The 71749-nt window shown below is 43.9% G+C and overlaps 1 protein-coding gene and 1 non-coding gene across 2 annotated transcripts; one reads left to right on the top strand and one right to left on the bottom strand.

Moving 5' to 3' along the window:
- Positions 1–5888: 5888 nt before the first annotated feature.
- On the bottom strand, positions 5889–6050 carry LOC136390002 (U1 spliceosomal RNA). The gene has a single exon (XR_010748534.1). It is a non-coding gene; the product is annotated as a U1 spliceosomal RNA (small nuclear RNA).
- A 21745-nt stretch (positions 6051–27795) lies between these two features.
- GPR83 (G protein-coupled receptor 83) lies at positions 27796–41509 on the top strand. Its single transcript, XM_066370793.1, has 4 exons — positions 27796–28304; positions 32593–32718; positions 35695–35828; positions 38834–41509. The coding sequence occupies exons 1-4, from the start codon at positions 27921–27923 to the stop codon at positions 39456–39458; spliced, it is 1269 nt and encodes a 422-aa protein (XP_066226890.1). The 5' UTR covers positions 27796–27920; the 3' UTR covers positions 39459–41509.
- Positions 41510–71749: the final 30240 nt, after the last annotated feature.

The following is a 71749-nucleotide window of genomic DNA, read 5'->3' as shown; positions in this document are numbered from 1 at the left end:
TGATGTGGGGCGGTACAATCCAATCATGCCTCAGAGAAGTGACTTTGTATTAGAGACTTCCCTATTTTGTATATCAGATTAAAGGTTGTGAAGCTACAATATAAAATAGGGGCAGAACGGGAGCTTGCGCTCTTGGCTCCTGAGATTATCATTAGAGGAGAGAGCAGAGCGGAGAGCAGAAGGAGGCCACGTGGAGTAGGCCAGGAGAAGCAGCCAAGATGGTGGAGTACTGAGTGAGATGCCAGTTTGTGTAGAGTTTGTATCTGGGATAAGGAAGGAGATGGGGAACTGAGGAGAATAAGGCTGGTGAGCTAGAAACCTTTGATTCTAGGAAACTCGGATAAGTCAGTGGCTTTGTGAGCACTGAATGTGAGTGGGTTTTGGAGCCCAGTGTGTGTTTTTACTTGCCCGCCGGGTGCAAGCTAGAATTAAAGACTATGGCCCACCAGTTTGTGGCTCTGTTGTTTCTTTACCAACTGTCCGAATCCAATGCGAACCTGCATGGGCCAGGCGGCTGTGATGGTGGCCCTGGCCGTGGCTCCTGACTTTACACCTGGTCAGGGCACATGTGGGAGTTGATACATCCTGCTCCTCCCCCCATTCTCTCTTTCTCTCTCTCTCTCTGTCTCTCTTCTCTAAAATGAATTAAAAAAAAAAAAAGATTCCAGGAAAGGGAAGAACTACAATCAATGCAAGGTGGTATGTAAATTCTGTCTCTTATTGAAAGAGAAGTTCCTCAGTTAAGCTTAATCCTTTCAGAGAATTTAAAACCAAATGACCCTAGTTGTCCTTGTAAGTCAAGAGACTTTTACATTCCTTTTCCTCCATTTTCCAAGGAAAGGACAGGAAAGCCTGACCTTTCCTTCCTAGAATATCAATATCAATTTGCAGCTTTTTGGTGCCTTACAACATAGGAATAGGATATTCTCTCACATAACACCAGTACAGTTATCAACTTCAGAGCATTTAACATTGATTTAATACTTTACAGTCCATATTCCATTTTTTTTTTCAGTTGTCCCAATAATTTCCTTACACAGCATGTTTTTCTCTCTAGTCTAGGATTTAATTTTATATTCAGAAAGAACAACATGCTTCCAGAAATCTAAATCATTCAAAATGTGTATGGAAATCTGTAAAGCCAGTAGCCAAGGCCAGGGCCACCATCACAGCAGCCGGACTCATGCAGGTTCGCATTAGATTCGGACAGTCGGTAAAAAAACAGTGGAGCCAAAAACTGATAGGCCATTTTCTTTAATTCTAGCTTGCACCCGGCGGGCAAGTAAAAACACACTGGGCTCCAAAACCCACTCACATTCAGTGCTCACAAAGCTACTGACTTATCCGAGTTTCCTAGAATCAAAGGTTTCTAGCTCACCAGCCTTATTCTCCTCAGTTCCCCATCTCCTTCTGTTGGGCAGATAAAATGTATTATGCTCACTTTGTTAAAGATAACACGAGGAGGCCGTCGCCCAGGTGATATTAATGTGTGTTGGGGTGGGCTAAAGGCAGGCAGAATCCTTGTAGCCTGGGGCTTGGTTTTGGGATTAAGCCTTTCCTACCCTTTTTGATGTGGGGTGGTACAATCCAATCATGCCTCAGAAAGTGACTTTGTATTAGAGACTTCCCTATTTTGTATATTGGATTAAGGGTTTGGATTTCTACACTATAAAGTGGGGACGGAGTGGGAGTTTGCGCTCTTGGTTCCTGAGATTATCATTAGAAGAGAGAGCAGAGGAGAGCAGAGAAAGGCCACGTGGAGGAGGCCAGGAGAAGCAGCCAAGATGGTGGAGTGCTGAGTGAGATGCCAGTTTGTGTAGAATTTGTATTTGGGATAAGGAAGGAGATGGGGAACAGAGGTGAATAAGTCTGGTGAGCTAGAAACCTTTGATTCTAGGAAACTCGGATAAGTCAGTAGCTTTGTGAGCACTGAATGTGACTGGGTTTTGGAGCCCAGTGTGTATTTTTACTTGCCTGCCGGGTGCAAGCTAGAATTAAAGACTATGGCCCATCAGTTTTTGGCTCCGCTGTTTCTTTACCGACTGTCCGAATCCAATGCGAACCTGCATGTGCCAGAAGGCTGCTGTGATGGCAGCCCTGTCTACTGGCTTTACACCTTCCTTCTCCAGTGTCAAACTGCACAAACTGGCTTCTCACTCAATACTCCGCCATCTTGGCTGCTTCTCCTGGCCACATGGCCTCTTTCTTCTCTCTGCTCTGCTCTCTCATGCTAATCTCAGGAACCAAGTGAGCAAGCTCCCATTCTGCCCCTATTTTATAGTGTAGAAATCCAAACCTTTAATCCAATATACAAAATAGGGAAGTCTCTAATACAAAGTCACTTCTCTAAGGCATGATTGGATTGTACCGCCCCACATCAAAAAGAGTGGGAAGCCCTGGCCGGTTGGCTCAGTGGTAGAGCGTCGGCCTAGCGTGCGGAGGACCCGGGTTCGATTCCCGGCCAGGGCACACAGGAGAAGCGCCCATTTGCTTCTCCACCCCTCCGCCGCGCCTTCCTCTCTGTCTCTCTCTTCCCCTCCCGCAGCCGAGGCTCCATTGGAGCAAAGATGGCCCGGGCGCTGGGGATGGCTCTGTGGCCTCTGCCCCAGGCGCTAGAGTGGCTCTGGTCGCAACAGAGCGACCCCCTGGAGGGGCAGAGCATCGCCCCCTGGTGGGCAGAGTGTCGCCCCCTGGTGGGCATGCCGGGTGGATCCCGGTCGGGCGCATGCGGGAGTCTGTCTGACTGTCTCTCCCTGTTTCCAGCTTGCAAAAAAAAATAAATAAATAAAAAAAAAAAAAAAAAAAAAAAAAAAGAGTGGGAAAGGCTTAATCCCCAAACCAAGCCCCAGGCTACAACGATCCCCAACACACATTAATATCACCTGGGCAATGGCCTCCACGTGGGCAGCGTCATCTTTAACAAAGTGAGCATAATATATTTTATCTGCCCAACAAAATCTTACTCCCTTCCCTATCCTTTTCACTCCCACTGTCTTTTTTTTTTTTTTTTTTTACAGAGACAGAGAGTGAGTCAGAGAGAGGGACAGAGAGGGACAGACAGACAGGATTGGAGAGAGATGAGAAGCATCAATCATCAGTTTTTTCATTGCGCGTTGCAACACCTTAGTTGTTCATTGATTGCTCTCTTATATGTGCCTTGACTGCAGGCCTTCAGCAGACCGAGTAACCCCTTGCTGGAGCCAGCGACCTTGGGTTCAAGCTGCTGGGCTTTTGCTCAAACCAGATGAGCCCGCGCTCAAGCTGGCGACCTCGGGGTCTTGAACCTGGGTCCTCTGCATCCCAGTCCAGCGCTCTATCCACTGCGCCACCGCCTGGTCTGGCCAGTCTGTCTCTTAAAAGACCAGTAGCACAGGTTTGAATCTAGAGGCTGTGTAGTGTTTTAATGTACAATAAGGCCCATTACCTCTCATAGTGTTTCATTTTCAGTGTTTTCCTAGCTGGGTTTTTTTTTTTTTTGTATTTTCTGAAGTTGGAAACAGGGAGGCAGTCAGACAGACTCCCGCATGTGTCCGACCAGGATCCACCGGCATGCCCACCAGGGGGCGATGCTCCACCCATCTGGGGCATTGCTCTGTTGCAACCCGAGCCATTCTAGCGCCTGAGGCAAAGGCCACAGAGCCATCCCCAGCGCCCGGCAAACTTTGCTCCAATGGAGCCTTGGCTGCAGGAGGGGAAGAGAGAGACAGAGAGGAAGGAGAGGGGGAGGGGTGGAGAAGCAGATGGGTGCTTCTCCTGTGTGCCCTGGCCGGGAATCAAACCCTGGACTCCTGCACGCCAGGCCAACGCTCTTCCACTGAGTCAACTGGCCAGGGCTTTTCTAGCTGTTTTTTAATGTTTGCTTTTCCAAATGAACTTTAGTATTAGTTTCCTAGCTCCAGTAACAAAAAAGCTTTTTGGTATTTTTATTGGGATTGTATTAAATGTATAAATTAGCAAGAACTGATATCTCTTATGAGAATGTCCTGTTCAAGAACAAAGGATGTCTTTACATTTGTTCAAGTATGATTTGTGGGTTTCAGAAATGTTTTCATGTGTTCTTCAAAGGGGTTTTGAACACCTTTCAAATTTAATCTTAAGTATTTTGTCTTGTATGCTGCTAGTGTGGTTAGTTTTTCTCTCCCATTATATCTTTTAACTGGTTATTACTTTTTGCAAATGGAAGCTATTTTTCACTTTCATGTCATATCCTCCTAATGAGAATATAAACTCCATTGTCTAAATTTGTTTTATCTTTGATGCTCTAGGATTTTCTAGGTGTTCCCTATTCTTGCAATATTTGCTACTCTCACTCAGCCTTTTAAATTTCAGTCAAACTAGTGGATATAAAATATTATAACATTATGGCTTTGATTTTCTTTTATATTGGGGCTTTAATTTTCATTTCTCTAAAAATTAATGATGTTGAGGAACACTCAGAATGGGTTTATGGAATCTTGAGTCTTCTTTTGTGATATATGTGTTCACCTTTTGCCCATTTTGAATGGGTTGTCTGCCTTTTTTAAAAAAAATTTTTTTAATTTGATTTTTAGAGAGAGAGAAGGGAGAGAGAGAGTGAGAGAGAGAGAAGGGGGAGGAGCAGGAAGCATCAACTCCCATATGTGTCTTGACCAGGCAAGCCCAAGGTTTCGAACCGGCAACCTCAGTGTTCCAGGTCGACGCTTTATCCCACTGCGCCACCACAGGTCAGGCCCAGTTGTCTGCCTTTTAAAAATAGATTTCTAGGAGTTGCATATATTACTTTATGTGGTTGATATGTATTTATATATAATAAAATTCCTTTTTTGTAAATATGTGTTGCCAAATCTTTTCCAGTCTGTGGCTTGCCTTTTTGTTCTGTAAATGTCATCATGTTGAACAGAAATCTTAATTTTAATGAAGTCCAGCTTATCAATGATGATTAATGTTCTGTGCCCTGTTTGATCATAAAAAATTCTTCTGTGTGCTCTTCCAGGAGCTTGTCTGATTTGCCTTTCCTATTTAACTCGACAGGCCAAGGCCAGTTGGGAATTGATGTCTATGAGTGGGCTGAGACAGGAATTCTGTTCTGTTCTTTTCCCTCCGCAGAGGCACTTGCCCCGGCACCATTTAGTGAAGTGACTGTCCTTTCCCCCTGCTCTACAAAGTTAATTTTTTTTATTTTTCCAGATCTTCAAGGGAACTTATTGAGAGAAACTTCCATGTATTAAAAGTATGCTGAGCTTTTCCCATCACTGGCAGGTGTCACAACAGGTGGTCCCTTTATTGCCACTGCTTGGTAGGCCAGACTGATGTGACCATGGTAGCCATGAGCAACAATAAAATCACCATTATCATCCCACCAGATGTTGGTTTTCTGTCCACCATATTCTGACAGGTGTGAGGTGATAGCTCATTGTGGTTTTAATTTGCATTTTTTTGATGATTAGTGACATTGGTCATCTGTCCTCTTCGAAGGTCAGGTCCCTTGCCCATTTTTAAATTGGTTTGGTTGTTTTCGATGTTAAGTAGTATGAATTCTTTATAAATTTTGAATATTAACGTCTTAATCAGATACATCATTGGTGAATGTCTTCTCCCATTCAGTAGGTTGTCTTTTTTGTTATGTTGATGGTTTCTCTTGCTGTGAAAGATTAAGTTTGATGTAGTTCCATTTGTTTATATTTTATTTTGTTCTCTTTGCCCAAGAAGACATATCAGAAAAAAATATTACTATGAGTAATGTCAGAGAGTTTACTGGCTATGTTTTCTTCTAGGAGTTTTATGGTTTTAGATTTTACATTTAAGTCTTTAATTCATTTTGAGTTTATTCTTATATATGGAGTAAGAAGGTGATCTAGGTTTCATATTTTGCATATATCTGTCCAGTTTTCTTTTCTTTTTAAAATTTTTTAATGAACGCAAATGCAGTCCCCCACTACCACAAATTATGCAGTCAAGTTTCCCACATTTGGGGAAATCGCAGGGGTCAGCACATCCGGAGTGCAATGGATAAGCCTCGCCCTGGGAAAACCACCTTCATGATCATGGTATCTCCCCTGCCAGGTAACTATGTCCAGTTTTCTAACATCATTTATTAAACAACTATTGGCAAGGATGTGGGGAAAATGGAATTCTCATTTGCTGTTGGTGGGATTGAAAATTGGTGCAGCCATTATGTTTTTATTTTATTTTTTTATTTATTCATTTTAGAGAGGAGAGAGACAGAGACAGGGAGGAGGAGCTGGAAGCATCAACTCCCACATGTGCCTTGACCAGGCAAACCCAGGGTTTCGAACCGGCGACCTCAGCATTTCCAGGTCAACGCTTTATCCACTGCGCCACCACAGGTCAGGCAGTGCAGCCATTATGGAAAGCAGTATGAAAGTTCCTTAAAAAATTAAAAATAGTATAGCTTTATGACCCAGCTATACCTAATTCTACTTCTGGGTAGTTATCCAAAGAAATCCAAAACACTAATCTGGAAAGAAATATGCACCTCTATGTCCATTGCAGCACTATTTACAATAGCCAAGATATATGGAAGCAACCTAAGTGCCCAATAATGGATGACTGGATGAAGAAAATGTGGTACACATATACAAGGGAATATTACTGAACCATAAAAAAGAATGGAATCTGTGGGAGACTGCAAGCTGGCAAAGCCCTCATTAAGGCTTAAGCTAAAGGCTACACTCTTCCCCACACCTCCATGTTGGCCGTGAAGCTGAGTGTTTCTACTCATCCCATCTCCAATTGTTTGATCAAGTCGCTAGAGGCAATTTACATGTCCTTCCTCTTACCCTTTGTTTGTTCTGATAGTGGTTGATTTCAGTTATGCATGGTAGGGTGATTCCTGTTTGCGCCTTAAAGGGATTCCTGGCCTTAAGAGAATTCCTGTTTATGCCTCAGATATATGACTTTGTATTGGAGACTTCCTTATTTGCATATGGCTCTGCACTATATAATAAAACAGACCCATGGCTTTGCTTTGCTCTTGCAAGCTATCAGCTGTGCAGAGACCTCCTGATCCCATCCTTTCCCTCCCTGAGTTTATTTCTTCATTCCACACCGTTCTCACTCAGGACCTGGACAATTACTAGCCACTCTGGTCTGTGGCAGGTGGCACCAAAACAGGGACCTAAGGGAGAGAAAACTAAACTAAATGCAGGTGACAGAACACCCCAAGTGTGCACAGTGAGTAGAGAAAGTTTTCAGGGAAAGTATAGTCAGGAGTATCACTAGGGAACAAAATTTTTGTTGCATCCACAAAAACACTTGTTCTTACCTAATTCGAGTGTGCTAATCTCAAACCTGACATTAGTTTTTCTCTGTAAGCTACAATTTTTTTGCAATTCAAGATTTTACGTTTTCATCTTATTGTAAAATTTTCAACATTTAGTTTAACATAATGAAGTAGAATGTCTTCTTAGGCATCATCTTTGTGAAAATATAATAATTTATATAATGCAGTAAATACACTAATACACTAAAAGATATGCCTGCATCAGAATTTGTCTACAATTTCAAAATAGATCATATTAAAACACTTATTTTAATCATAAAATTTGCGCAAAAGTTATTTAAATTCTAGTCAGGCAAAAATTTGTGTTTGTAGCTCTTGCATTTGAGTACTTGTTGAGGATAATCTCGTTTGATGCTCCAGCAGTAGTCTGTTCATCACTAACAACTCCAAGATTTTCAGGAAACTTCTCAAGGTGACTGTTCAGGAAGTGAATCTTAAGGCTCATGTTACATCCAATGTCACGGAAAGCCAACAGCATCCTTTGGACCAGACATTTATAGTTTTCTGCTTTTTTGTTGCCAAGGAAGGTCTTTGTAACTGCCACAAAAGACTGCCATGCTGCTTTCTCCTCCTTATTCATCTTCCTGGCAAATTCTTCATCACGTACGAGGGTTCAAATTTGAGGTCCATTGAATATACCTGCTTTTATCTTCTTGAAAGACAAGGCAGGAAAAGCAGAAATAATATGTTGAAAGCATTCACTTTCTCTATTCAAAGCCTGAACAAACTGCTTCATTAAGCCAAGTTTGATATGAAGTGGGGGAAAAATGATCCTGTCTCAATTAACTACAGGTTCATTCACAATATTTTGCATCCCTACTTCCAGTTTCATGTTTCGGCCACTTCTTCTGTGTCTAGTGTTTCTCCCGAGCTCAGCTGTCCCAAAAACACAGAAAGCAAGGATACTTCATGAAATCTCTCTGTTGTCCTAGCAGGAAATTTACCTTTTTAAGATCCACACAAATGATCCAGTTATGCTCCTCATACTTCAGAAAGTTGAGGACAATTTTTATGTCATTCTTACTAAGTCATTCAATTCGGGTTGGCTAAACTGCTGAGGGGTTAATGACTGCTTGGCATCAGAAGACCCTTCAGATTCTACAACCATTTCCTCATGCATTTTATCAAAATACGCTTAATCACCATGTTCACTTTCTTCATCCTTAGAAGAAATAAAACCATTGAAAACTGGAACCGGGAGTGTCTCAGAGTGTGGGATAGGTCATATTGCTGAAGGAATATTAGGATATGCGATCATATGCCGTTTTTTCTTGCTGATTCCCTTTGTATGAATAAGACAGAAATAACAGTCATTGCTGTGGTCCTTAGGTTCACACCAAACCATGAGAATACCAAAAGGCATTCTTTTGCATTTTCTTTTTGTCCAGTCATGAAGCATTTTCTCACAATTATGACACACAATATGAGGAGCCCAATTCTTGTCTTGATTGCCAAGGGGAACTTGAAAATAGGCAACATATGCCCATGTCACAAATGATGAAATATTGCGCCTTTGACGTTGAAGTGTGTAACAGCCACATATATAACAGAAGGTGTCAGGACTATTCTTACATTTACACCTACTCAAAGAAGCCACGATTCAATCTTAAAACAAAATAAGAGGGTGTTTTTATAAGATAATTTTTTACATTTAAAAACAATTACAATGATGTAAAAGTGATGTTTGTAAAACATTAATTGCCTTGTGGTTATGTTCAATCCAAGAGTCGTTGCCCTTTAACTCCAATTTAAAAATCAATGCATGCCATTAACTGTAACAAAAAGAAATTAAAATTGCATGAAAACTAGAGCATGCACCAAAAAATGGATTTCATATTTGCAATCAGTGATGCATAGTTATATAGAAACAGTTCTAAAACCTTATGCAACGGAAAAGAAAAAAAATTGTTCCCCAGTGTTATGGGACAATTAGGGTCAAAAGGGACCTTTTTCTTTTTGTACAAATGTTTTTATTTGAGCAGGAACCATTGTCTGGGGAGTGTCAGAGGAAGCTAGAAAAGGAGGAATGTGGATATGAGAGGAAGAAGGGGGTTGAACTAGATGCTTCCAAGTCCGGGGACAACTCCAGGGATGGGGTGTCACAGCTGTGGCATCCTTAACCTTGGCGCCTCCGCTGCCCTCTGCTTCTTCGTACTCTTATCAGGTTGCTCCCAGAAAGCACAGGTGTGTCCATGTCTTTGTCTCAGATTCTTGGAGATCCCTGCTCCCACAAACTTTAGATCAGGCTTGAGATATAGGGGATTACATCAGGATATGTGCTGATATTGGGCTTTCATACATGCAAGGTCTGGCTATTGCCTCAGTGCTTCAGGGGAGGCCTCCAGGACAATACTTTGATAAATGGCAGAACAAACAAAAGAAGGGAGGCCAGGAAAGTACTTTTGCCAGTGGATTTTGTTTCCAATGCGGGGGTTTAGAACATTTTGCTAGAAATTGCCCTACTATAAAGCCAGTATGCACAGCCACCATCATAGCCGCCTGACCCATGCAGGTTCTCATTGAATTTGAACAGATGGTAAAGAAACAATTGAGCCAATAACTGATGGGCCATCATCTTTAATCCTAGCTTGCACCCGGCAGGCAAGTAAAAACACACACTGGACTCCAAAACCCACTCATTCAGTGCTCACAAAGCTACTGACTTATCTGAGTTTCCTAGAATCAAAGGTTTCTAGCTCACCAGACTTTATTCACCTCTGTTCCCCATCTCCTTCCTTCTCCCTGCACAAACTCTACACTAACTGGCCTCTCACTCAACACTCTGCCATCTTGGCTGCTTCTCCTGGCCTACTCCACGTGGCCTCCTTCTGCTCTCCTCTCTGCTCTCTCCTCTAATGATAATCTCAGGAACCAAGAGAGCAAGCTCCCATTCTGCCCCCATTTTATAGTGTAAAAATCCAAACCTTTAATCTAATATATAAAATAGGGAAGTCTCTAATACAAAGTCACTTTTTGAGGCATGATGGGATTATACCACCCCACATCAAAAAGGGTGGGAAAGGCTTAGTCCTAAAACCAAGCCCCAGGCTACAAGGATTCTGCCTGCCCACAGCCTGCCTCCAACACATATTAATATCACCTGGGCGACGGCTTCCATGTGGGCAGCGTCTTCTTTAACAAAGTGAGCATAATATATTTTATCTGCCTAACACCCACTGAGTTAGTACTGGAGAATATTGGAAATGTAAATGACTTCCAATTGGTTTAGATTACATCTATAACAAATGATAGACTGAAAATGGGCTTCTGCGGGCATTTCTAGGATTTATTTAGTATGTTTAAGGTGTCTGTCAACCAAAAACCTATTTCATAGTGATTCCCCAAAGGAAGTGCTTTTATATTTTGTTGTTTCCCAAAATTACATTTATTTTTTTATTTTAAAAAAATTCTAAGAACTCCTGCCAAAAAAATTAAATAACATAAAGAAAAAATATATGTACTATATAATATATATACACATATATTTATAAAATAGCTAACTTTTCTCCTTTAAGGTAAATTATTACATGTGAACTTTTTGGTCATATTTAAAGAGTTGGTAAAAATTGACAAATTGCCTTATTGTATGGCCAAAGGATATGAATTAAAAAAAATGACAGTCTAGAATTATTCAAACAGCTAATAAGAGTTGGTAAAAATTGACAATTCACCTTATTGTATGGCCAAAGGACATGAATTTAAAAAATGACAGTCTAGAACTATTCAAACAGCTAATAAGCCTAAGACTTTATTAGTAATTGAATTAAACTTAAATGATATATCATTTTTAACTATTAAAATCAAATCTTCTCATTCATTCAATATTGAGTGCCAGCTATGTATCAGGCACTAAGCAAATAAATGCAAATGCAAAACAAACAAATAAACAAAACCACGATAGGCATCACCTTATGGAACTTGCAGTCTAAAAGAAATGTACCATTTACTGAGCTTTTTTTGCATGCCAGACTTGTGCTAAGCACTTCATAAACATTATTATATCTTAATCACCACAAAATCCTATGAAGTAAGTATTTTTATCTACTGAAGTAGGAAGCAGATGTTCAGAGACTGACTAGCACAGTCACATGGTTATACAGGCTGAGGATTGAAGCCCAGCTCTGACTGACTTCAAAGATCCCACCATAGGCTTCTGGGTAAAGATTTTTAAACCCTAAAAATCATTGAAAGAAACCTTTTACAATGCTTTTCTTTTCTTTTCTTTTCTTTTTTTACAGAGAAAGAGTCAGAGAGAGGAATAGACAGGGACAGACAGGAACGGAGAGATGAGAAGCATCAATCATTAGTTTTTCATTGCGCATTGTGACACCTTAGTTGTTCATTGATTATTTTCTCATATGTGCCTTGACCGTGGGCCTTCAGCAGACCGAGTAACCCCTTGCTCAGCCAGCGACCTTGGGTCTAAGCTGGTGAGCTTTGCTCAAACCAGATGAGCCCACACTCAAGCTGGTGACCTCAGGTCTTGAACCTGGGTCCTTGGCATCCCAGTCCGATGCTCTATCCACTGTGCCACCGCCTTGTCAGGCTACAGTGCTTTTCAAATAAATAACTAGGTGTGGTTTAGGGTGCAGTGAAAGAGGGGCCTTCATGTTGCTAGTGGGAGTATAAATGGACAGATCCTTTTTTTTTAAATAATTTTTTTAATGGGGCGACATCAATAAATCAGGATACATATATTCAAAGATAACACGTCCAGGTTATCTTATCGTTCAATTATGTTGCATACCCATCACCCAAAGTCAGATTGTCCTCTGTCACCTTCTATCTGGTTTTCTTTGTGCCCCTCCCCCTCCCCCTTGCCCTCTCCCTCCCCCCCCTCCCTGTAACCACCACACTCTTATCAATGTCTCTTAGTCTCACTTTTATGTCCCACCTACGTATGGAATAATGCATTCCTGGTTTTTTCTGATTTACTTATTTCACTTCGTATAATATTATCAAGATCCCACCATTTTGCTGTAAATGATCAGAGGTCATAATTTCTTATGGCTGAGTAGTATTCCATAGTGTATATGTGCCACATCTTCTTTACCCAGTCTATTGATGGACTTTTTGTTTTTTTTTCCATGACCTGGCCACTGTGAACAATGCTGCAATAAACATGGGGCTGCATGTGTCTTTACGTATCAATGTTTCTGAGTTTTTGGGGTATATACCCAGTAGAGGGATTGCTGGGTCATAAGGTAGTTCTATTTTCAGTTTTTTGAGGAACCACCATACTTTCTTCCATAATGGTTGTACTACTTTACATTCCCACCAACAGTGTATGAGGGTTCCTTTTTCTCCACAGCCTCTCCAACATTTGCTACTACCTTGGACAGATCCTTTCTGCAAGCAATCTGACAAAATTAAGAGCCCTAAAACATTCCATCTCATTTACCTGGAATTCTATTTCTTAGACTCAAAGGAGAGAATCAGAAATGTAGTCAACAATTTACGTACAACTGACTGAATATTTGATTTAAATAATAATAATAATATATATATATTTTACTCTATTTATATCAATATCAGGTTAAATGATATCATTACACAGTGTCTGAAATTTGCTTCAACATAACCTGGGCCAGAGGGGGAGAAATGGATCAGAGCTGGAGGATGGATACATGTGAGTTTATTATACCATATTTCCATACAAAAAATAGAAAAGTATTTATGTAAAAATATGATTTCACCAAACATTTGTAGTAAAAAAGTGTTATACTATGGTATTCTACAAGGCAAAAATATGCAACTGTTAATTTTTATTTTTTATTAAGTGAGAGGTAGGGAGGCAGAGACAGACTCCCGTTTGCATCCCAAACGGAATCCACCTGGCAAACCCCCTACCAAGCAATGCTCTGTCCGTCTAGGCTGCTGCTTGGCAACTGAGCTATTTCAGCACCTGAGGTGAGGCCCTTGAGCCATCTTCAGCGCCCAGGGCCAACTTTGCTCAAACCATTCGAGCCATGGCTGTGGGAGGAGAAGAGAGAGAGAGAGAAAGAGAGAGAGAGAGAGAGAGAGAGAGAGAGATGTGGCAGGGGAAGGGGGAGAAGCAGATGGGCACCTCTCCTGTGTGCCCTGACCAAGAATTGAACTCGGGACTTTCACATGCTAGGTCAATGCGCTACCACTGAGCAACCAGCCAGGACCAAAAGGTATGTTTTAAAAATTTTTTATTTATTGATTGATTTTTAGAGAGAATGAGAGAGGATGGTAAAGAGATAAAATGAAGTATCAATTTGTTGTTCTACTTATTTATGCATTTATTGGTTGATTTGTGTATGTGCCCTGACTGGGAATCAAACCCACCAACTTGACATATCCAGATGACACTCTTAACCAACAGTGCTACTTGGCCAAGGCCAAAGGTATGTTTTTGAGAAAACTTTAGTAACATGAAAGTGGTCTCAGAATCATGTAAGCAAGATACAAAACTGATAATATCGCATTTCAATTATGTGGAAAGATTGACAGGAAACACACCAAAATGTTAATAGCAGGATTGTGGTGATTTATATTTTCTTATTTATGTTCTTATGTGTTATTTTACAAAAGTCATTTATACTTAGGAAAAAAAGTAGTTTACATAGGAAAACAGTCTATCTTTACCTGTAACAGGTCCTTTATTATCACCACTGTCAGAGATGGGTCACTGTTCTGATCAGCCAACTGCACTGATGTAACCCAAATGATACTTCTTTTTTGTTGTTGTTGTTGTTTTTTTACAGAGACAGAGAGTCAGAGAGAGGGATAGACAAGGACAGAGAGATGAGAAGCATCAATCATCAGTTTTTCATTGCACATTGCAACACTTTAGTTGTTCATTGACTGCTGTCTCATATGTGCCCTGACCGCGGGCCTTCAGCAGACCAAATAACCTCTTGCTCGCCAGTGACCTTGGGTCCAAGCTGGTGAGCTTTTGGTCAAACCAGATGAGCCTGCACTCAAGCTGGCAACCTCGGGGTCTCGAACCTGGGTCCTCGGCATCCCAGTCCAACACTCTATCCACTGCGCCACCGCCTGGTCAGGCGATACTCTTGATTATATACTAGATCACTGACAGAGAGGAATTCAAACTGCTGGCTTTGTAAATTTGTACCCTATACTTTTACGGAAGAACACAGCCAGTCGTGTTTATTAGCGGTATCTCTGTTCTCAAGGAGTGGTGGTGAAATTTATAGCTCTGCTTTAGTTTTGAGTGCTTTGGAATTTTTATCTTTAAAAAATAACTTTAGTACTGAAGTTTACATGCTTTAAATATTTAGTAGGCTCCTGCTCTGTGCCAGGCATCATGCTGGGCTTGGTTTAAAAGATGGGAAGAGCAGAGAGCCTGCACTTGGGGAGCTCAGTCTAACGGGAGAGGCTGATGTAAAGAGTTGTCAGATGGTGTAGAAACAGGACTGTGATGGAGGTAAGCTCAGGAGGAACCATCAGACCCAGGCTGGGGTCCACAGCCTTGCCAGAAGTTACTTGCTGCTAAGATCTGCTATTTAGCAATCAAACATTTGGTGTACTATAAATGATGCAGTCGTTTATCGCACACAATTTAGATTTTATTACTCTGCCCTTAATTTCGGGCTTTGATGATATCCTTAATGGTATTTCTCCTACAGTTTTAACTTCCTATTTTAACATCATGAAATAAAAGTATAAAACATTGTACAAATATACTTTTTACTACATGGAGATAGAATGATACATTTGTGTTTTTACCAGAACCTGTATCACCAACTGCTAGCCTCTGTATTAATGGCTTTCCACGGGGATTTTCTACTACTCCTATGAGGTTTTATTGTGAATAAAAAAAGCTCACAAGCCCTGGCCGGTTGGCTCAGCGGTAGAGCGTCGACCTGGTGTGCGGGGGACCCGGGTTCGATTCCCGGCCAGGGCACATAGGAGAAGCACCCATTTGCTTCTCCACCCCCCCTCCTTCCTCTCTGTCTCTCTCTTCCCCTCCCGCAGCCAAGGCTCCATTGGAGCAAAGATGGCCCGGGCGCTGGGGATGGCTCCTTGGCCTCTGCCCCAGGCGCTAAAGTGGCTCTGGTCGCGGCAGAGCGACGCCCTGGAGGGGCAGAGCATCGCCCCCTGGTGGGCAGGGCGTCGCCCCATGGTGGGCGTGCCGGGTGGATCCCGGTCGGGCGCATGCGGGAGTCTGTCTGACTGTCTCTCCCCGTTTCCAGCTTCAGAAAAATACAAAAAAAAAAAAAAAAAAGCTCACAAGTCATATTAACCACAGCAGATTTATATGTATCTTAATATTTCTGTTCAGCTGCTTTGGAGAACTACTAAGAAATACAAAATCACCTCAGTCAGGAGTTTTGAGTAATTTTGTTTTTCGTGTTGGCTAAAATCTCCCTGTGTTGGCATTGCAAAGATACTGTGCACTTACGGGGGTAAGAAAAAAGCATTGTTTCAATTAAAAAAAATAGCCTCTTAAAATTTAGGAAGGCAAATGACTATTTCCTGTAAAGTACAGAATACTATAATAAATAATTATTGTCTGAGCTATAATTCATGAAATTCCATTTACATAAGACAAATAATGGCAAAGGTAGACCCACATGTACTAAAGAAAAACAAGTTTGCACATATTGAAACTGACTTTTCCTTCCTCTAAACTGGTTTAACCACACCAGTGAGAGTAACATCAACAATAAAGAAAAAGTAAACTGTGCCCAAGTGTCCAGAATTCAGCCTCCATAACATACATCAGTTTTCAGCCATTTTAGCTAAGACCTTTTTAATGATAAACAAATAACAAAAATGATAGAAGCTGCAATTACTCTGTTGTAAATGCAATATATATATTATATATATATGCATGCAATATATATATATTACTAATTCCATAAAATATTTGACACTTTTTTTAAGTGAAAGGAAGGGAGATAGTTAGACTCCCCCATGTGCCCTACCCAGGATCCACCCCTGGCAACCCCTGTCTGGGGCCAATGCTTGAGTACCAAGTTATTGTTAGTGCCTGAGGCTGAGGAGTTCGAACCAACAGACCTATCATCAGTGCCTGGGGTCATGCTCGAATCAATTGAGCCACTAGCTGTGGGAGGATAAGAAGGAGAGTAGGGAGATGTGGAGGAGGAAGAGAAGCGAATGGTTGCTTCTCATGGGTTCCTGACCAGGGATTGAACCTGGGATGTCTGTACACTGGGCCAATGCTCCATCCACTGAGCCACCAGCCAGGGTCGTATTTTTTTTTAATAAAAAAATAAAATGGTGTTTATCTTTTAAAAACTTTTAATTATCATTCTTACTGTTAAACAATCATTCAAAGTTATGTCAACCTTTAAGGATAAACTTTAGAGTATTTAAAAGAGCTGTTTGGAAAACTGAACTATGTGGACAAGTCCTGCCAGGGGTGAGGACGACGGAGACACAAAGACCCGACTCCGGGGACCAGGTTCAGTGATGCAGATCCACTTTATTCAGGAAGTAAGCTAGCTTATATACATGGGTTCAGCCAATAGGATGTTACAGCGTGTCCTTCACAGCCAATGGCTGAAAAGATCAGGAAGCTGCGTGATTGGTGCTAAGTCACTTCCTTATAGCGGGTGAGCTTCCTTCCTGGGTGTGCCCAGGAGGGTTTTGGGAGCTGGAATGTTCACACAGCATTGCATCAGCCACGGCTGCTAGGAATGTGCTCTGCGCTCCACCCACATCTCCCCCTTCTCTTTTAATTAAGGCCAATTGGACTTGATGAATGACAGCTTGCTGTTGCTATAGCTTCTGAATGCTACGCATTATGCAACAAAACCCTAGTAGAACTAAAACAACTACAATACCTATTATACTATATGCTAATAGATTAGCTGGATTAAACAATGGGGCAAGCTTCTGTAATGTTTGACTAGTTAGAAAATAGAATGGGGGTCTTAAACGGGATTCCTCCTAGGTGTCAGGATGTCATTTCCCTCCCATTGTGTTACAGAGACCTTGTAGGTGCCGTTAAATACAGTTCCATTTTGATTGTAAAAAATTGATGTTGGTCAATGCATGCCCCCTTCCCACAAAGGTCCCAGCATCCAAACACGAAACAAATGGCTTGCCATGGGCTACATACTGCATATGGTTGCAAGGCACATTACACAAATTATAACAACATGACAAATCATACAATTTCTATAATTACAAAGGTACATTTCAACAGTCTCTGAGCACTTTGCCAAAAGCACAAAATGTCCTTGGCCTTCTTTCTAGCCATGGGAAAAGCTTCCCGGGGCAGGGGAAGGGCCTCCAGCAAAGCCATCCCCCACCCCCATCAGGGTATTTCACATTGTCCAAAATCTGTAAGTCCATCCAACAAAGGAGCCAGTGCTCACTCAGGTCCTAGTCCAGGAAATCAGTCCATGCACATGAGGTGTCAGCCACCCCCTCATCCCTGCCGTCCTGGCAGGTCTTACACTGTCCCAAAGAGGAGCACGTGGCAATGGCAGTCAGCATTTCCATCGCTGCTCTGGAGAGCACAATGGCATCCACCCCTATGTCCCAAAATGTCAGTGAACCCACCAGCGGCTTAGCAGGCACCCCCTGCTGTTCCAGTGGCTACTCAGCGATGCAAGCCTGGCTTCTGTTCATCCTCCCACCGCAGCTGCCACTGTTTACCTTCTGGAGTCTGCAAATCGCAACTCCGGCCCAATTCCCCTCATCCTCCAAAGATGAACTGAAAATACCAGCTCGACTGCTGGGCTCGAGCCCCTGGCTGCCACTGCCTGCACCTGGGAGTCAGCGGTGACTATAGCACACACAAGCAAGAACAGAGCACCAGGGCCTGGGGGCCCGTTAGGGCCAATTCTCTGGGCCCGCCTCGCCAAAACCTCCACATCCCCCCAGGTGATGGGGCATGCATGCCGGCCATGAGGTCTTCTTGTGGAGCGCTGAGGACCTCCTCCCCTCAGGCATAGTCAGTGCGGAGAAGACCAGGGCTGTGGCTTTGGACGGGTGAAGACTGAACCACTTAGTGGGTGTCCAAAAAACCCTGTCAAGCAGGTTGGGGGTTTCCTGGAATCCAAATTGGCTGAAAAACCCAAGCATAACCTCTCCCTTGTGTTAGAAGAGGGTGTGATCCCTCCACTGTGCCGTGGCTGGGCCCTTCCAGTGTCATTTCAGAGAGAGGAGTGAGGGAGAGAGAGAGAGCGAGAGATACAGAAAAATAGACAAGACAGACAGACAGAAAGAAAAAGACACATGGGGGCGTATAGGCTAGCCCGTGAGTCTGCAGCAGGAACACGTGTTGGAGTTAAAGCTGGGGTAGAAAATGGCATCTGAGAGGCTGGGGTGGGGCACTGAGACCCGGCAGGGAATGCGAAGTAGCAACTTCTGCTTTTCCCAGTGGCAGAGCTGATGGCACAGTTAGCAATTCGGTTGGTTTCATTTCTGCGCACTCAGCCGCGATTTTGTCAAACTCGCAGGTTAAACTACTTTCCTCCTCAGTGGAGGGGTGCGAATAGGAAGATAGGGGCTCCCCAGAGAGAGGAGTAGCCTGTAGGACCTTAGGGACCGGCGGAGGGTCCCCAGCAGGAGCACCGGTCAAGCAGGCATGTATTGCCAATAAGGCAGGAGTGAGGACGAGAGGGAAGACCCGTCTCTCATGTACCTCGTCCAAACTAACATGTTGGAGAGCTCGGGCCCAAGTATCCAGGTCCCAGAGTGGTGTGTCCTTAATCTAAGGATTGAGACTAGAGAGAATCTCCCAGTAAGTACAGAGATCCTCTTCACAAACTTCAACTTGCCTACTCTGCAATAGGGCATGCAGGGCTCAAGCCTGCAGGGCTCGAGAGTGGGGGAGGTTTCCCATTGCAGAGGGTCACTCACCCGTCCCTTGGATGCCAGTTAGGTCCCTGCCTGATGTTGGGCACCAGTTGTGGACAAGTTCTGCCGGGGGTTAGGACGATGGAGATGCAAAGACCCGACTTCGAGACCAGGTTCAGTGACGCAGATCCACTTTATTCAGGAAGTAAGCTAGCTTATATACATGGGTTCAGCCTATAGGGTGTTACAGCGTGTCCTTCATAGCCAATGGCTGAAAAGATCAGGGAGCTGTGTGGTTGGCGCTAAGTCACTTCTTTATAGCAGGCGAGCTTCCTTCCTGGGTATGCCCAGGAGCCTTCTGGGAGCTGGAGTATTCTCACAGCATTGCATCAGCCACAGCTGCTAGAAATGCGCTCTGCACTCCATCCACAGAACTACATTTTTAATTGTGAGCATTATGCTTTGCTCTTGATAGAATCATCTTTGTTTCCTCTTTTTATGTCCCAATTATTAACCCTGGCCACATTGACTTCTGTGGTAGTAAGTTGATCTCTAAAAAAGTCAAGGTCTTCCTCAAGAGAATCAAGATTCTTTGTGGTAGTCAATGAATTCCTTTCCAACGATGCCTGAGCTTCATCAATATCATATTCAAGGATTATATTAGCCGCCAACCACAGACACATTTTATCAGGAGGAGGAACTAAAGCTTTGCAATACAAGTTATAAGCCAGTATTAATCTGGTCTCCAGTGAATTTGTAGACTCTTTTCTTCTACATGTATTTTAGAATTTCTAAATTCTGCTTAATTTCAGGAATCTGACCTTTTAGCCTTTTTTGAATTTTTTGAGCTAGGTTGAGTTCCATACACTTATACTTCTGACTGTTCATCCAGCTTCTTTAGTACTGTATCCACAGTCTCATTCCCAAGCTTTTTCATGAAGGAATCTACATCTGCCACAAACAGGGCCTCAGGAGTCAATGGGCAAGCCACCGGCCTCTATAGCCACTTCTAAACCTCAACCATCTTTAAGCGACTATCTTGGAAAATGAGTGCAACTCCTTAATGGTATTTAAAAAAAAAATCTAGTTTGTCAAGATCTGACCTTTACATGCAGACCCTACTTGTTTACTTCACTGTGTAGTTTTGTCCTCAGAGAGGTATGATTATATTATTATATTTCAGACACCCCACGGTTCCTCTGTTCCACTGCCTGCAAGCTGAAAATTAGACTAGAATTGCTAGAATTTTTCTTTATCAGAGCATGAACTTTATAAAATAGAAGTCAGTATAAAATTAATATGAGAAAAGACTTTTTTTTTGTGCTCAAAACTAATGGCCTCAGGTGGTAATTTTAAAAAATCTTATTGAAGCATTTTTCAAAACAGTGGAAGATCGATGACAGCTATTGCTTACATCCTGTGAAAATGAGTTGTAGACCCAGTGATGCCTCCTAGAAACATCTTTCAACAAAAATTTCACTTGGTATTATTTTTAAAAAGACCTACTAATCATCATTCCCTCCTCAAAAAGATGCAGTATTAATCAAGTAGCTTAATTATCCTCTTTTACTTTCTGAGGATGGGATTTGAAGCAAAGCACACTGCAGAAATAAAAGAGAAGCAGAAAAAAAATAGCTCAATAGCAATTAAGAACATAGAATTAGAGCTAGGGCTAAGAAATCTGACTCAACTGTAGGGTTTCAGAAAGTCTCCTTGAAATAGTAATTTTATGGTTTTATCCACGAGAGGAACTATAGCATCTCCTTTATGCCCCCATCAGAGACCTAATGAAAAAATTCTCACTCTAAGTGCTTAACCAGCAACAGAACCAGAAAATACAGTTTTCACAGAAAGTAGGTTTTACAATGAGTTTAGAAGGTGGAGGTTTATATCATTTTAAGTGATTAAAATTTAGATATGTCTCAGGATCCTAATAGATAGAAAGGAGTATTCTGAATTAAGACTCGTATTTTGGGTTGTCTGAATCCAGGTGCAGTGTGTCTGCCATGATACCGCCATTGCCCTTGTGTGAGTACTGTGCTGTGTTCTAGGAAGTAAGATTGGGAATAAGGTCATTCCTGGTCTGGAAGAGCTAACAGTCTAGTGGGCTAAGTCACAAACCGAGTACAATAGGGAAGTGCAACATCAGGGAGTGAGTCGCATGTTACAGGAGCGCTTTTCAATGAGTTGATTGGGGACACTGACTACTTGTTCTGGGATTGTGGCAGTCAAAGGGCTGAGAAGTCTTCATAGGAGAGACAGCATTTGATCTGGGTCTTAAATGATGATGAGTTTTTCTGGCCCTGGGGGGTGGAGGGGAGGGCGGAGAAAGGATGGTTCTAGACAGAAATAGCATCTTCAAAAACATAGCGTAGATGAAACTGGTGGCCTGTGAGATGATCCCAAGACTAACCATGGCGAACAAATGAACAACAAAAAAGGAGCAAGCATAAGGAAGTGAGGGAAGAGTGGGATATAATGAGCTTAGTTTGGAGCTTGTTGAATTTTACGTAGGCGGGGGTATTCCAGGTGAAAATGTCCAATCCACAGTTGAACATACTGCTCACAAAAATTAGGGGATATCTTATCTCTTCATATTCATTTTGAAATATCCCCTATTTTTTGTGAGCAGTATATAATATTGAACTGGAGCTTTCAACAGAGGTGCTAAGTAGCGATACAGATCTTTGAGTCATTGGTGAGTAATGGCTGAGCTCATCCAGGGGATATTTAATTCAAGAAGAGCAGATAATGGAGAGCAGCACCCCAAAGCACCATTTAACTAGCAGTCCTAATGCTGCCATTAGGAACAACTAATGCTACCATTTATCTACATTATGCATTAAATGGGCCTTGATGAGTTGGCCCAAGAACCATACAACTTTCTATGTGAAAATGCAAAGTAAGTTCAAGCAACTTACAAAAAAACTTTGGAGCCATGAACTGTGAGTTGGAGCTTGGGCGTCCTTCCTTTTATTTATTCCAACTATATCTTCTTAGCTTCTGGCTCCAGTGTACTGGACTTTGGCAACCAATTCCAGCATGACCTACCCCCACACTTTGTGCTTTCATTGCATTTGAGAATATCTTCAGCAATACTTTATATTTCAGGTCTGCTTGGTTCATTTGTAAGTCAAGTATGAAGACATACTTTTGCCATTGATACAAACTTGAGTGACTGCTGTGTGCCTAGCATGGTGCTAATTGCTCTTTTTTGCCCTCTGTCTGCCATGGTGATTGATACCAGAGAACTGTGGTTATGGTGAGTTTTTTAACTTTTCAGGGAACAATATTGGTGTCAAAGTAGCAATTGCGCCTGACCAGGTGGTGGCGCAGTGGATAGAGCGTCGGACTGGGATGTGGAAGGACCCAGGTTTGAGACCCCAGGATAGCCAGCTTGAGCGCGGGCTCATCTGACTTGAGCAAAAAAGCTCACCAGCTTGGACCCAAGGTCACTGGCTAGAGCGGGGGGTTACTCAGTCTGCTGAAGGCCCGCAGTCATGGCACATATGAGAAAGCAATCAAAAGCAATCAATGAACAACTACGGTGTCACAACAAAAAACTGATGATTGATGCTTCTCATCTCTCTCCATTCCTGTCTGTCTGTCCCTATCTATCCCTCTATCTGACTCTCTCTCTGTCCCTGTTAAAAAAAAAAAAAAGTAGCAATTGCTTGTGGTACCAGGAATGTTGATTTGGTGAGGCTGTCAGAAACACCTCTTTCTGAGGCCTCTGTGCGATATTATTCTACAATTCTTCAACTAGTTTTTATTGTAACATTTGTGAAGTGATTTACTGTTTTTCTTTTTTTTTTAATGTCAAGTTCATTTGAAAGAGCTAAACACTAAACTCTCTGTTCTCTGGCATGTTCAATATGTGTGACTATTATTAGAGGCAGAAATACATGTAATTACTGTTTGGCACATACTGACGACACACGGTGTCCCTGGTTTTATCCAGAAGGCACAAAAGAAGGAGCTGCTTCTGTCAGAGGCTTTGTGTCTTCCCAAACCTCTAGTAATAGCAGTGGTGATGTCACAGGACCGATGAAGCCTCTGAGGAAGGAATTTTCTTAGTAACTCAGTAGGGTTTGATGGGCAGGAGGATGTTCTTGGTTCATTAAGCACTCGGTCGTTCCATCGGTTTAGGATAAGTCAGGGACAGTGAGCTGGGCTGGGAGCTCAGGAGGCCCAGGCTGAGCAGAGAGATGGATGCCTGGGGAAAAGGAAGAGGAAGTGGTTCTAGACTGTGTCTAACCTTGGATATTGTCAATACTCCCTCCCCCTTCAGTACTCTGGTCCAACTTCCAACTTCCAGCACCAGTATTTGTGTGCCTGAGTGCCTTTTCTTTCCTCTGGAGCTTATTTAAGCTGCCTACCTGGAAATCCAGAAGTGTAGGAGAATTATCATCTCCCCGGAGGAGCCTTCAGCCAGTGATGGACAGGAGTTGGTTTGTAGATATCCCAGCTCCCTTGCTCATTGGCTTGGATAGCGGATGTGTGTGTTTTACACTGGCTTTCCCAGCAAGATTAAGCTCCCATCACCACAGTGGCAGCTGGCCTGACACTACCCTTCCCTTCCTTGTTCATCTTGCCTTCCTTGTCTCACTTTTTTCAATCTCCTACTAGTGTTTGCCTTCACCTCCAAATAAAGCCATGCATTAGAATATATATACATATAAAAAATTAAATAAAAATAAAAAAATAAAAAACAAACAAAAAAAGAATATATATACATATATATATAATATATGTATGTATTTTTTTTTAGAGAGAGAGGAAGGGGGAGAGAGAGTGGCATCAACTCATTCCATTTAATTGTGCCATTTATTGCTTCTCATATGTGTCTGACCAGCGCTCGAACCAGCAACCTCAGGATCAAGCAACTGCCCTTGGGTTTGAGCCCTGACTAAAGCTCATCTGGTGACCTCAGGATGGAGCCCACAACTTTGGGGTGGAGCTGGCACCCTTGGGATGGAGCCAGTGACCCCAGGCTCAAGCCAGTGACATCAGCACCTTGGGACAAAGCTCTAGCCATTGTACCACCGGCCAGGGCTGTATTAAAATCTTTACTTCAGGATTTGCTTCTGCAAAAAGCTAAGAACTTAAATGTTACCCCATCTTTCAGAGAGAAAGTTTCAGGCCCCTGGCCCTCATGCCTACAAGATGGGCATGGTGAGCAAGGAATCAAAGCCAAATCTTTAGCTAAGTGGTCCAGATTATGCTTGTGTACTTTTGATTTCTTTCTCTGTACTCAATATATTCTTCCTCAACACTGGGAACAATTCGAGTAACCAGGATTCTGCTTTCTTAATTACTATTATATTCCAGCCTCACCTCTCCCGATGGTGCTAAGTCATTTTTTTTAATTTTTCTGAAGTTGGAAACGGGGAGGCAGTCAGACAGACTCCCGCATGCACCCGACTGGGATCCACCTGGCAAGCCCACCAGGGGGTGATGCTCTGCCCATCTGGGGTGTTGCTCTGCTGCAACCAGAGCCATTCTAGCGCCTGAGGCAGAGGCCATAGAGCCATCGTCAGCGCCCGGGCCAACTTTGCTCCAATGGAGCCTTGGCTGCAGGAGGGGAAGAGAGAGAGAGAGAGGAAGGAGAGGGGGAGTGGTGGAGAAGCAGATGGGCGCTTCTCCTGTGTGCCTTGGCCGGGAATTGAACCCGGGACTCCTGTACGCCAGGCTGATGCTCTACCACTGAGCCAACAGGCCAGGGCCTAAGTCATTTTGATGAAACATCAAATCTACCCAAGCTCTTGAGTTACATGTTTACAGCATCTCTTGGTTTATTGCCTGTAACTAAATACCTATTATTTCATCTTCCTAGCACCCCTGTCCCTTCTCCTGGGATCAGTCACATAATTCCCTTTCCCAACCACAATTTCATGGGACCTGCCAGGTGCCTCAGCAGAAATGAAAGACTTCTGCTTGCAATCCTCACCCCCCTGGATATATCTGCGTAAGGAGTGAATGCAAGGTGAAAAACGAGACGAGCGTGCACTTCTTCGAACTTGCTGATAAATTAATGGAGAGAGGTAGGCTAAAAGGTCTAAGGGGTTGAACTCAAAGTAGGATCTTTCATGTTTGACTTCAAACTGAAAATTCGGCAGTCAAGATTGCTTCCTTCAGTCTCTGCTAACCTTGCTCCTCCCCTTGCCAGCACCTTGATTTAGGGCTCATCGCCTCCCCTGGATCACTTAGCCTTCAAATCTCCTGCCTCAAGCTGAGCTCCTCTATCTTCCATTTAGTTGCTAGAGTGTTTTCTCTAAAATGCAAATCTGATCTTGTCAGTCCTACTTATAGCTCTTCTGTGAATTCCTCTTGCCCACTGCAAATTGTTGAAGTCCTTGTGAGGATTTTAAAACTGGTGAGGCTCTTCTTGTTCAGGTCCCTGCCTGTTTCTCCTGGGCCTCTCCACTCACCTCCTTGCAGAACACTCTATTTTTAAAAATTAATTAATTAATTACTATTATTATTATTTTTAGGTGAGAGGAGGGGAGATAGTGAGGCAGACTCTTGCATGCATCCTGACTGGGATCCACCTGGCAACCTCATCTGGGGCTAATCCTTGAGCACCAAGCTATTTTTAGCACCTGAGGCTAAATGGTTGACCAACTGAGCTACCCTTAGCACCTGGGGCCACACTCAAACCAATCAAGCCACTGGCTACAGCAGCAGAAGAAGAGCAAGGAGAGGTGGTGGTGGTGGGGAGAAGATGGGATCTTCTCCTTTGTGCCCTGACTGGGAATGGAACCCAGGACATCCATATGCCAGACTGATGCTCTATCCACTGAGCCACTAGCCAGGGCCAACACTCTATTGTTTTGTTTTGTTTTTTAACAGAGACAGAGAGTCAGAGAGAGGAATAGACAGGGACAGACAGACAGGAACGGAGAGATGAGAAGCATCAATCATTAGTTTTTCGTTGCGCACTGCAACACCTTAGTTGTTCATTGATTGCTTTCTCATATGTGCCTTGACCGCGGGCCTTCAGCAGACCGAGTAACCCCTTGCTCGAGCCAGCGACCTTGGGTCCAAGCTGATGAGCTTTTGCTCAAACCAGATGAGCCCACGCTCAAGCTGGCAACCTTGGGGTCTCGAACCTGGGTCCTCGGCATCTCAGTCCGACGCTCTATCCACTGCGCCATCGCCTGGTCAGGCAACACTCTACTCTTTACATTCCTGCAGTCAGTGAATGTCTCATACTCATGCTCACTCCATGTCTTTGTAGGTACCATGATTCCCTCCTTACGGAGTACTCCATGTTCCTCCCTCTGCATCCTCCTCCATGGCCTGTCTGTTGCTGGTCCCTCAGGACTGAGCTGAAGCGTCACTTCCCCTGGGAAGACTTTCCTGACTCCCTCATACCTTGAGACGTATACCTTATATTTTATCATGATGACCATTTTCTAATTACTCAGTAATGGAGGAGCTTGACCTGTGTCCCTGGAGTTTGAGGGGGTACAAAAGCTGAGGTCTAACTTTCCTGGAAAAGTTCCAAAGTGAGAGGTGGCTGGGCTGTCCCTCATGGCCCTGTGGGAAAGAGGGACTTTGGGGGGAGAGGCCTGTTTTTCAGGGTTTAGGTGAAACAAAGGTGCAGGCTTTCCCGGGGCCAAGTGGACACCTAGGCTTGAGTCATCTTATGGAGTCCCAGCCCAGCAGCACTACTCAGGGTGAGATAACAACAGAAAGAGTCTATCTGGGATTTGCCATTAAAACAGGGGTGAAGTGGTGTTTACAGACATTTGACCAATTATTGCGACCTAGTACCAGAGTGCAGTGTGGTGGAAGAGACATACAGGAGTCTCTGAAAAACCCACAGAAAGGAAAAGGAAAGCTTTTCACCAAGGTCAGGAAAGTGAAATAGTTTCCTAGGATTTTACAGCTAGGAAGTGACACAGCTGGAACCTGACGCTCATCCCACAGGATCAGGTGGGGACTGGTAGGTCAGGGTTGAGTGGGAACGACCTCACACTGGGAGTGAAAACAGTGAGCAAGATACCAAGGTTTCCTGGAAAGAAAGTAGGTAGGGAACAAAAGAACCTGGGTAATATCCCAGAAGCCAGCCTCAAAGGCTTCAATGGCAGAAAATTCGCAGTTAGCCAAGAAGTGGGCACGTGGCTACTTACCTCTTTGGATTCTTTGATCTGTCCGAGTTTTTCCTCCTTTGAAGTTTCCTTGGAAAACAAAGCCTTCCACATTAAGTCTGAGTAAGTGGAAGGAAACAAAAAGTTCAAGTCCCCTCAACACAGCTTAAGTCTGGTCACGGAAGGGTCCTGGAGAAAATCGATTACATTGTTAACTTTGATTCCAGAACCATCAGGACTTAGGGATGCACCCCAGCCTTGGAACCGTGCCAGGGCTGAAGCTCGGACGCAAAGCGGTGGGATGTATCCTTGTCGCCGAACAGGGAACCCCCGGGCAGGCAGACAGATCTTCGCAGGGTGCTCACGCAACCCCAACTGGCCCCAGCGCGGCTTCCACCCGCCCCGCCGCGGTTCCCAGAGCGAGCTGGCGAGTGCGCTCTCGGGAGCCAGGCTCGTGCGCCCGGCCGGACTTGTAGCTCTGGGTGGGAGCGCGCCGGTGGGGGAGCGGCCTCGGAGCTGGCCCCGCGGAGCGCGTCACCGTCGCCGCCGGAGACGCCGCGCTGCCCAATCGGCGAGGCGCTAGGTCGCAGCCCGGGTGCGCAGGGACTTATAAAAGTGCGGCACAGCCCAGAGTGCGGCTCGAGGGCTGGAGGCCGGCGGCGAGCGGGCGCCTGCTGGGCGTGAGCGGCTCGGCGTTCCCTCCCCTCCGGCCCGCGCGCCGCTCCCCGGCGAAGACAGCTGGACCGCAGGGTCCCGGGCGCGGTAGCCCCTGCAAAATGGTCCCCCACTGGGCGCTGCTCCTTCTCCTCCCATTGGTGGGAGCCACGGAGCGCCCCGAGGGCCGGGAGGACAAGCCGGGCCTGGCAGCCGCCCTGGCCGCATCCAACGCCTCGCATCCCTTCTGGAGCAACTACACCTTCTCCGACTGGCAAAACTTTGTGGGCCGGCGACGCTACGGGGCCGAGTCCCAGGACCCCAAGGTGAAAGCCCTGCTTATCGTGGCTTACTCCTTTATCATCATCTTCTCGCTCTTTGGCAACGTCCTGGTCTGTCATGTCATCTTCAAGAACCAGCGAATGCACTCTGCCACCAGCCTCTTCATCGTCAACCTGGCCGTCGCGGACCTGATGATTACGCTCCTGAACACCCCGTTCACTTTGGTGAGCCCAGAGGGGCCGCGCCGCGCCCTTCCCGGGCCCCCAGCGCTGAGCCTTCCTCGGCGCTCTGTCCTCTGTCCTGCTGCCCACCCTCCACCCCCACCGCGGTTCCTCTCCTCACTTCTCTCTCCCACTCCCCTACCACCTGTTTTCCTGTTTTAATCTCTTAGCCTCTCTTCAATCTTGCCCTCTCATCTCTAATTTATCAACTCTCTCCTGTTTTTCTGTCTCAGACTTTTTGTCAGTCTCTGCCTCTGTCTTTCTGTCTGTGTCTCAACGAAATCTTCCCTTCTCCCTTCTCTATCTCTGTCTTCATCTTTTTTCCTCTTGTGATTCTTTCTGTGCCACTGAGTGCCTGTGTCTGTCTCTCCTTGCCGTTCTCTCTGACTCTTGTCCAGTTGTGTTCTCTGTCTCTGTCTCTCTCTTCCACCGTCTAAGCCAGATCCTCTGCAGCTGTGTAATTGAGATCATGGCTTTAGTGTCAGCAGCCAGTTGTGAATGAATGACTGTTTCCTATTTAATTTTAATGTCACTGAGCATAAGCCTATTTGAGAATTGAGCTTGTAAATCAAAGCCACTTGGAATGTCAGCAGAGATTGTAACCTAACAATTTCTGTTGTAACATCCCCTAACCCCCACCCCAACCACCACCAAAGTGCAGCCTGTTTAATACACCCCCCTCTGGATGCTGTTTTGTGCCACAGCTGAAATATCAAACAATTGCTGCTTATTAGTGGAACCTTAGTGCGTTTTCCTAGACCAGTTATTTAAATTGTGGTTCTCTTCTGTGCTTTGACCGTGAGGCTGTGCATGGCTGTGTTGGGGAAGAGCTGGGGCATCCACGCATGGGTGGCGGGGGAGCCTCCTCATTGGCTCTTCAGCATTCACCGCGTCATTTCTGTCCCTCTGTGACTGGGGAGTGTGGTGTTCATGGATGATTTGAGACTATGAAAGCTTTGACTGAGCAATCCTGACAGCTAAATCTTATGTTTTTGTAGCACAAGTTACATTTCTTTCAATTTGTAGAATAGCAGTGTAGAATTTGGGCTATCACCAATGCAGTATCTGTTCATTTCTCTCTGCATCTCATTGTTGTCTGTCATATTTTAAGACTACATAAAATATGTCTCTAGTGCTCACTTAGGAGAACATTGTTCACATTTTGCAAATGAGGAAACTAAGGCACAGAGCTCTTCAATCCCTTGTCCAAGGTCACTTGGCTAGTAATTGGCAGAGCCATGATGAGAATTACTTTTCCTGACTCCAGTCCAGAGGTCTGTCCACTAAGCCATCCACCCAGGAGAGAGGGGAGGGAGCATTCTTGGACCATATTAACCATCTGCTACTACAAACCATGAGTTTTTCCTGTCTTCCTTCTAGCCTACGTGTAAAGAGTTCTTGACAGCTCAGGATCCTCTAGGCACAAGCCGAGGACAGAGGCCATTGCTCCACTACAGGCCCCCTGCTACCGTGAAACACGAGAGAGGGCATCTCTGGCTCCCTTGACTTCCCCTTGGTTTCTGACCTGATAATCTGCAGTGCTGGAGTTGGCCTGAGCCACCCAGGATGGAAACTGGAGGGTCCCAGGGCACGGCCTTGTGCAGCTGCCCAGAGCAGAATGCATGGCTAGCTCTGCACAGACATAAGGGTGAATTGGGAGGGAGGCCATGGACCCCAGGCCAGACTGCAGCCAAGAGCTGGCAACCCCTGCTCTGGAGGATCTCCTGGGAAGAGGGGATGTCAAGGTCCTGAGAACCCAGCACACTTCCAGGTTGATCCAAAGCAATGTTGCCTTCAACCTGACCGTTGTACCTATCGCAATCCAATCTCCGATCAGAGCTTCCAAGGTGCTGGCAACCAGGGAGAATGAAACGGTTGAGGGGAGGGTCTTTTAAGGCTTCAGCCAGGTTCCTCCACTGGGTCAGACATTCTGTCTTCAGGCTGTTGTCTCTTGCTGTCTTCTTTACACACTGTATCAACATAAAGTCAAGCTCTGGTCAGTAGGAGAACAGTTACTTCCAGTTCCCGTGGTAGAGACATTCACAGAGTGTGGTGAGACCTGGAACAGGGTCATTCATTCTGGCCTGCTATAGTCCCACGAGAAGGTCAACGGAGAGTTTACAAAGAATGTGGCATTTCAGAGGGGCCAGGGTAAGTAGCAGTTTCTCAGGTCAAGATGAATGCTCAGTGCAATCAGAGGGACTTGTGAGAACAAAGAACAAAGACAAGTGGCATTGAAGTTCATGCTGTGATGAGGGACAGTTGAGTGGCACAGTGCAGCTAGCACAGTGGAGGCAGGAAGCACCGTGGGGGAACCAGCAGGGTGGAGGAGTAGCTAGGTGGTCCAGAAAGGAAGGCTGGGCCCAGGCTGGAAATGGGCCTGGACACCTGTAAGGCTTCCGACTCTGTCTTCTGATGATGATTCTAAACAGGAAAGTAACAATGTGGTTTAAAAAATATATTCTCGGCAGCACGAAGGCTGAGTTATAAGGAGACGAGACGGGAGGACAAGGAAAGCCGTCAGGAGGCTGTAAAAGGTCCAAGTGAGGGGTGATGGGGGCCTTGGGACTAAAGAGGGAAGGGATCGACGACAAACCAGTTGGAGGTAGCACTAGCTGGCTCTAGCAATGCATTGAAGATGGGAGGTGAGAAGTAGACGTAGCTAAAGAGTGCGATTCTGTGATGTTACTGGACTGCTCCGAGGCCTTGTGTCGCTCTTCCTTGCCTGTTCCAGAGATAATAAGGTCCATGATCTGCTGGCCCAGTTTCATGATCTGGCCAGACTTGTCCATGACTGTTCCACACACTGCAGCAGCCGAAACCATTCAACACCCTACTCCCCAAACAGATCCTGGGATTTCCAGTAGAGTGCCAAGGACTTTGTTCTTATCCCCACATGTGCAAATCTGACCTATTCTTTAAAGCCCATCTCAGATGTGTCATGTTGTAGTAATGACAGTTTGCAGTGTTAAGTACTTGCTATGGACTAGACATTGTTGTACCTGCTTTACTTGTGGAGTCTCTTGTTTGATGTTCATAACAACCATGTGAAAAGTGTTAGCCCCATTTTATAGATAAGGACAGTGAGACTCATAAGGCCTATGTGCATTGCCCCTGGTGACAGCTCTAAGTGGCAAATACTCTGCTGTGAGCCACTGCACAGTGTTCTTTCTGTTGGCCTGACTTACTCTGTTTTTCTCTATCATCTCTCTGCCCACTCACACCCTGCATGGTGGCCCCATACCCTTTGCCTGAGCTTCCTGAAGGGTGTTACATATTTTCTGTTTTTCATCCAAGGTACCTGAGTCCTTTGCCCAGACCGGAAGCTCCTTTATCAAAACCAATGCTGGACTCCTCTTGGGCCCGGGACATTACTCACAGGAGCTTCAAGCAGTGATTGAGTGAGCAAACAGCCTGGGCCGATGTGGGCTGAGACCCAGGCTGGCTCCGAAGCCCTTCCACTGCCCCGGGAGCTGGTCTTACCTCCCTGCTTTTCCCCTCCCTGCTCCTGCCCACACCTCTGCAGGTCCCTGGCTCTCTTTCCCAAGTGATGCACCACAGGCCTGCCAGCCAGCGTTTGATCACTGGAAGGCCCGCTTAGCCAGCGCTGGAGCCCACAGCCCACATGCTACCTTGTGACTTTTCAGTTGTGTCTTCCCTGTGATTCTGAATTCAAATGGGCCAAGCATTAATTTTATTATTACCATAAAATAGTGACTATTTATTTCTATAATACCTTTCTAGCAATCTGCCAGATGTTGTGTCCCACCGTTTATAGACTTTTAAAACACTAAATTCTTACATAAGTCAACAGAGTAGAGATTTTTAAGCCTTTTTTTCTCCCACAAATGCAGAAACTGAAGTTCAGAGCGATTACATACCTTGCCCAAGGCCACACAGCTAGAAACTAGTAGAGGCGGGAAGGCTGAGTTACCAGGGGACAAGACCGGAGAACAAGGCAAGCTGGGACAAGGCTTGTAATGATCTAGGTGAGAGATGACGGCAGACTTCACGAGGCCCATGACCTTGGAACTGAAGCCCAAGGCCCATGTCCTTCCCGTGTTCTGCTGGCACCTAACAGGGCTGGGCCCCAGCCCCATGATCAGAGTTTGTGTAGTTGAATGATCGACAGTGAGTCGTGCTGGGGAAAATCACGTGTGACCCACTGTCCAGCTGTGAGGAATGGAAGAAGGGAGGAGCTGGATGGTCCTCGGGGACCACGGGGGTCGGGACGAGGAAGGGTCAGGGTCGAGGCCTGTCTGTCTCCTGACCTCTGTGGGCTTGTTTCCAGGTCCGCTTTGTGAACAGCACGTGGGTGTTCGGGAAGGGCATGTGCCACGTCAGCCGCTTCGCCCAGTACTGCTCCCTGCATGTCTCCGTGCTGACGCTGACCGCCATTGCCGTGAACCGCCACCAGGTGAGGGCGCCTGCCCCCCAGCGCCCTGCCCTCCCCTCCCTGCCTTTGTTTTCCAGAGGGGATGTGGGGCCCTGGAGACAGTAGTTTAACCCATTTTCAATGAATGCATTTATCTTCTTGATCAGTTCTAGCTTAGATTAGGTTTATTTATCCGTTTGTACTAGGTGCTGCCAAAGTTTATTCCCGGTTTGCTGCTCTAATGAAGACTCGCTGCTAGCATTTTGTGTCTCAGATATTAATGAACAGGCTTTATGGGTGGAAAAGCAAACCTGGAGAGTCACAGATGAAAAGAGAGCGGCAAAGAATTGCAGGTTGGAGATAAGGCTCCCAGCTAGGAGAGGAGCATTGCGTTGCTCAAGCCTTTGAAGAGGCAAACAGGCTAGGCCGTGCAGGTGGCCAGAGCAGGCAGTGGGGTGTCCATTGCTCTGCACCATCGGACACACGGGAGTGGTGAAGGGAACTGAAGAGGCCCCGAGAGTGTCCGTCCTGGAGGAGGACGGCTCCGTGGCAGGCGTCTTACACTAACCAGTTCAGTGAACCTGTGGGTGTACTTGGGTCTGAGCTGAATCAAGGAATGGAGGCTCAGAAAAGTGCACATGTGACTCTTCCAAGATCACCTGCTTGGCAAGTGGTGAAGATAGGGTTAGGACCAAGGTCTGTCGGTCCCACACTTGGATCACTAGTTCTTGCTTCTCTGAGAAAACTCAAGGGCACCCACAAGGCCAATATCATAAAGGCCACCAGGACAAAGAGAGAGAATTTATTCTGAATAGCTCTAAGAGGTGCCATAAGAACCAAGAGTCGGGAGGCTACAAAATGCAGAGTCAAAGATGCAGCTTAATATGAGGAAGAGGTTTTTTTTTTTATTTATTTTTATTTTTATTTTTTACAAGGACAGAGAGAGAGTCAGAGAGAGGGACAGACAGGAATGAAGAGAGATGAGAAGCATCAATCATCAGTTTTTTTTTGTGACACCATAGTTGCTCAGTGATTGCTTTCTCATATGTGCCTTGACCGTGGGGCTACAGCAGATTGAGTAACCCCTTGCTGGAGCCAGGGACCTTGGGTTCAAGCTGGTGAGCTTTGCTCAAGCCAGATGAGCCCACGCTCAAGCTGGCGACCTCGGGGTCTCGAACCTGGGTCCTCCGCATCCCAGTCTGATGCTCTATCCACTGCACCACCGCCTGGTCAGGCATGAGGAGGAGCTTTTTAACAGAAGGGTCCGAAGGTGCACACAGTGCCTGGGGATGTAGTGAGTTTCGTGTCAGCAGCCACGTGTAGGCGAGGTCTGATGGGTGTTGTAGAGGAGCTCTGTGCCTCTGACCGGGAATGGGACTTGGCAGACCGGGAGATCTCATTATCTCCGCGGTGCCATGATTGTGACGTTTATATTGCAGGTGCTTTGGTGCAAAGTATGAAAAGGTTGCACATAAATGTTTCCTACCTTTTCTTCACCTTTTCCCCTAATTCAACAAGAAGGACTCTGATTACCTTTGCCTGGCCTATGCTTACCCTGTTTAATACAGCTGACTAGGTGTTGACCCTTGGGGTAAAGGTGGGTCTGAGGAACAGGGGGGAAGTCTTGCCCATGTTGACCCCATTGCTATGACATATACCCAAAGGTGGGGCCCTGTCCCAAAGCCTGCAGAGGCTGGGAGCAGTGTCTGGGGCCTCTGACCCAAGCTTCCACTCCCTTTGGCCACCTGAACGATGGAAGAAGGGGGAGGGGGCAAAGATGGCCAAGTCCCCACATGGAGATGTGCTGGGCCTCTTTAAAGCCTGGTCTCTTCCTCTATAAAATCTTGAAGAACTTGAGAGAGAACTTTGGGAGGATCCAGCCAGAATGTTCGGTGTGTCTTGGCATGGGCCCTGAGGTGGTGGCAGTGCTTTATGACCTCTCTCTGTGAGCCTATACTCACTTATACCAAACTGTGATTATATTATAATGATTCTAATCTTAAAATGAGGACACTGTTAAGTTCCTAAGTGTTTATTATAAACTCTTTAGGAGACTGAGCTGGCATACAGCAGCAATTCCAAGATGCTTTTCAGGCCGAAGCCTACAATACTGGCTTTATTACCGGCCTGCGAAGGCTCTGGGGCCCCCTGCAGTTTTAGTCGTGGCTTTTGTAAACAGTGCTGTGAATCCCAAATCAATGTCAGTGCAGCTATAAATGGTGAGAGTCTCCTCTCCATGACTCCACCCTCAGACCCTCTCAGAGCCCCTTATGGACTGAGGGGGTCTAGAATCTTGGGGAGATGAGATCAGAGCCCAAGGGGGAGGCCGGCCACGGCTAGTCCGTCTGTCAGCCTTGCTGTGGGGGCCGTGGGTGTCCTTCACCCCTCCCCGTCCTCTCACTGCAGCCTGGTCTTGCCACGGATGACCTTCAAAAGGCATCTGAACTGCCAGGAGTCGGTCCAGATGACACCGTCCTCCTACCCCTGGAGGTGGGCTGTGGCTGGTGCGGCTCAGAGTCTCAACAATGAGTTAATGGGTACTTTGCTGCATAAATAGAACCTACCTGCTTTAATTTTTTTTTTTTTTTTGTATTTTTCCGAAGTTGGAAACGAGGAGGCAGTCAGACAGACTCCCGCATGCGCCCGACCGGGATCCACTCGGCACGCCCACCAGGGGGCGATGCTCTGCCCATCCAGGGCATCGCTCTGTTGGATCCAGAGTCATTCTAGCGCCTGAGGCAGAGGCCATAGAGCCATCCCCAGCGCCCGGGCCAATTTTGCTCCAATGGAGCCTTGGCTGCAGGAGGGGAAGAGAGAGACAGAGAGGAAGGAGAGGGGGAGGGGTGGAGAAGCAGATGGGTGCTTCTCCTGTGTGGCCTGGCCCGGGAATCGAACCCGGGACTCCTGTACGCCAGGCTGACGCTCTACCACTGAGCCAATAGGCCAGGGCCAGAACCTACCTGCTTTATTGTGACAGGTGAGCTATGTCATCTGTGTTTCTCATCTGCTTGCTTCCAGGTCATCATGCATCCGTTAAAACCCCGGATCTCCACCACCAAGGGTGTCGCCTACGTTGCAGTCATCTGGACCATGGCTGCCTTTTTCTCACTGCCACATGCTATCTACCAGAAATTATTTACCTTCAAGTACAGGTGAGATGAACTGTACTTGACTCAGAGGGCTTTGACGAGGGGAGCATGAGCCTGCCCTGGCTCCCAGCGGCACCAGTGCCCGCCGCACACAGCCGTTCTCTGCCTCTCCACACCCCATTGCTTCCAGGCCTCTGCCTATCCTCCTGTCTCAAGGAAACTCATTCTCTCTGCTTTTTCTAATCTTTCCTTCTCAGCACTTTTAGCTTCCTCCTTATTCCCTGTCCAGCTTGTCTGCAAGGCAGCACTGACGTGCCTCTGTGACTGGGAGCACGCGCCCCCCAGACTGAGCTCTGAAATCACCCAGGCTGTCTGCACGGTGTTGTATGAATTCTCTTCCACGATCTATCAATACAAACAAAACCTGCATCTCTGTGTCTGAGGCAGGGCGCTCCGCCTCCCCTACCTCCTATTCAGGTTTCTTTGTCCTAGGCTCTTACAGAATGAAAATTACTTTTAAAGCACTGTTTTTTTAAAAGTGAGCACTCGTGTGTGCTACTCATTTATAAAGGCGGCCACCCCCACTAGACTAGGGTTGGGGAGAGCTGGCTCCATTTCTGAGTTTGTGACCTCGGTGTCCCTAGCACTCAACTTACCTCCACGTAACAAGCCCTCGGCCCATATTTACTGACCGACTGACCGACTGAATGAGTGAGTGCATGAATGAGTGTGAAGTGATTTTTGTTTGTTCATAGTTGCTCTAGATGAGATTCCTTAGAAACAGACCCCGAGATAAAGGAAGGTCATTGTGCCTGTGATTTTCAAAGGAAGTGCTTCCAGGAGTAATGGTTAAGGGCGTGGAGAGTTAGGACAGCCATGGGGCGGGGTGTGTGTGTGTGTGTGTGTGTGTGTGTGTGTGTGTGTGTGTAGGAAAGGGTGCGATTGGGAAGGAAGCCGTAGCCTACTCCCTAGGGCAGTGGTCCTCAACCCCCGGGCTGCAGACTGATACCAGTCCGTGGCCATTTGGTACCGGTCCACAGAGAAAGAATAAATAACTTACATTAATTCTGTTTTATTTATATTTAAGTCTGAACGATGTTTTATTTTTTAAAAATGATCAGATTCCCTCTGTTACATTCGTTTAAGACTCACTCTTGATGCTTGTCTCGTAAGTGCGACAATTATATTTAAAAATACCACAGGCCTGACCTGTGGTGGCGCAGTGGATAAAGCATCAACCTGGAAACACTGAGGTTGCCAGTTCAAAACCCTGGGCTTGCCTGGTCAAGGCACATATGGGAGTTGGTGCTTTCTGCTCCTCCCCCCTTCCCTCTTTCTCTCTCCCCTCTCTATAATGAATAAATAAAGTCTTTAATAAAAAAAAAATACCACAGATTTTACGCCGGTCCCATAATTTTATTTTGTGCATTTATCCATCCCACCCTAAAGGCCGGTCCATGAAAATATTTTCTGACATTAAACTAGTCTGTGGCCCAAAAAAGGTTGGGGACCACTGCCCTAGGGAGCTCCGGTAACAGAGATGTGCCAAGAGCCCGCGGCAGCGGGAGCTGGGCCTCCCTGTCCCAGGCTTCCCTTGGCAACACGGAAACTCAGCCATGCCTGGCTCTTGGTGGATCTGTGGGAAGTGTCTTCAGCAGTCCTAGGCACCTAAGAAGGTCACAGTGCCAGCTATTTCTTGGAGGCAGGTCGGAGCTGGGGACCTGGCACTCTAGACAGATAAAGGGGACCTGAGGGTGTCTAGGGATACACTGCTGGCCTGTCCTGAGACAAACAACACACACTCCTGTGACGTAAGCAAGGCCAAGGGAACACACTGAGGGCCTATTTCAGCTACCTTAAAAGGCTCCCTCCTGAATTCTAGGACATTGGAATGAATCACATACCCAGCTTTCCCAGCACTCAGATGCCCCATCCGCCTTTGCACAGGGCTGTTTTTTTTCCTGCTAACAAAAGTACAGAGTTCTTTCTTTCTATCACTAGTGAAGACCAGCAGCACGTAGAACAAGAGCAACAAGCCACATGGTTTGATGAGGAAACAGCCATTTTGAGCGGCTGCCCAGCTGACAGCCTGCTCATACTGAGTCTGGACATTTAGATAAGGGCCTGAGCTTAGGGTCCCACCACAATGCCTGCCTTTCTTTTCCCTGGCCTCCTGTTTAAATGGCCTGTTAGAGTTGAGCCTGCATAAAATTAGTAACCACTGCCTCACCAACCTTGTAAGTATGTAACAGGTGCTAGCTACCTTGCTCTGTCTCCTGCTGGGAGACGGCCTGGGATGGAGGGCTACCCTTCCCCCGGCTCATCGCAGCCCTGCTCTGGGATTTGTAAACAACACATCTTGTGACTTGACTGTCTTTGGGGGAATGTATTGAAGGGCTGCCTTCAGAGTGGCAGTAGGGTTTTCTCTTCCAAAGTGGGAGCACGGTTACCTGGGGAGCTAACTGCTGCCCCCTTGTGGGTGGCTTGTGCCTCCTCATTCAACAGGTCACAATCTGCATATTAACACTCCAGCTCTGGGTTTCCCAACACACATGGCTATCCCCAAAATGCTTGGAGGACTGGGTACCTTGTATGGAAAATAACTATGTTGATTCCAACATCGCCACTCGCATTTTCAGGACCCAGCGTGTCTGCCCCATTCCTTGGTTCCCCTGTGGAACGGGAATAGGTAGTATGATGGGGAATTCCTGAATATGTTGTGCCCCGAGGGTGGGTTGGTTCTAAGATGAGGAGCACCAGTGTTGCAGTCATTCATTGAACAGATATTTATTGGGTCTCTATCATGGGCTAGGGATAATGCCAGGTTAAGAGGACACAGAGAGATCCAGGTATACTCCTTATCTTTATAGAACTCCCAGCATAGTGGAAAAGCCAGAAATGTAGTCAGGCAATTAAGCTGCAGCAGCAGAAGTGCTGTAACAGGTGGCTATGCCAGGAGTCAGGTGGAGGGGAGGCCGTGCTTCCTGGGCTGAGGCCTTTCCACACTAATTACACGCTCCCCCCCCCCCCCCATCTCTCTGTGTGTGTCTCTCTTACCCTGCCCCTAGTGAGGACGTCGTCCGTTCCCTGTGCCTGCCAGACTTCCCTGAGCCAGCTGACCTCTTCTGGAAGTACCTGGACTTGGCCACCTTCATCCTGCTTTACATCCTACCCCTCCTCATCATCTCTGTGGCCTACGCCCGCGTGGCCAAGAAGCTGTGGTTGTGCAACACGATCGGCGACGTGACCACGGAGCAGTACATGGCCCTGCGGCGTAAGAAGAAGAAGACCATCAAGATGCTGATGCTGGTGGTGGTCCTCTTTGCCCTCTGCTGGTTCCCCCTCAACTGCTACGTCCTCCTCCTGTCCAGCAAGGTCATCCATACCAACAATGCCCTCTACTTCGCCTTCCATTGGTTCGCCATGAGCAGCACCTGCTACAACCCCTTCATCTACTGCTGGCTTAACGAGAACTTCAGGGTAGAGCTGAAGGCATTACTGAGCATGTGCCAGAGGCTGCCCAAGCCTCAGGAGGGGCGGCCGCCTTCCCCAGCCCCTTCCTTCAGGGTGGCTTGGACAGAGAAGGGCAGTGGTCGGAGGGCTCCACTAGCCAGCACCCTCCTGCCCTCCCCCCAACTCCAGTCTGGGAAGACAGACCTGTCTTCCGTGGAGCCCATTGTGGCGATGAGTTAGGGGAGGGTGGGAAGAGGCAGGGGGAGGGCTCTGTCCCCAGCTGAGATTAGGAAAGGGCCTGAGGACAGAGCCTGGAAGGAGCCTGTCCTCTGATATGTGACCTTAAGCATGCTGGAAACAAGTTCCTACAGAAGCCACAGGGCTCTTGAGTTCCTAGAAGACTGCTTAGCTTCCTAGCTACATTTGATGTGACAGCTGAAAGGCACCTACCGACTGGACACGTTGGTGAACTCCTGCCTGAGAGACGCCATGAGGCGCATCACTGTGGTTCCCTGAGCCTGAGAACAGGACAGCTTCAGCCCAGATGGAGGCCAAGTCAGTCAGCGGGATCCGTCAGCCGCCTCCAGCTGTCAGGCAGCTGCCTTACCGCCCTCCCTGCCCCTGAGCACCCACAGATGACACCTGAATACTTGGGCGTGGCTGACCCAGGTGCAGGGAGCTGGGCTTGCAGAAGGTCTGTTGACCAGTGCAAGGTTAGCGAACCAGAGCTGGCACAGGTTTTCATGCCTCGCTTTGTGACGTCACTGGACCAGGATGAATTGCAATTCTACGGTGGCCTGGATGCCTGACAAGAAAGGACCTGTTTGGTTCCTTAAAAAAAGTTATTAAAACTTTGGAAAATTCAGAAAAGCATAAAGGAGAAAATCATCCTCTTCTCCCACCAACTTATGATAAGTTATTAGCTGAGAATTTATTTGCAACTTTTCGTTTTTGTGTGTGTGTGTATTTTTTTCTTATTATGAATTACACATCTCCGTGTAGAGATCAGCAAGAAGCAGGGCAGGGCAGAGAACTCTGGAGCCTCTCTCCCAGGAATAGTGTCCCCAGAAGAGTGGGAAGAGTGGTGGGGAGGGACGCAGGGAGAAGACTGTCACGGAGCAGACGCCGGCCTTCATCTTGTAGTCAGTGGTGAGAGGGGCCTGACTGAAGTGCCTCTTCTCAGATGGCGGCCCTCTGATGAGTGGGGGAGCAGAACTCCTCCAAAAGGCACAGTTCCTTCCCTCCTTCCCTCTGCAATCACACAGGACAGATGGTGGGAAACATCGCCCTGCTCTCAGAGGAGATGAAGCTGCAGGCTTTCCATCACACATTTCCAAATCATTGTGAAGACTCCTCACCGCCCAGCCTGTCTAGACAGGCCATTTCTCTGTGTGGTCTGACTAATAAGGCCTCTTCATGGTCAACATCACCCTGGCAGCTTGCGTGTGCCTTGTAGAAACCTGTGGCAGTGTGATAAGCCTTAAGGACTCAACCTGCCAGGGAAATCTCGTTCTGGAGGCTGAGCGTTTTCAGCACCTTCCATCTGGTCCCGAGTGACTCGCCATGTTCACCCAGATGAGAGACCGTCAGGCAGAACAGAGCTTCATTCACCAGCCCTACACAACTGCCACTCTCACCGGTCTTAGGTTTCTTTCTAGCACCAGACAGACCCAGAAAGCAAAGCATGGATATGGAGCTGAGTGGGAAACAGGTTGGGGGGAAAGGGGTTTGCCCAAGGTTCACTTCGAACTCATGGCTGTTACTGAACTCGGTCCTATCACTTACTTCCCTATAATGAACCATAGGGCTTTGTTATACTGCTTTGTTTATGAGGTTGTTCAAAAGTTTCAGGGTATAAACTTTGGAAAGTCACCTTCTGAACAGTGGGTAAAAAACAAACAAATGATCGCAGAGGGAGATTCCTGAGCTCACAGGGGAACCCAGGTGGATGTTTCTGTTGTCTCTGTAGTATTGAGAAGTAGGTTCTGGTCCTGTCTTAATGCTGCCATAGAAATTCTGTGAACCAGAAAGAGAACAGGCAGCAGGGACACAGTATCACTTAACTTTGCCCCTGTCTCCCCGAGAGCATCTGGAAATATGGCCGAGTCACAGGCGAGCTTTTTGCTGGGGAAGTTCTCATCGTTGGCCCGCTGGGTTTGAGTCTCCTGCCTATGTCTTGTCTGCCCCCTCCCCATGTGCCCTGTATGCCTCAGAGCAAAAAGTGGTTTGTATTTGTGAATGTGAAATTGTAAAACTTGAGACTTTCTAATGTGCTATAATGACTACTTCATTGTAAATTGCTCCAGTCTCAATAAAATAACCTTGGGTGTGTGGACTGTGCTTCTCAGACTTGTGATCAGGCCACAGTTGGAAACCTTCAAAATGGGGACCCACATGGATCAGACAAAGAGCATGGAGATCACCTACCCAGACCCCAAATTTATGGCTGAGGAAGTGTGGACACAGGTGGTGAATAGCCACTGACTCTTGTCTCATGCTCCTTTTGCCAGGCTGCCTGCCCAGTCCCTTCTCTTGTGATTGTGCATCTGTGCTGTGGATTTATTTATTTTTTCTATTTTTCTAAAGTGAGAAGTGAGGAGGCAGAGGGACAGACTCCCGCATATGCCCAACTGGGATCCACCCAGCATGCCCACTAGGAGGCAATGCTCGGCCCATCTGGGACATTGCTCCGTTGTTACCAGAGCCATTCTAGTGCCTGAGGTGGTGGCCATGGAGCCATCCTCAGCACTGGGGCCAACTTTGCTCCAATGGAGCCTTGGCTGTGGAGGGGAAGAGAGAGACAGAGAGAAAGGAGAGGGGGAGGGGTGGAAAAGCAGATGGGCGCTTCTCTGTGTCCTGGCCAGGAATCGAACCCAGGACTTCCACATGCCAGGCTGATGCTTTACCCCTGAGCCAACCGGCCAGGGCCTATGCCAGGGGTCGGGAACCTTTTTGGCTGAGAGAGCCATGAATGCCACATATTTTAAAATGTAATTTCGGCCTGACCAGGCAGTGGCATAGTGGATAGAGTGTTGGACTGGGATGCGGAGGACCCAGGTTCGAGACCCCGAGGTCACCAGCTTGAGCGCAGGCTCATCTGGCTTGAGCAAAGCTCACCAGCTTGGACCTAAGGCCGCTGGCTTGAGCAAGGGGTTACTCGGTCTGCTGAAGGCCCATGGTCAAGGCACATATGAGAAAGCAATCAATGAACAACTAAGGTGTCGCAACAAAAAACTGATGATTGATGCTTCTCATTTCTCTCCATTCCTGTCTGTCTGTCCCTGTCTATCCCTCTCTCTGACTCTCTCTCTCTGTCCCTGTAAAAAAAAAAAGAAAAGAGAGATACTATGTGCCTTGCCAGCACCTCAAACTTAGTACATTCAAAACTAAAGCCATTACAATGAACAACTAAGGTGCTGCAATGAAGAATTGATGCTTCTGATCTCTCTCCCTTCCTGTCTGTCTGTCCCTCTATCTCTCTCTGTCTCTGTAAAAAAACAAACAAAAAATGTAATTTCATGAGAGCCATACAACAACCCATGTACGTTAGGCATTATCCAATAAAAATTTGGTGTTTTCCTGGAGGACAGCTGTGATTGGATCCAGCCAACCGCAACCATGAACATAAGCGGTAGGAAATGAATGGATTGTAATACATGAGAATATTTTATACTTTTAACATTATTATTTTTATTAAAGATTTGTCTGTGAGCCAGCTGCAGCCATCAAAAGAGCCACATCTGGCTCGCGAGCCATAGGTTCCCGACCCCTGGCCTATGCTGTGGATTTTAATTCAGGGCTCCATCTGCTCCCTGGTGACTCAGGAGGAGGCGAAGCTGCCACGCTAGCCCTTTGCAGTGTGTGGTAGGTACCTCATTCTTATGTCTATGAGGTTATTTGCCCCATTGGGTCTGGCGTCCCCCTGTCCTACCAGGTGAGCTGGAAAGGAGACTTCATTGTATACGGAATTATCCAGATGCCATCCAGAGCCCAGGAAATTGGTTTCAAATAATTTCACAGAAGGTTGTACATGGGGGAGTTGACCAAGCGTAAGAGAAAATTTGAAACTAAAATGAAAGGCAGAGGAGGAGAAGGGAACTAAGATGTGCAAACACCTACTGTGTGAGATAGAATACTGAGTGTGTGTGAACTCATGATCTCATTTACCTTGATAGCAGTTCTCTAAGGACCATTATTTCTGCATTGCCGCTTAGGGAACCGAGACTCAGCTAACAATCACAGCAAAATTGGGAAAATGCTACCTTCTTGGAGATGAGGTGCTGATGGGGCATGTAGAAAAGAATCTTAATATATATGTTTTGAATCCAGTGTTTTACAAATTTCTTTGATTATGGGACACTTTGGGTAAAACCTGTTAACTGTCCTAAACCCAGTGCTTGAGTGACATGCTTTGGGAAATGCTTGATAAGGTGGAGCCCAAGTCCCTATGCACCCTGTGGCCAAGGAGTCCTCCATTCCAGTACAGGCAAGACGTCCTGCTGCCTTCTGAGCTCAGTTCTGGTGAGAATTGACTTCTGAACGAGCCCCCAGTGACTTCCAGGTGGCTGGTGCCTTGCTTGACTGCCCCTGGCATATTGTCAAGGCAAACAAAACAGCTGTCTCAGCCGGCCCAGGCCTCTGAACTCAGCCAGACCCACCGTGCACCAGGTAGTTGTGACGGGCCTCCAGGGCCTCGGAGCCGTGTGCAGGCTACAGGCTCTAGGATCATGGAGCCATGTCAGAGTGTCTGGGGCAGGAGGGATCTGGGAAGACTGGGCCCGAGCATCCACTGGGGAAACGTGCCTGTCTTAGAGGGTCACTTACCGTAGAAGATGCTCCTGCTGCTGAGGGATCGGCTGTCAGCACCTCGCTTTGGCATCTCTGTATACCTGCCCCCCCACCCCAGCCCACCATTCTCATGTCAAGGAGTAGTTAGGGAAAAAACAAATAAGACACAGGCAATGCTGGATGCATTTTGAAAAATAAAACAACAGTGGTGTTTAATGTCAGAAAGCCCTGGGGTGCAGTCTCCTTTTTGAGGTTTGTAGCCCCTGTTGCTGAGAACAGGTCTCTGCTGTTTCATGGAGGCAAAATGCTTGTGAACAGAATCCTGTCCAGGAAACCACATTACACTGTCATTGTGTCTCCTTAGGCTCCTCTTGACCCAAATCAGACCTGTCCACAGTGTCCAGGCTCCAGGGGACACATATCAAGCTCTCAAGGAAGCCCCTTCGTTAGGTTTGAGATGAAAAACACAGAACCTCACACTTGCTATCTAAGTGCGGGGGGTGGGGGGTGGGGGGGGTACTAATAGGCGACAGCTTTCTCCTAAGAAATTTTTCCGTAAATTTCTCTCTGTCTCCAAATCCAAGTCCTTTCTATATCCTTGATTTAGCTGGGGGTTTCAATAAAAGAAGGCATGGTCTGTCTCACATCCACTGTGGTGTCCCTCTGAAAGCCAAAGAGTGGATTCCTCAGTGAGACTTAAACCGGAGGAGTCCAACTTGAACATATCTGTGGTCCCCAACCCCCAGGCCACCGGTTCATGGACCATTTGGTACCTGTCCGCAGAGAAAGAATAAATAACTTACATTATTTCCATTTTATTTATATTTAAGTCTGAATGATGTTTTATTTTTAAAAAATGACCAAATTCCCTCTGTTACATCCGTCTAAGACTCACTCTTGACGCTTGTCTCGGTCCCATGATACATTTATCTGTCCCATCCTAAAGGCCGGTCCGTGAAAATATTTTCTGACATTAAACCGGTCCGTGGCCCAAAAAAGATTGGGGACGACTGTCTTATATAACATTCCTAGATGCTGGGACCAGAGGTTTCTGTCCTTGGCTGAGTGCAGGTGGTCAACCCAGACATGGTCACTTCAAAGGAAAAGCTATCAAGCTATGTGTTTCAGAGAACAGTTTGTCAGCCAGAGGTTTGATTTTCCTCTGGGGGAGTCTGGACTCTATTCTTCCTTATTATGTGAAATTTTGCTGAGTGCTTTTTCTCACCTACAGGTCTGTTGTATTAAAGTCCCTGACCTCTGTTAGATCCTAGGTATTTGTCAGGCCATTGCTCTGGGACTTCTGATTTCTTCTTGTAGATCCAAATTAAATTTTGTATTGAACTCTGATCCTGCAATCATACTAAATCAGTAATTCATTCTAGTAGATTTCTCTTTTTGGGGCAGGGGTAGATTCTTTTTTTTTTTTTTTTGTATTTTTTTTTTTTTCTGAAGCTGGAAACGGGGAGAGACAGTCAGACAGACTCCCGCATGCGCCCGACCGGGATCCACCCGGCACGCCTACCAGGGGCGATGCTCTGCCCCTCCGGGGGCGTCGCTTTGCCACGACCAGAGCCACTCTAGCGCCTGGGGCAGAGGCCAAGGAGCCATCCCCAGCGCCCGGGCCATCTTTGCTCCAATGGAGCCTTGGCTGCGGGAGGGGAAGAGAGAGACAGAGAGGAAGGAGGAGGAGGGTGGAGAAGCAAATGGGCGCTTCTCCTATGTGCCCTGGCCAGGAATTGAACCCGGGTCCCCCGCACGCCAGGCCGACGCTCTACCACTGCACCAAAGGGGTAGATTCTTTAGGATTGTTTATGCACATGATCATGTCATCTGCAAATGACTATTTTTTCTTTTTTTTTTTAATATATATGGCATACATATCTTTTCCTTATCTTATTGTATTAACAAGACTTTCCTGTACAACAGGGAATAGAGGTGGTAAGCATGGATTTCAGATGTTGTATGCTCTAGGTTTAAAATTTACAAATGGTTTCAGATTTTGGCCATTTGAATAGGTATGTTGTGGTAACTCATTTGAATTTGCATTTTTGTGATGACAAGTGACATGGAGACTCTTTTCATATGCTTATTTTCTATCTGTGTATCTTCTTTGGTGAGGTGTCTGTCAAAGTCTTGGACCCATGTTTTAATTGAGTTGTTTGTTTTCATAGCATTGAGTTTTAGGACTTCTTTCTAACAGTCCTTCATCAAGATGTGTCTTCTACAAATAGCTTCTTCCAGCTTGTGGTTTGTCTTCGTATTCTCTGGACATTATGTTTCACAGAGCAGAAGTTGTTTTAAATAATTTTATCCCATTTTTATAATTTTTATCTTCAAGAGCAATTGCCTAAACTTTCTTTGCCACCGTGATCATCCCATCCTTCCCTGTTTGATTACTTTTTATGATTTCTATTTTTTTACTGAGATTATCAATCCACTCACTATGAGTATATTTTCCTATAAAATATTTGAATAGTTATATTAGTGGATGCTTTAATGTTCCTTGTTTGCCTATTGCAACATCTAGGTCATTTTAGAATTGGTATCTATTGTTTGATTTTTCTCTGGAGAATGGGTCTTATTTCTCTATTTCTTTGCCTGTCTTGTGATTTGCTGTCTAGTGAATGCTGATGTTATGTTGAAGAGATGCTGGATTTGATGTTTCTCTGATGAAGGGTTTTGTTGTTTGTTTGTTTATTATGATCTAGGGGGCAGTTAATCTTGCCTGTGGTGGGCAGCAGCTGCAGTCTCTTGTCAATGCCCCCAGCTCCCACCATCCAGTTATCAGCTGGGCCGTCCGGGGCCACAGAATACATGCATAGTTTAGTGGTCTGGCACGGAGTTGCCTCAGCTTGTATTAAGCCTCTGTGGTTCACCCCTTCTGCAGTTTTGTCTTCTCCACAATCCTGGCTTCTGGCCACCTCGAGCTTCGTGCATCCTGGAGAGTGTTTGCCAACAAAAATCCTCAAGCTCTCAAATCACACACATTGTACTGTTGTATTTTAAGAGCGGACTCCTTTTCCAGTTTCCACATGCCTTTTGTCCCTTTCCAGTGCTTTCATGCAGTTGTTACAAGACATTTCCCCAGATCTGTAGTTGCTAGTACCAAAAGATGAACCTGACCCTGACCCAGCTCTTCTGCCATTACCACTCTGAATAGCATTTTGAGGCAGTTTCTTTTTCTTTTTTTAATTAATTTTAATGGGGTGACATTGATAAATCAGGGTACATATATTCAGAGAAAACAGCTCTATTGAGGCAGTTTCTTGGCTGAGGGTTTTCATACCCAATTAGTAGTGTGAACTTGGCCCCACATCCAAATACAGAGCTGGCTTAGCTTTCTAATTGGTTGTGGGTCTACCCACAGCCCAGGATGAAAGGGAGGCTTCCATGTCACTTCCCAGGCCAGTCAGTGCTCTAGTTCTACCTCCACCGTTCAGTGGGGGGGCACAAATCCCCACCCCCACCCCCACCCCACGAATGTGGGCTTCATAGTCACAGGGACAGTATAACCTCAGCATCAGAAATGTATATTCAATCCTGATACCCCCACGGGCAGTTCTGATATCAGCTCTGACTCACTAGTTTAATTGATAGTTTACTCCTTGTTTATGAAATCTACGTTTTTCCATTTCTTAGTATTAAAATATCTTGCATCAGCCCAGTCATACATTTTGAACAAAAGTCCAATAATTCATTTTGCATACGCTTTCTTAAAATATTTTTTAAAATCTAACTTCTATTATGTGTTAACTACTTGAGACATGGTATGCAACTTAGTCCATTTAAAATTAAAAGCTTACTTGAGTCACCATACACCAAAAATGATGTGTACATTTCAGACATTATGAGAACTCCAAAAAATTGCAATTTTATAGATAAATGAAAATGTTCAGAAAATATTCAATAAGTATTTATTGATCCAGGTAGCCTAAGTGCTAGAAATATAGTAGTGAATTCTCACTGCAAACACTGTATTGTGATGTATTAGTCTCTCTTTTATAAGTAAGGAACAGAGACTCAGAAAGGTGAGGCGGCATTTTCCATATTCACACTGTTGTAAGAAGTTTGTTCCGAATGTCAGGCCCACGTCTTTCCAGTCCGAATGGTCATGCTTTGACCACTGTTCTATGTAGCTCTGGGTTTTGCCAAGAATTACCTAACAGCCATCTTTAAGGTCTGAAGTAGACAGCTCAAGGAGGAGGCGACTTTAAATATCTAGTTTGATACTCTTGGGGATGCTAAATGAACTTGGAGACTCCCTGGGCTACGCCAGGAAACTCTGCATTAAGTAGATTTTTGGCAGTCACTGATTTGAATTTGTGGCTTTAACAATTAATTAATGACTCTAGAGGTCCATGACTTAGTAATTTACAAACCTGAGGCATGTTTTTTTTTTTCTCTTTATCTTTCAAAGTTTTTTTATATTGTGTGTAACATTATAAAGATTTTTGAACATGGAAAATATCAAAATAAAAACAGAAGTCTCTGGACCAACTGCCTTTATCCATTGTCTCACACTTCAAAGGCAAAGGCAGCTACTTTTAACCATTTTGGTGACAGACAAGTAGGTAGGGTTAATATAATACCTATTCTTTTTTTTTTTTACAGAGACAGAGTCAGAGAGAGGGATAGATAGGGACAGACTGACAGGAATGAAGAGAGATGAGAAGCATCAATCATCAGTTTTTTGTTGCGACATTTTAGTTGTTCATTGATTGCTTTCTCATTTGTGCCTTGACCGAGGACCTTCAGCAAACTGAGTAACCCCTTGCTCGAACCAGCGACCTTGGGTCCAAGCTGGTGAGCTTTGCTCAAACCAGATGAGCTCGCGCTCAAGCTGGTGACCTCGGGGTCTCTAACCTGGGTCCTCCACATCCCAGTCTGATGCTCTATCCACTGCACCACTGCCTGGTCAGGCATAATACCTATTCTTAATCCCCTCTCTCTTGAAGGTAAGGGTGACCACATCACAGTTCAGGCTAAAAGTTGAAGCTATTTTGCTGGAGTGAACCCTTCTCCCTTCTTATTCCTGTCTGGAATGAGGATTTAATGGCTAGAGCTGCAACATCCAATTTGTGACCATGAGGAAAGACCAGGAAAATTGCAGTGACGTTAGCTCTGACGATGAGTTTTTCTGAACCAATCTCAGCAGCTACTTAGTGCTGTACTACTTGTTATGGGGGCTAGTGTGTTGGGGGGGGGGGGGATTTTTTCAACCCACAATAATCAGATTTTTCATTAATTGAAGCTAAAGCATTCCTAAATGGTTCACCACTCTAACTTTAAATATTATATTTAAAATTGCCCTTTCTCAATTGAAAAATATAAAATTTAAAAATTTCCCTTTATTATATTATCAATTCTCAGCCCTGGTCAGCTGGCTCAGTGGTAGAGTGTCGGCCCACTATGTAGATGTCCTGGGTTTGATTCCTGCTTAGGGTACACAAGAGAAGTGTCTATCTGCTTCTCCACCTCTCCCCTCCCCTCCCCTCCCCTCCCCTTCCCCTTTTCTTCCCCCTCTCCTCCCCCTCTCCTCTCCCAGCCAGGCTCAGTTTCAGCAAGTTGGCCTCAGGCACTGAAGATGGCTCTGTGGCCTTGCCTCAGGCACTATAATAGCTTGTTGCCTAGCAATGGAGCACTGACCCCAGATGAGCAGAGCATAGCCCTTAGGGGGCTTGCTGGGTGGATCCCCCATGCAGGAGTCTGTCTCTGCCTCCCTGCCTATCACTAAAAAAAAAAAATTTCTGGTTATGTTAATGAGGAACATATTAGGAAAGAGTTTTTAATGTGGACTAGACCAATTTATACAGAAAAGAAAGATAAATTTAGGCACTTTCTGTGACAGCCTAATTTGCTTCTTGAATAGAAGATAAAACTTGGGTGAAAAATAAAAACTGAATTAACTTAGATAGTGAGGCTGTATATAGGAAACACGTGACTTCTGACTAAAATGTAATTTGGGGGCCATTTGGTGCCAGTATAAACATTTCCACATGGGTCATTCTGAGGCACTTGTCAAAGTCCTGGGAACACCCCTTGAAAATGTCAAGGCTCTGCTGTCTTGTGTCAGTGAGACCTGAACAACCTGTTTTTGTTTCTTTTGATGATAAAATACTGCAAGTTCAGTATATGTTTTTCAGTGAATATTTGTCATGGGAACCATTTGGTGCTAGAAACAGACAGAGCTGAGGCAGTGTAGGATTTAAGGTCGCCCTTAAACTTCAGCATGAGAAAAAACAAGTAAAGCAGTTAAAAAAATACAAAGAAGAGTGCACCAATAGCTTAGAAAGTGTGCTAGTCTTTTTTATTTTTCATGAGTTCTATTCAAGGAAAAATGAATTTTGAGCCTCAATCCCTTGGCAGTGAAAATTTTTAACTTTTTTTTTTAAATTTATTTATTTTATAGAGACAGAGAGTGAGTCAGAGAGAGGGATAGACAGGGACAGACAGACAGGAACAGAGAGAGATGAGAAGCATCAATCATTAGTTTTTCGTTGCGCATTGCAACACCTTAGTTGTTCATTGATTGCTTTCTCATATGTGCCTTGACCACAGGCCTTCAGCAGACCGAGTAACTCCTTGCTGGAGCCAGCGACCTTGGGTTCAAGCTGGTGGGCTTTCACTCAAACCACATGAGCCCGCGCTCAAGTTGGCGACCTCGAGGTCTCGAACCTGGGTCTGCTGCATCTCAGTCCAACGCTCTATCCACTGCGCCACCGCCTGGTCAGGCGACAGTGAAAATTTTTATCTTGCCGTCTCCTACCTATTTTATTTTTACAAGCTGGAGCATGATCTTGGAAATAAGAAATGACTCGGCTGCCCATGGGTCCAGAGACACAATGATGCTGTTTTAGATGAAGGGTGAGGACATAAGTACTTTGAAATGACACTTTCATTTCAAATTATTCAAGTCTTTCTTACTAACTAAACATGAAGCAATGAGTTGAAATTACAACAAGAAGCAATCAGATTTTGACAGAAGAGAGAAGCTCGCAGAGAAGTCCCAGAGTGAGGCTTTGCAATATTTGGAATTATTTTCTCAGGAAGGCTGAGAAACTTCTCTTCTTGGAGTTGCTTGTCTGGGGAGGAGGGCTCAGTGAAGAGTCTTTGGCTGGGTATTCATCTCATCCTGTGACTTGGAAGCCAGATGGGGCAGGAGGTGTAATGGTTAGTGTATGGCTCTATTAGGACTAGACAGACTGGGGCATAAATCCATTTCAGCCATGTGTGCTCTTGGGCAACTAGATGAACTCTGAGCCTCCATTTTACTATCTGTAGAATGAGGTGGCTGCAATGATTAAATAATGCATGCAATGTGCTCAGATGTTTGTAGCTGTTCAGTGAATGGCAGCTCTCATTATTTCCTTTATGGTTCCCCACACAACTCAGATAGGAAGGATGAAATAAATGAACATTAATGGACCAAAGACCGTGGCCAGTGCTGCGCTACCACGACTTCCCATTCACTCTCACTCAGTTTTCACGACTACCCTGTGAGGCTTGATTCTTCCCGATCTTTACCCCAGTTTGTTTCCATTCTTGAGGCTTTTGTTTTGATTCCTGGTTGGTTTGTCTAAGGGGTATCTGCATAAATATGTTTGAAAGTCGTTGCCTTGGAGCACACTGTGGGTACCAGGGGGCTTAGAGTCAGTTCTGGGGCTGCCTGGATGTGACAGACACTGCTCTTTTTTTTTCCCTTTTTACAGAGACAGAGAGAGAGATAGACAGGAACAGACAGACAGGAATGGAGAGATGAGAAGCATCAATCATTAGTTTTTCGTTATGCGTTGCAACACCTTAGTTGTTCATTGATTGCTTTCTCATATGTGCCTTGACCGTGGGCCTTCAGCAGACCGAGTAACCCCTTACTTGAGCCAGCGACCTTGGGCTCAAGCTAGTGAGCTTTTTGCTCAAACCAGATGAGCCCGCGCTCAAGCTGGTGACCTCGGGTCTCGAACCTGGGTCTTCCACATCCCAGTCCGACACTTTACCCACTGCGCCACCACCTGGTCGGGCTTATCTTGGCTCTTAAAACTAAGCTACCCCCATACGGAGAGGCCAGCATCCTTTTTTTTTTAATTTTTTTATTTTTTTATAGAGACAGAGAGTCAGAGAGAGGGATAGATAGGGACAGACAGGAATGGAGAGAGATGAGAAGCATCAATCATTAGTTTTTCGTTGCAACACCTTAGTTGTTCATTGATTGCTTTCTTATAAATGCCTTGACCATGGGGCTACATCAGACTGAGTAACCCCTTGCTCTAGCCAGCAACCTTGGGTCCAAGCTGGTGAGCTTTGCTCAAACCAGATGAGCCCGCGCTCAAGCTGGTGACCTCAGAGTTTCAAACCTGGGTCCTCTGTGTCCCAGTTCGATACTCTATCCACTGCGCCACCGCCTGGTCAGGCCAGTATCCCTTTTTTTTTCTTCATTTTTTTATTATTAATTTTAATGCAGTGACATTGATAAATCAGGGTACATGTGTTCAGAGAAAACATCTCCAGATTATTTTGACATTTGATTATGTTGCATACCCCTCACCCAAAGTCAAATTGTCTTCTGTCACCTTCTATCTGGTTTTCTTTGTGCCCCTCCCCTCCCCCCACCCCCTCTCTCTCCTTCCTCGCCCCCTCTGCCCCCCTGTTTCAATCACATTCTTGTCCATGTCTCTGAGTCTCATTTTTATGTCCCATCTATGTATGGATTCATATAGTTCTTAGTTTTTTATTTATTTACTTATTTCACTCAGTATAATGTTATCAAGGTCCATCCATGTTATTGTAAATGATCCGATGTCATCATTTCTTATGGCTGAGTAGTATTCCATAGTATATATGTACCAAAGCTTTTTAATCCATTCATCCACTGACGGACGCTTGGGCTGTTTCCAGATCTTCGTTATTGTGAACAATGCTGCCAACATGGGGGTGCATTTCTCCTTTTGGAACATTTCTATGGTGTTCTTAGGGTATATTCCTAAAAGTGGGATAGCTGGGTCTAAAGGCAGTTCGAGTTTTAATTTTTTCAGGAATCTCCATATTGTTTTTTACAGTGGCTGCACCAGTTTGCATTCCCACCAGCAGTGCAGGAGGGTTCCCTTTTCTCCACATCCTCGCCAGCACTTATTCTGTGTTGTTTCATTGATGAGCGCCATTCTGACTGATGTGAGATGATATCTCATTGTGGTTTTAATTTGCATTTCTCTAATGATTAGTGATGTTGAGCATTTTTTCATATGCTTATTGGCCATATGTATGTCCTCTTTGGAGAAGTGTCTATTATTTCTTTTGCCCATTTTTTGATTGGATTGTTTGTCTTCCTGGTGTTGAGATTTACAAGTCCCTTATAAATTTTGGTTATTAACCCTTTATCAGACATATTGTCAAATATGTTCTCCCATTGTGTAGTTTGTCTTTTTATTCTGTTCTTATTGTCTTTAGCTGTGCAAAAGCTTTTTAGTTTGATATAGTCCCATTTGTTTATCTTGTCTTTTATTTCACTTGCCCGTGGAGATAAATCAGCAAATATATTGCTGCAAGAGATGTCGGAGAGGTTACTGCCTATGTTTTCTTCTAAGATGCTTATGGTTTCACGCCTTACATTTAAGTCTTTTATCCATTTTGAGTTTATTTTGTGAATGGTGTAAGTTGGTGGTCTAGTTTCATTTTTTTGCAGGTAGCTGTCCAATTTTCCCAACACCATTTATTAAAGAGGCTGTCTTTATTCCATTGTATTTCCTTACCTCCTTTGTCAAATATCAGTTGTCCATAGAGCTGTGGGTTTATTTCTGGGTTCTCTGTTCTGTTCCATTGATCTATATGCCTGTTCTTATGCCACTACCAGGCTATTTTGAGTACAATGGCCTGTAGTATAATAGTATAACTTGATATCAGGAGGTGTGATACCTCCCACTTTATTCTTCTTTTTTAAGATTGCTGAGGCTATTTGTGTTCTTTTTGGTTCCATATAAATTTTTGAAATATGTGATCTATATCTTTAAAGTATGTCATTGGTATTTTAATTGTGTTGCATTGAATTTATAAATTGCTTTGGGTAATATAGACATTTTAATGATGTTTATTCTTCCTAACCATGAGCACGGTATATGCTTCCACTTGTTTGTATCTTCCCTGATTCCTTTTTTTTTTTTTTTTTAAATAAATTTTTATTAATGGTAATGGGATGACATTAATAAATCAGGGTACATATATTCAAAGAAAACATGTCTAGGTTATTTTGTCATTAAATTATGTTGCATACCCCTCGCCCAAAGTCAGATTGTCCTTCGCCACCCTCTATCTAGTTCTCTGTGCCCCTCCCCCTCCCCCTAACTCTCCCCCTGTCCTCCCTCCCCCCACCCCTGGTAACCACCACACTCTTGTCCATGTCTCTTAGTCTCATTTTTATGTTCCACCAATGTATGGAATCATGTAGTTCTTGTTTTTTTCTGATTTACTTATTTCACTCCTTATAATGTTATCAAGATCCCACCATTTTGCTGTAAATGATCTGATGTCATCGTTTCTTATGGCTGAGTAGTATTCCATAGTGTATATGTGCCACATCTTCTTTATCCAGTCTTCTATTGAAGGGCTTTTTGGTTGTTTCCATGTCTTGGCCACTGTGAACAGTGCTGCAATGAACATGGGGCTACATGTGTCTTCACGTATCAATGTTTCTGAGGTTTTGGGGTATATACCCAGTAGAGGGATTGCTGGGTCATAAGGTAGTTCTATTTGCAGTTTTTTGAGGAACCACCATACTTTCCTCCATAATGGTTGTACTACTTTACAGTCCCACCAACAGTGAATGAGGGTTCCTTTTTCTCCACAGCCTCTCCAACATTTGCTATTACCCGTCTTGTTGATCATAGCTAATCTAACAGGGGTGAGGTGGTATCTCATTGTAGTTTTGATTTGCATTTCCCTAATAACTAATGAAGCTGAGCATTTTTTCATATATCTGTTGGCCATTTGTATCTCTTCCTGGGAGAAGTGTCTATTCATGTCTTCTTCCCATTTTTTTATTGGATTGTTTGTTTGTTTGTTGTTGAGTTTTATGAGTTCTTTGTAAATTTTGGAAATTAGGCCCTTATCTGAGCTGTTGTTTGAAAATATCATTTCCCATTTAGTTGGCTGTCTGTTTATTTTTATATTAGTTTCTCTTGCTGAGCAAAAACTTTTTATTCTGATGTAGTCCCATTCATTTATCTTTGCCTTCACTTCTCTTGCCATTGGAGTCAAGTTCATAAAATGTTCTTTAAAACCCAGGTCCATGAGTTTAGTACCTATGTCTTCTTCTATGTACTTTATTGTTTCAGGTCTTATATTTAGGTCTTTGATCCATTTTGAATTAATTTTAGTACACGGGGACAGGCTGTAGTCGAGTTTCATTCTTTTGCATGTGGCTTTCCAGTTTTCCCAACACCATTTGTTGAAGAGGCTTTCTTTTCTCCATTGTGTGTTGTTGGCCCCTTTATCAAAGATTATTTGACCATATATATGTGGTTTTATTTCTGGGCTTTCTATTCTGTTCCATTGGTCTGAGTGTCTATTTTTCTGCCAATACCATGCTGTTTTGATTATTGTGGCCCTATAATATAGTTTAAAGTCAGGTATTGTAATGCCCCCAGCTTCATTCTTTTTCCTTAGGATTGTTTTGGCTATTCGGGGTTTTTTATAGTTCCATATAAATCTGATGATTTTTTGTTCCATTTCTTTAAAAAATCTCATAGGGATTTTGATGGGAATTGCATTAAATTTGTATATTGCTTTGGGTAATATGGCCATTTTGATTATATTTATTCTTCCTATCCAAGAACAAGGAATATTTTTCCATCTCATTGTATCTTTTTCGATTTCCCTTAACAATGCTTTGTAATTTTCATTATATAGGTCCTTTACATTCTTTGTTATGTTTATTCCTAGGTATTTTATTTTTTTTGTTGCAATCGTGAAGGGGATTATTTTTTTGAGTTCGTTTTCTAATATTTCATTGTTGGCATAGAGAAAGGCTATGGACTTCTGTATGTTAATTTTGTATCCTGCGACCTTACTGTATTGGTTTATTGTTTCTAATAATCTTTTTGTGGAGTCCTTCGGGTTTTCGATGTATAGGATCATATCATCAGCAAAAAGTGATACCTTTACTTCTTCTTTTCCAATATGGATGCCTTTTATTTCTTTGTCTTGTCTGATTGCTCTGGCCAGAACTTCTAGCACCACGTTAAATAAGAGTGGAGAGAGTGGACAACCCTGTCTTGTTCCTGATTTAAGGTAGAAAGTCCTCAGTTTTTTGCCGTTTAAAATGATGTTGGCTGATGGTTTATCATATATGGCCTTTATCATGTTGAGATATTTTCCTTCTATACCCATTTTGCCGAGAGTCTTAAACATAAAATTGTGTTGTATTTTATCAAAAGCCTTTTCTGCATCTATTGATAAGATCATGTGGTTTTTGTTCTTTGTTTTGTTGATATGGTGTATTACGTTAACCGTTTTGCGTATGTTGAACCATCCTTGAGATTCTGGGATGAATCCCACTTGATCATGATGTATTATTTTTTTAATATGTTGTTGTATTCGGTTTGCCAGTATTTTGTTTAGAATTTTAGCATCTGTATTCATTAGAGATATTGGTCTGTAGTTTTCTTTCTTTGTGCCATCCTTGCCAGGTTTTGGTATGAGGGTTATGTTGGCCTCATAAAATGTGTTTGGAAGTATTGCTTCTTCTTCAATTTTTTGGAAGACTTTGAATAGAATAGGAACCAAGTCTTCTTTGAATGTTTGATAGAATTCACTAGTATAACCGTCTGGGCCTGGACTTTTATTTTTGGGGAGGTTTTTAATAGTTTTTTCTATTTCCTCCCTGCTGATTGGTCTGTTTAGGCTTTCTGCTTCTTCATGACTCAGTCTAGGAAGGTTGTATTGTTCTAGGAATTTATCCATTTCTTCTAGATTGTTGTATTTGGTGGCATATAATTTTTCATAGTATTCTACAATAATTCTTTGTATATCTATGATGTCTGTGGTGATCTCTCCTCTTTCATTTTGGATTTTATTTATTTGAGTCCTGTGCCTTTTTTCCTTGGTGAGTCTTGCTAAGGGTTTGTCAATTTTGTTGATCTTTTCAAAGAACCAGCTCCTTGTTTTATTGATTTTTTCTATAGTTTTTCTGTTCTCTATTTCATTTATTTCTGCTCTGATTTTTATTATCTCCTTTCTTCGGCTGGTTTTGGGTTGTCTTTGTTCTTCTTTTTCTAGTTCCTTAAGGTGTGAAGTTAAGTGGTTTATTTCGGCTCTCTCTTGTTTGTTCATATAGGCCTGAAGTGATATGAACTTTCCTCTTATTACTGCTTTTGCTGCATCCCAGAGATTCTGATATGTCGTATTTTCATTTTCATTTGTCTGTATGTATCTTTTGATCTCTGCGCTTATTTCTTCTTTGACCCATTCATTTTTTAGAAGTATGTTGTTTAGTTTCCACATTTTTGTGGGTTTTTCCCCCTCTTTTTTACAGTTGAATTCTAGTTTCAAGGCTTTATGATCAGAAAATATGCTTGGTACAATTTCAATTTTTCTAAATTTGCTGATATTGTCTTTGTGGCCCAACATATGGTCAATTCTTGAGAATGTTCCATGTACACTAGAGAAAAATGTATATTCTGTCGCTTTGGGATGAAGTGTCCTGTAGATGTCTATCATATCCAGGTGTTCTAGTATTTCGTTCAAGGCCACTATATCTTTATTGGTTCTCTGTTTGGATGACCGATCTAGAGCCGTCAGCGGAGTATTGAGGTCTCCAAGTATGATTGTATTTTTGTTAGTTTTTGTTTTAAGGTCAATAAGTAGCTGTCTTATATATTTTGGTGCTCCTTGGTTTGGTGCATATATATTAAGGATTGTTATGTCTTCTTGATTCAGTGTCCCCTTAATCATTATGAAGTGACCATTTTTGTCTTTGAGTACTTTTTCTGTCTTGTAGTCAGCATTATCAGATATGAGTATTGCTACACCTGCTTTTTTTTGGGTGTTGTTTGCTTGGAGTATTGTTTTCCAGCCTTTCACTTTGAATTTGTTTTTATCCTTGTTGCTTAGATGTGTTTCTTGTAGGCAGCATATAGTTGGATTTTCTTTTTTAATCCATTCTGCTACTCTGTGTCTTTTTATTGGTAAGTTTAATCCATTTACATTTAGTGTAATTATTGACACTTGTGGGTTCCCTACTGCCATTTTATAAATTGCTTTCTGTTAGTTTTGTATCTAGTTTGATTCTTCTCTTTTGTTTTTCTATCATTTGTTTCTGTTTGTTTGTGTTCCATACTTCTTTCCTCTGTTGCTACCTTTTTTAAGTCATGTGTTTTTGTGGTGGTTTTTTCTAGGGTGGTTACCATTAAGTAATGAAAAGGGTACCTACCATATTCATTGTAGTACCCTATCTTATAAGTATTTCTGCACTTCATCGTCCTTTGCTACTGTTAATCTCCATTCTCTCCCCCCCTTTTTTTTTTCTTTGTTGTCACAGTTTAAGTTTGATTTTATTGTGTTCTTGGTGGATCTGTTACTTGTGGTGTTGTTTTCTTTTGTTCTTTGAATCTGGTTGGAAAACCCCCTTTAGTATTTCCTGGAGTGGGGGCTTTCTCGTGATAAATTCTCTCATCTTTTCTGTATTTGTGAATGTTTTTATATCTCCTTCATACTTGAAGGATAGCTTTGATGGGTATAGTATTCTTGGCTGAAAGTTCCTCTCTTTCAGGGCTTTAAATATTGGGGTCCACTCTCTTCTAGCTTGTAGAGTTTCTGCTGAGAAATCTGATGATAATCTAATAGGCCTTCCTTTATATGTTGTACTCTTCTTTTCCCTGGCTGCCTTGAGAATTTTTTCTTTGTCATTGGTTTGTGTCATCTTTATTATGATGTGCCTTGGAGTGGGTTTGTTGGGGTTAAGAAAACTCGGTGTTCTGTTTGCTTCTTGAATTTGAGGCTTTAGTTCTTTCCACAGGCTTGGGAAGTTCTCGTCTATTATTTGTTTGAGTATATTCTCCATTCCATTTTCTTTCTCTTCTCCCTCTGATATACCTATTATTCTTATGTTATTCTTTCTGATGGAGTCAGATAATTCCTGTAGGGCTTTCTCGTTTTTTATTATTTTTGAGTCTCTTTCTTCTTCTCTCTGTTGTGCCTCAAGTTGTTTGTCTTCTATTTCACTAATCCTATCTTCAATCTGGGTTGTTCTGCTAGCTAAGCTTGTTACCTCGTTTTTCAGCTCGTGAATTGAGTTTTTCATTTCTGTTTGATTTGTTTTTATAGTTTCAATTTCCTTGGTAATATATTCTTTGTGTTCATTGAGTTGTTTTCTGATCTCCCTATATTGCCTTTCTGTGTTTTCTTGTATATCTCTGAGTATTTTTAAGATTTCTATTTTAAATTCTCTGTCATTTAGCTCCAAGGCTTCCAATATGTTAAGTCTTTTCTCCATAGATTTTTCCACATCTATTTGTGTTACCTCTCTTTCTTTTGTATCCATAATATTCGATTTCCTCTTTCTTATTGGCTTCTGAGGGTGGTCTTGTTGATAGCACTAATTAGAATTAATAAAGAGTAAAAAGTAAAAAACAAAAAAACAAAAAACCCAAAAAAAAAACAAAAAAAAAAACACAAAAAACAAAGGGTAAAACACCCCACAAAAAAAAGCAGTAATAATTTATTATTTCCCCCCTTTTTTTTTTCTTTGTTCTCCTTCCCTCCTCTCCCCTCCTCAGGGAAATATCGTGCCTATAATGGAGGGCCTGGTTTGCGGTGTAGAGTTCAAGGGGGCAAAAAATAAAAAAATATATTAAAAAAAAAAAAAAGGAAGAAAATCTTAGACAAGCATAAGTTGATCTGCCTGCGGGTGACGGTCAACCAAGAGATATAATGAGAGGGACAAGAGGGAACCAGAAAAAAGGACAAAAAAAGGAATAATCAAGAAGAAAAAATAAAAATAATAAGTAAAAATACGTTGTATTAAGTGGAGCAAAGACCAAATACAATGGAGACCTTGGGTTGGGAGGACCCAAAATGCCACAAAAACAAACCAACCAGAAAAAAACAAAAACAAAACCGAAAAAGAAAAACAAAGCCAAAAAAAACCTTGAGTCCCAAATTAACTAATTTGTTCGTGATTGAGGATTAAATGGGAGGAAAGTAAAACGAGAAAAGAAAAAACGAATAGAAAGGAAAAAATAAGAAAAAGAGAAAAACGAAGGAAGAAATAAAAAAGGAAGAGAAAAAAACAAAATAAGGCAAAAAAAAACAAAAGAGGAGAGAGTGAGAATTAAGTGTCCTGGAGTATAACCCCAAAGGAGGGTGAGGATGAAGAAGAGAAATAAAATGTAACACTTATGGGTAGTGTAGTTCAAGAAAAGGGAAGCATAAGATGGGCAGAGAATAGAAGGACTGAGGTGGAGGAAATAAAGGCAATAAGATAGAAGGAACAAACAACAACAACAACAAAAAAAAACAAAAAAAAAAACAAAAACAAACAAACAGTGGAACAAGCTGCAAAGTCTGTGGATTTTTCCTGATTTTGAGATGTCAACCTCTTCCTCCTTCTCCTCTCTCCCTCTTCCCGGTCGGCGACTCTGCACCCCAGGCCCTGCCCCTGCGCCACACCCAGGCAGGGACTTGCAATTGATGGGGTTCTACGGCAATGTCACACAATTGGCTTTAGTCTTGCTGGTAGTCAAGGCCTGCCGGCGTCTGCAGGGTCTACCGACGAGAGAGTTCGCCTTTGTGGATTCTCTCTCCCAGTCCCCCCTTCCTGAACCAGCAGCCTGGCGATCCAGCCACAAGGCTGCCACTGCTTCTGCCTGGGGAGTAAGAGGCTCAAAGAGCTGGGAAATCCCCACTCTATCCTCACTCAGTGCAAGGCTCTGGGAAGGGCTCTGACAGTCAGGGCCTCCAGTGTAATCAGGCGGGGGTGGGAGTCAATTGTTGTCAAGGTGATTGTTCAGCGCCTAGCATTCCGTTGGACCTCTCAACCCAGGCTTTCCACACTTTGTAGCCTGTTTTGGCCGGTAAGAAGAGGCACTAGTGTCTGCTTGCGACTAGTGTGCTATAGATCTTATTATTTGCCAAGTCCTTCTTGTTAGCGTTTATCCCTGAATATGGAGGCTCTATCAATCAGAAGTTGCCCCCGCCCCTTTAGCGAGAGGCACCAAAAAATATCACGCCTCTTGTCTTGGGTTGGTGAACTGAGAGAGATCTTATCAATTAGAACCGAGGGTGCGCAGATTTCACGGGTTAAGTTAATTTTAGTAATTGGGTCGCAGCTGTGCTCCCAAAGGTATTTCAGGCTGCCTGCGCGCGCCCCTCCCCCAACGCTTGATTGTTAGCTTGAATGGCTGGGTGAGGTGCCCCGCCCGCGGAGAGAATCTCCCAAGTAGGGAATACTGCCCTGGGGCCTCTCCCGCTCCCCGTGCGCGGGCCGCTGGGAACGTTAGCGGTGCTCGGTCTGCAATGCTCGGTCTGCAACCAGACCGGGAGCACGCCAGCAGCTGCTCGCCGCCGCTCGTTCTGCAACCGACCCGGGCTGGCGGCAGCGGCTGGCGGTGGCAGCTGGCGGCGGTGGCCGGCGGCGGCTTCCGAGTGCGGGATGACTTACCACAGGCGCACTTTCTCGCGGCTTGAATGAACGTCCCTGGGGTAGCTTCCTCCACACCCTCGTCTCTCAGATTTGAGTGATAACAGTCCTATTGCCTTCAATTTGCTCCGAAGATAAATTTTCCTGTTTCTAGTTGATAAATTTGTTGTGATTTTGGGGAGATCTGTCGGACGCGCTGCTCACGGCGCCATTTCCGTGACGTCCTTCCCTGATTTCTTTTACCAATGTTTTATAATTTTCCAAGTACAAGTCTTTAGTCTCCTTGGTTAAATTTACTCCTAGGTACTTTATTTTTTTGGTTGTAATAATGAAGGGGATTGTCTCTTTAATTTCTCTTTCTGACTGTTCATTGTTGGTGTATAAAAATGCCTCTGATTTCTGAGTATTAATTTTATATTCTGCCACTTTGCTGAATTCATTTATCAGGTTCAGTAGTTTTTTGACTGAGACTTTAGGGTTTTCTATATACAATATCATATCATCTGCAAATAATGATAGTTTTACTTCTTTTTTTCCAACTTGAATGCCTTTTATTTCTTCTTCTTGTCTGATTGCTGTGGCTAGGACTTCCAGGACTATGTTAAATAAGAGTGGTGAAAAGGGGCACCCCTGCCTTGTTCCTGATCTTAAGGATTGCTTTTAATTTTTGCCCATTGATTATGATGTTTGCTGTGGGTTTATCATAGATGGCCTTTATCATGTTGAGGTATGTTCCCTGTATTCCCACTTTGCTGAGAGTTTTGATCATAAATGGGTGCTGGATTTTATCAAATGCTTTTTCTGCATCTATTGGAATTATCATGTGGTTTTTCTCCTTCCTTTTGTTTATGTGATGAATCACATTTATTGATTTATGAATATTGTACCAGCCTTGCCTCCCCAGAATAAATCCCACTTGATCATGGTTTATCATTTTTTACATATATTGTTGGATCCAGTTTGCTAATATTTTGTTGAGGATTTTAGCATCTATATTCATCAAGGATATTGGCCTATAATTTTCTTTCTTTGTGTTGTCTTTGCCTGGTTTAGGAATCAGAATTATGCTCATAATTGAGCATAATTAAATATAATAATTGAGCATAATAAAAAGAAGCTTGCCTCACTTGTCCAAGCTCTGGTAGAGGTTCTGAGTTCATGCACTGATAACTAATTATTTACATATTAGCCAAGGTATTTGCTTTTATAAAAATAACCCTTGAACTAGAGACATCATTACTAAAAATGAGAACCTATGAAATTCCAATGTGCCCAACACAACAGAACACAGAAACGTGACCGAGAGTGTGACGAAACAGATCTGTTCCTTTCTCCTATAAAAGGAGCTTGAAGTCTTCTTTCCTCTTGAATTTCTTGAAATAGCTTGAGAAGGATAGGAGTTAGTTCTTCTTTGAATATTTGGTAGAATTCACTTGTGAAGCCATCAGGTCCAGGACTTTCCTTTGTTGGAAGTTTTTTGATAACTGTTTCTATCTCATTTGGTATAATCAGTCTGTTTAGATTTTCTGATTCTTCCAGATTGATTTTTGGAAGATTGTATGTTTCAAGGAATTTGTCCATTTCATCTAGGTTGTCTAGTTTTTTGGCATACAGTTCTTCATAGTATTTTCTTACAATATTTTGTATTTCTGTTGTGTCAGTTGTTATTTCTCCACTCTCATTTCTAATTTTATTTATTTGAGTCCTCTCTCTTTTTTTCTTGGTGAGTCTAGTTAAAGGTTCATTGATCTTGTTTACCTTTTCAAAGAACCAGCTCCTAGTTTTATTGATCCTCTGTATTGTTTCTTTAGCCTCTATGTCATTTATTTCTGCCCTGATCTTTATTATTTCCTTCCTTCTACTACATTTGGGTTTTACTTGCTGTTCTTTTTCTAGTTCTTTTAGATGCAGGGTTAAGTTGTTTATTTGAACGTTTTCTAGCTTCTTAAAGTGTGCCTGTAGTGCTATGAACTTCCCTCTCAGTACTGCTTTTGCTGTGTCCCATAAATTTTGAGTTGTTGTATGCTCAGTATCATTCGTTTCTAGGAGTTTTTTTAATTCATTTTAGAGAGGAGGGGGAGAGACAGAGAGAGAGAAGGAGGGGAGGAGCTGGAAGCATCAACTCCCATATGTGCCTTGACCAGGCAAGCCCAGGGTTTTGAACCAGCGACCTCAGCATTTCCAGGTTGATGCTTTATCCACTGCACCGCCACAGGTCAGACCGTTTCTAGGAATTTTTTTTATTTCTTCTTTGATCTCATTCTTAATCCATTCATTATTTAACAACCTGCTATTTAGTTTCCATGTTTTTGAGAATTGTTGAGTTTTTCTGTTGTGGTTGATTTCTAGTTTCATGCCATTGTGATCAGAGAAAGTGCTTGATATGATTTCAATCTTTTTAAATTTGTTGAGACCACTTTTGCAGTATCTCTTTTTTGTTTTTTTTTTACAGAGACAGAGAGAGTCAGAGAGAGGGATAGATAGGGACAAACAGATGGGAATGGAGAGATGAGAAGCATCAATCATCAGTTTTTCGTTGTGACATCTTAGTTGTTCATTGATTGCTTTCTCATATGTGCTTTGACCACAGGCCTTCAGCAGACCAAGTAATGCCTTGCTCGAGCCAGTGACCTTGGGCTCAAGCTGGTGAGCTTTTGCTCAAACCAGATGAGCCTGCGCTCAAGCTGGCGACCTCAGGGTCTCAAACCTGGGTCTTCTGCATCCCAATCTGATGCTCTATCCACTGTGCCACCGCCTGGTCAGGCTTAGTATCTCTTTTTTGATAAACCTGCTCCCACATCAAAAGTGAAACTATCTTCCTCTCCTTTATTGCTGTGGCCCTCTCCAGAGAGCTTCATCCTGAGCAGTCAAACCCACCTGGTTGGTTGACCACAGGAGAAAGGAGCAGATCTGTTTCGTCACACTCTCGGTCACGTTTCTGTGTTCTGCACATTGGAATTTCATAGGTTCTCATTTTTAGTAATGATGTCTCTAGTTCAAGGGTTCTTTTTATAAAAGCAAATACCTTGGCTAATATGTAAATAATTAGTTATCAGTGCATGAACTCAGAACCTCTACCAGAGCTTGGACAAGTGAGGCAAGTGAAGTGCCAAGGTCACCCCGTGTGAGGAGGCGCTGCCCCCTGCCCCAAGTGAGTGCCTTCTCAAGTTCTGCTCACTCAGGGTCTCATTTGCCTCACCCCGGTTAACCCAGTGATCTCCAAAGTGACCTCGAAGTGCCAGTCTTGCCTCCTCCAATTAATTCTTCTTGCCATGGGTTAAAGCGACTCAAAGCTTAAGCCTTTCATTTCCTGAGTAAAACTCTTTCATGGCCCCCACTGCTACAAAAGCCTACCGACCCAGGTAGCCTCTCTTCCCATTTCTGTCTTAGTTGCAGCCAAGCTTGCTTTCTGGCTTGATGTTACTTGGGTGTTTTGACCTTCGCACAGGCAGATTCTCCTGCCCAGGTGTCCCCCTACTCCTTATTTACCAAGAATTTCTTCTGGAACTCCTCTCTGTCTTTCAAATATCAGTTCAGGATCACATCCTGCATATCCTGACCTGCAAGTCTGGGCTAGGAGCCTCTCTTTTGTGAAGGCACAGAACCCTGATCTTCCTCCAGTTCTTTGTGTTGTAATTGTTTCTTTTTTTTGATTAATTTTAATGGGTGACATTGATAAATCAGGGTACATATGTTCAGAGAAACAGCTCTAGGTTATTTTGCCATTTGCTTATGCTGCATTCCCATCACCCAAAGTCCAATTGTCTTTCGTCACCTTCTAACTGGTTTTCTTTGTGCCCCTCCCCTCCCCCCTCCCTGTCCCTCTCCTCCCCCCCCACCCCGTAACCCCCACACTCTTGTCTATGTCTCTGAGTCTCATTTTTATGTCCCACCTATGTATGGAATCATATAGTTCTTAGTTTTTTCTGATTTACTTTTTTCGCTCAGTATAATGTTATCAAGGTGCATCCATGTTGTTGTAAATGATCCGATGTCATCATTTCTTATGGCTGAGTAGTATTCCATTGTGTGTGTGTGTATATATATATATACACCAAAGCTTTCTAATCCACTTGTCCTCTGACAGAGATTGTCTGTCTCTTCCTTGAACTTGTTTGCACCTGCGGGAAGAAGTTACTATATTTCCCCACATATAAGACACAACTTTTGGGGAAAAATTTGGGGTCCAAAAAACTGGGTGTGTCTTATACAGTGGTTGTAGATTTTTTTTACTTGCATATACTGCTTTTTTGCACTTGTCTTTGCTCTCATTGTTTCACACTTGTTACCAGTATATTACAGTAGGTTACGTTTTGCCCTGTTCTGCCAGAAATGGTTTAGAAAATATTTTTGTACAGTGTTGAATTCAAGTTAAAAGTAATCCAGTTTGTGCCTGACCAGGTGGTGGCACAGTGGATAGAGCATTGGACTGGGACGCAGAGGACCCAGGTTTGAAAACCCAGGGTTGCAGGCTTGAGTGCAGGCTCATCTAGCTTAAGCACGAGCTCACCACCTTGAGCTTCAGATCATAGACATGACCCCATGGTCACTGGCTTGAACCCAAAAGTCACTGGCTTGAAGCCCAACATCACTGGCTTGAGCCCAAGGTCCCTTGAGCAAGGGGTCACTTGCTCTGCTGTAGCCCCCCAGTCTAGGAACATATCAATGAGCAACTAAGGAGACTAAGAAGCTGCAATGAAGAAATTGATGCTTCTCATCTCTCTCCCTTCCTGGCTGTCTGTCTTTATCTGTCCCTCTCTCTGACTCTCTCATCTCTGTCAAAAATATTAAAAAAAAGAAACTGAAGTGATCCAGTTTGTAAAAGTGAATGGAAATTGTGCTGCTGAACATAAGTTCAAATGCCATAGGTGGAACTGAGGAAGGGGCAATATATGAAGACAATGATTCATCATCAGTCACAGATGAGGACAAGCTAATGGATGGGAGTTTTGACAGTGATGAAGAGTTGTATGAATTTTATGATGAATAAAATTTGAGTTCAATAACTTTATGTAATTTTTTTTTTTCAAATTTTGGGCCCCTAAATTAAGGTGTGTCTTATACATGGGAGCGTCTTATACATGGGGAAATATGGTATGTTATCTTTTAGTTACACTTCTCTTGAGTGCCTAGCACAGAGTAATTGGGAATAGGTGCTGGTTAATGGACTGTGTAACAAGATACAGTTCTACACACACTGCTATGTTTCTTCTCTTAGACTCTTCCCTGCCTGCCCCCATCCCTAACAGCTCTTAAGACATTAAGATTAGGTAGTGAGACTTACTGCCTCAGAGAAAAGGGTTGCAAACACCACATAGAAGAAGTCCTTGGAGAAAGGAAGAAGAAAAACATGAAATAAAGGGAGCTCTTTCTACCCAAAATAGGTAGAAGAAAATCCCTGTGGTGCTGGGAAGATGGAACAGAGGGAGGGAGAGAAAGAGAGAGAGAGACAGACAGACAGAGAGAAGATAGTGTCGTTCCAATCCATGCTTCTCTTCCCAGACCTTGAAGGGGCTGAAGGTAGAAACATCTGGACAGGGTTTGGAAGGGACCAAGGAATACTTAGCTGGAGCTCTGCTTTCTGCTGGTGCGGGGATGGAGGAGACCCTGAGCTTCACTGAGGCGCTTGTGCCAGAGCCAACATGGCGAGTGGGCAGAGCAGCAAAGATGGGGGTGGGATATTCTGCATTATTAGGAAATAACTACTTCTTATTGTGCCCCAGATGTTTCAGTGGTGGCATTTACTTCTTCTGGTGCCTGATTTCATTATAAACAGTGTTGTTCCAATTTATGAGGTGGGGAGGAGGGAGCGTCAGGAAAAATTGAGCATGGAACAATGCCTGAGAGAAGCTCAGAGCCTGTGAACTCATTCTGTTCATTCAGGTAGAATGACAGGTCCTACCAGTCATTTCTCATTAGGGTATAAGGCCCAGAGACACAGGCAAATTAAACTCCTGTGCCGCAGGCAGCCTCCGTTCTTCAGCAGAAGGTAGAGCAGCTATGGAAGAGCAGCACCTAGAGGAGATGAAAAAGTATATAAATATATCACTATATAGTGTGATATACACAGTGTATTTTAAGGTAGCACAGAAGAGGGAGGATTTATTCTATCTGGAGAGGGACAGGCATTCAAGAGAGGGTAACTCTGAGTGGTATTCCATTTCCACCCCAATTTGTCTAACACCAACTGGGTATACTGCAATTCAGTTCCAACACTAAATACCCAAATTTACCACAGACCTCAAGGGGTCAAGGCACACTCCTCCACAAGACTCCCTACTTCAGATGTCTGTCACAAGTTCGTGGGGCCCCCAGGCACTTCTGACTGGCTACCCGTTCCGGAGTGCCCACAACTTCTGCAGGTGAGATAATTTTCTAGAGAAACTCACAGAACTCGGGAAGGCATTATGCTTATGATTACAATTTTGTTATAAAGGATACACATAGAATGAAGTGTGGGAGGGGTACAGGGCTTCTGTGCCCGCTCCATGAAGTCAGGGCCTATGATGTGTTCACCTTCCGCGAAGCTCCACTGAGCTTTGGTGTCCAGGGTTTTTATTGAGATTTCATTATATAGGCATGATTGATTATATTATTGGTCATGTTATTGAAGTCAGCCTCAGCACCCACCCCTCCCCCTCCCCAGAGGTTGCACTGGCCTTAATCATGTAGTTAAATTTTCTGGTGATCAGCTCCATCCGAGGAGCCCACCATGAGTCACCTCAGTAGAACAACAAAGACATCACTCAAGAAATTCCAAGGCCTTTAGGAGCTCCATGCCAGGAATCCTGGACAAAGATGAGACAAATTCTTTATTGCAGCACAGGTTGTTTTGGAAGATTGACTGAAAGGTCAGGAGATAAACATTCCAAGTGAGTGACCAATTTTCTATATGATTGAGGAGCCACTGCCAACCCTGGTTTCTGAACCATCGCTCCTCACCCCAGCCACCTGCCTCCATGTGAGCAGAATACTGTTGTGTGAACAAAACAAACCCTTATTTCTCTGAACCCTTGTTAGTTGAATCTTTTGTTATACTCATTTAAGCCCATTCCCAAGCGATATGAAGTATCTACAGGTCTAGAATTCTAAATACTTATTGAAGACTGATAATGTATAAAGCACTCTGTGAGGTATGTAAATTATCATTAAACATAGTCATACCTTCCAGTAATGTACATGGGCATGTTGTATCCTTTCTGAAGTCAGGATGCTTTGAATCCAGGCTTTGCCACTTATACCTCCGCAACTTTGAGTGAGCTTCCAAACTTCATAATCTCATTCACAAAATGGGGACATAATGTATTTCTACTATGGACTGATATGTGGAGGGTGATGTGTGGAGGTGACATTGGATAGTAAGATTACCGTATTTCTTCATGTATAAGATGGTCCTGTGTATAAGACACACCTTAATTTTGGGGCCTGAAATTTGAAAAAAAATGTATTACATAAAGTTATCGAACTCAAGTTTTATTCATCATAAAATCCATACAACTCCTCATCACTGTCAAAACTTCCATCCATTAGCTTGTCCTCATCTGTGTCTGATGATGAATCACTGTCTTCAACAATGAGCGCAAAAACAAAGGCAGAAAAGTGGGAAATGCAAGTAAAAATATCAACAACCATGGTATAAGACACATCCAGTTTTTAGACCTTAAATTTTTTGAAAACAGGTGCGTCTTATACATGGGGAATACGATATATAGGTTTCAAGTGCACATTTCTATGATACATGGTCTGTATTATTGCATTGTGTGCCACCACCCAAAGTCAAATCATCTTCTGTCACCATATATTTGGCCCCTTTATACTTTGTATGCCCCCACAACCCTTCTGTCTTGTAACCACTATACTGTTGTCTGTGTCTATGAGTTTCGGTTTTGTATCCCACATATGAATGAAATCACATGATTCTTAGCTTTTTCTGACTGACTTCTTTTGCTTAGAATTACTGTATTTCCCCATGTATAAGATGCACCCTTTTACGAAAAATTTGGGGTCTAAAAGATGGGTGCGTCTTATACAGTGGTTGTGGCATCTCAAATGCCATAGATGGAACTGAGGACAAGGCAATCAATATATCAGGGTTCCCCAAACTTTTTACACAGGGGGCCAGTTCACTGTCCCTTAAACCATTGGAGGGCTGGACTATAAAAAAAACTATGAACAAATCCCTATGCACACTGCACATATTTTAAAGTAAAAAAACAAAACGGGAACTAGTATAACATTTAAAACAAAGAACAAGTAAATTTAAATCAACAAACTGACCAGTATTTCTTTTTTTTTTTTTTTTAAATAAATTTTTATTAATGGTAATGGGATGACATTAATAAATCAGGGTACATATATTCAAAGAAAACATGTCTAGGTTATTTTGTCATTAAATTATGTTGCATACCCCTCGCCCAAAGTCAGATTGTCCTTCGCCACCCTCTATCTAGTTCTCTGTGCCCCTCCCCCTCCCCCTAACTCTCCCCCTGTCCTCCCTCCCCCCACCCCTGGTAACCACCACACTCTTGTCCATGTCTCTTAGTCTCATTTTTATGTTCCACCAATGTATGGAATCATGTAGTTCTTGTTTTTTTCTGATTTACTTATTTCACTCCTTATAATGTTATCAAGATCCCACCATTTTGCTGTAAATGATCTGATGTCATCGTTTCTTATGGCTGAGTAGTATTCCATAGTGTATATGTGCCACATCTTCTTTATCCAGTCTTCTATTGAAGGGCTTTTTGGTTGTTTCCATGTCTTGGCCACTGTGAACAGTGCTGCAATGAACATGGGGCTACATGTGTCTTCACGTATCAATGTTTCTGAGGTTTTGGGGTATATACCCAGTAGAGGGATTGCTGGCTGACCAGTATTTCAATGGGAACTATGCTCTTCTCATTGACCACCAATGAAAGAAGTGCCCCTTCCAGAAGTGCAGTGGGGGCCGGATAAATGGCCTCAGGGGGCCGCATGTGGCCCGTGGGCCGTAGTTTGGGGACCCCTGCAATATATGAAGACAGTGATTTGTCATCAGACATTGATAAGGACAAACTAATGGATAGGAGTTTTGACAGTGATGAGGAGTTGTATGAATTTTTGAGGAATAAAATTTGAGTTCAATAACTTTGTGTAATACTTCCTTTCTTAAATTTTAGGTCCCAAAATTAAGGTGCGTTTTATACATGCAGAAATGTAATATATTCTCAAGGTCCATCCATGTCTCAATGTGGTATTTTATCTTCTCTTATGGCTGAGTAGTATTCCATTGTAAATATGTTCCACATCTTCTTTATCTAATCCTCTATCAAGGGACACTTTGGTTATTTCCATATATTGGCCATCATGAATAATCTGCAATGAACAGAGGGTTGCATATATCTTTGTGAATAAGTGTTTTCAAAATTTTGGGGTAGATACCCAGTAAAGGGATTGTTGGGTCATATGGTAACTCTATTCTTAACCTTTTGAGGAAATTTTGTACTGTTTTTCATAGTGACTGTACCAGTTTGCATTCCCACCAGCAGTGAAAGAGGGTTACTTTTTCTCCACAGCCTCTCCAATACTTGTTATTACTTATCTTGTTTATAATAGCCATTCTAACAGGTGTGAGATGGTATCTTTTAGTAGTTTTGATTTGCATTTCCTTAATAGCTATTTAAGTTGTGCACCTTTTCATATATGTTCGCTGTTTGTATGTCTTCATGAAAGAGGTGTCTGTGTAGGTCCTCTTCCCATTAGATTGTTTGTTTGCCTGGTGTTGAGTTGTATGCGTTCTTTATATATTTTGGTTATTAATCCCTTGTTTGAGCTGTTGTTTGCAAATAGCTTTTTCCATTTGGTTGGTTTCCATTTTGTTTTGTTGATGGGTTTTTTTTCTTTTCCTGCAAAAGCTTTTTAGTTTGATATAGTCCCATTTGTTTATTTTTGCCTTTATTTTCCTTGCCTTTGGGGTCAAATTCATAAAATGTTCTCTATAGCCAAGGCCCAAAAGTTTAGTACATATGTTTTCTTCTATGTAATTTATTTTTTCAGATCTTATATTTAGGTCTGATCTATTTTGAATGGATTTTTGTACTTGGGGACAAGCTGTAGTCTAGTTTCATTCTTTACCATGTGG

Source organism: Saccopteryx leptura, chromosome 1 (genome assembly GCF_036850995.1).
Source record: "Saccopteryx leptura isolate mSacLep1 chromosome 1, mSacLep1_pri_phased_curated, whole genome shotgun sequence".
Lineage (NCBI taxonomy): Eukaryota > Metazoa > Chordata > Mammalia > Chiroptera > Emballonuridae > Saccopteryx > Saccopteryx leptura.
This window is presented reverse-complemented; position numbering and strand designations above follow the sequence as displayed.

What these genes read in the sequence shown, in the direction of transcription:
- GPR83 (XM_066370793.1), top strand. Translation starts at nt 27,921, where the DNA reads ATGGTCCCCCACTGGGCGCTGCTCCTTCTCCTCCCATTGGTGGGAGCC. An exon ending in TGAACACCCCGTTCACTTTG is followed by an intron (nt 28,305 to 32,592) that starts GTGAGCCCAGAG and finishes GCTTGTTTCCAG; the next exon opens with GTCCGCTTTGTGAACAGCAC. An exon ending in TTATTTACCTTCAAGTACAG is followed by an intron (nt 35,829 to 38,833) that starts GTGAGATGAACT and finishes CCCTGCCCCTAG; the next exon opens with TGAGGACGTCGTCCGTTCCC.